We start from the raw sequence: 72,089 nt of genomic DNA on the forward strand, positions 1-72,089 counted from the left end.
TGGCCTTAGTTTGGAGGAACTTGGCTAGAGTTTGTTTTGTGGCGTGAGACTTTAATAAATGTCCTTGTTAACAAGAGAGGATGTAGATCACTCAATGCGAATAATTGAGAGCAATAAGTTTGGTTTTTTTTTTTTGTAATGTTTGTTTTATTGAAGGCGTTGTATATGAGAGTATTGATATCTCATCATTTTCTTAGAGCTCAGGAATCCTAATAGTAATGTTAGTAATGTTGTCGTTGTCATTCCCTTCGTCGTTACTAGCCTTTTTGTTAGCCTTTTGTGTAGAGTCAACTATTCTCTAGAGCGTGATAACTCCTCGTTGGTTATGCACATGAATATTAAATACAAAAATAACTTTTATTCATTTTGAGGAAACTTCTATACCTTGTCCATAAAAATACTCATCAGTCACGTCAATATAATATTGAATTAAGATCCTACCTTTAAAATCCCGATCTAGACACATATAATAAATGAGTATAAGAGCAAACCTTCACCAGGGGCTGGAAAAGGTGTGAACCCCTGATCCAATTAATAAGTGGTATAATAAAGTTAGTATGAACTAATGTGGTATATTTTTGTTATTGTTTTATTATTACTGTTAAGTTAAATTAAACAAGGAGTTTCAATGTTGTTTCATTGAATTATTTATATAATATCATCAATAATCAATATATATCTAAATTGTAAGCAAAATTCAATCAAATATCCGTAAAATAAGTTGGATTCGTTTTAGACATGGATTCGATCCTAGATCCACAATTTAGATCCTTTCTGTAAAACAAATCTGGATTCTGGTCTATTTGCACTTGGTCCATATATGATCCGTTGTCATCCCTAATCTAGCCCTACTTGCAGTAAACTGCTCCAATGACCTTATCTACACAAGTAAAGAGCATCAGTAGGGTTTGAAGTTGTTCTCCAGGGATCTGATTTAACGCTCAACCAAGTCCGTAAGAGTATATATGAAGAGTACTTAGAAATTCCAATATATCAATTTCAAGTGCATAGTGGCCTTAACTTGGAGGAACTTAACTAAGGTTTATTTTATGGAGTGAGACTATTATAAATGCCCTTGCTAACAAGAGAGGATGTAGATCACTTTATGCGAATAATTGAGAGCAATAAGTTATGGGTTTTAGAGCTCATGAACCCTGATGGCCAATAGTAATGTTGGCATCGCCCTTCCCTCTGCCATTACCTACATTTTCGTTAGCTTTTTATGTAAAGTCAGCTAAGAGCATGACAACTTGTCATTGGTTGTGCAAGGAGCATTAAATACAAAGAATAGTGTTTAGCTAGTTTGAGTTAACTTTCGTATCTTGTCCGTAAAAGTACTCATCAGTCACGTCATAATAGTGTTGGCTAACATCCTGCTTTTAGGACCCTGATCCAGACACTTACAATAAGTGAATACATGGGTGAAGCTTAACTAGGGGGATGGAAAAGGCATGAACCCATGGTCCAAAACATGTATCATATTGTATATTTAATTCGAGCCCTATCTAATTTATATTATTTTGCATAAAGGATGATTAAATATCATAAAATTAAGTAATTCAATGGTGACTAATAAGTAGTTAAAATCGTAAAAATAACATTTAAAGTTTGCAGTACTAATATTCATACAAGTAATTTTATATTTTATTATAATTCTTTTTAACTAATAATTTAACATACTTGTTTTCTAACTTAATAAAATTTTCTATTTAAAAACACTTGGGATTTCTAGTTGTTAGTGTATTGCCTATTTTACATACTTTAAAATTTTACTAGTGTATCGGCTATTTTGCCCTCAAAAATTAAAAATTCTAGCTTTCCCCAAGTGAACAAAGAGATTTTAATTTCTCTTCTAAAACGAACAAGAGTTCTTAACTTGAAGGTGGCACCCTAAAAACCCATCATACATGTAAGTCGGATAGGAGGTTGAAAATTGAGATATAATTTGAATATGTTAACACATGAATACATACCTTAAAATCAAGACGCCATACTTGTGCATAATGAGCAATAAATACACATGCTTTTGAAGCAACACTTCGAAATGTTTACACCCGATCACCCTCATATAAGTTCACATGACCTTCAAGAAATGATCATATTTGTACATAAAAACTCAATATAATGGTTTGACATGGCATGAACTCATACCAGAAAAAGTAGACAGCTCCAAGATGTACTCAGCACACAAAAGGAACTTCAACATAGTCATCCGAGCAGTACAGCCCAGGTCGTTGCGTGAACCCTTGACGCTTAAGCAGCTTCCTAGCGTTTAACACGATCTCTTGGTTGCTAATTTCACCATCGGATTCATGTAATATCGTCTGAATCGCATTGCTAAATGCTCCATAAGCCTCGCGAGAATTCCCAGAAGGAGTAGCATCAGCAGAGGTCTGATCAGTCTGACATCCACTAAGAAGTATACCGTGTCTAGGTAAATTCCGATTATTTGCACCAGCATATACTTCTTGTTTGCTCCCCACTTCAACATCTACAGCGGGTTTTGCATAATCCTCATCCTTCTCCTCGAGCTTCTGCTTAAAAAACTCCATTGCGAGTCCCCCAACAGCAGCTAGCAATTCGCCTGTTCCCCCTTCTCCTCCATGAAGTTTGTTTAGTATGACTTTCATGAACTTCTTCACCTTTGGACTAGCATCTTCCCCAAACGCGTCAAATAAAGTAGGTCGGATTTTCCCCACATCAATGTCATCTTTTCCGGTCTTTTCTTTAAGCATGTCGATAAGGGTTGAAAGGGGGAGAGATCGACTTTTCACGTAGCCTCTATGGCCTTCGTAGCTGTCCTCATCGATCACCCTGTAGTCGGGCTCATAGTTCCTGGTTTGATGATGAGGGAGGTGGATTCCGCGAGACTGTAATGCATCAGAGACAGTCTCCCTGACTGCATTCTTTAAGAAGCCTGATAGACTGAAGTGTGAGGAGCCAGTATGGTCTTGATTGGAATGGGATTGTGTGCTTTCTCCTATCTGTTCTTTTGCCCCACTAATTAGGCCTCCGCTGTGGCATGAATCTGAGACTATTGTGATTCGACAACCATCTGGTACTTGGCACACCAAATCTTTGAAATCTTCATCTGCACAAAGTGACATTGGCATTGAGCAAGTAACTAAAGAATTGTTGAGATCAACATAATCATACGCAGTATATCCGGCTTATAGAAGTTATGATCAGAATTAGAGATGGAAAAATGCTTAGGCAGGTGCGGTATGCCCTCCCCCATATCCAATTATCCATACCCATCATCTATCTACCACCCATGATGCGCCTACCCACCTACGTCTACATCAAACTCATTCTCACCTACTATACCCAACTAGCTAGATATACCTATCATGGGTATATTCACCTTATAACTGCCTCACATTCACTATATGTCCGTGTTATATGTGTTCCATACAATCGCAATAATTTACAAATTTAATTGCATATCTAATTTTATTTAAATCATATTATGTAATAAGATAAAATTAATATTCTTAATTTTTTATAATTATTTATGATAAAAATATACAAAATTGATATATGTACATTGTAGTTATGGATCAAGAGGGTATGAAGCAAGTCGAGTGGACATAAGCGGGTAAGATCTTATACCCACCACCTACCCACCAAATTCATACCCATACCTGCCAACTAGGATGGATACAATGTGAAACGCGTATAATTTTATTTGCCTACCATGTCTAATCAGAATCGAGAAAGGGTTGAATGACTTAAATATCAAAAGCCAAACATTAAAATAACAAAATCAAATCATAAATTTAGCTAATCGAAAAACTACAAACAGCTTTATAAGACATATATAGAAAAATAAAACATTGTAAAGTTAAAAAACTTTAACTTATACTAGCGAAGAATGACATAGGAATATAAGAGTAAACATGTACATGCTCATTGAGATTGATTTTCTTAATTATAAACATTACAATATATAGTTTTCAAAATGGACAAGTTTTTAGGTTAATTTGTTTTAGTTGATATTGCTTATTCCATGAATATAGATTAAAAGTTCAATATTATAGTATTTGTACTTTCTCGGTCATTAAATAAATACAAACTTTTAAATTTTAATTAAATCGAGTACGGATCCAATAATAGTTCTCCAAGAATTTCAATTCATTAACAAATTGATAAAAATCCAATTAGATGAATCCTAAATCAATTTGGCATAAAGGCCATTTTGAACAAATTGGTTGGAATAAATGCTCTCACAAGTGTTTGGAGAAAAGTTCTCCATATCCTAATTCCTAATGGCTAATAGCAAACTAAAGAGAACCTTTATATATTTGCCACTTTTCACACATTCCCACTAAAATTCTAATCTAAAATCCAGTGCAAGACTAAAATATTCATCAAATTACAACCAAAAAAAACCCATAAATCCAGCAGGCAGCAGGCCAGAAAAGTCAACATAACAACAAACATTCAAATTCCCACAAAAACCCAGATCAAAAATCAAAAAACCCAAATCAAAATTCTTTAAAAAAAAAGTGAATAACTACTTACCAGTAATAAGATTCATATCACAAGGAACAATACACTCATCAAAACCAGTATCATCAACTTCACCAGTTTCAGCCGGTAAACGAGTACCATGACCACTATAATGAACGAACAAAAAGTCTCCCGGTTCGGCAGATCGCACCAAATCTTGTAGAGCCCGACGGATGTTTTTCCCGGTTGGTTGAGTATAAGATGAATCAGTATCGATTAAAATGGTGATATCTTGCTCATCGAAGCCGTAAAGTTCTAGTAAACATCTGTGCATTCTGTTTACATCATTGATGCAACCTTTGAGTTCTGCTTTTGTTCCTGGATAATTGATTCCGATTAAAACGGCTTTTTTCCCCATTTTTCTGATTTGGTTTTGATTGAATTTTGTTTCTCTTGATTGATTGATTAGTGTGTGTTTGGTATGAGATGAATGATGAAGGAAGAGGAATTAGACTTTTTTTTTTTGGGTGATGGCTATTTGTTGTTTATGTTGAATGTTTAATGTGTTTGGTCGAAGCTTTTTGATATTTTTTTAATTATTACTATTACTTTAATTATTGAATAAGCTGAAAAAGAGATGATTTGGTGATAATCGGATAGTAGCTAGGGAAATTATCGAATGAATACTTATTTCAATTTTTACTTGATGTAATTATTGTTTGTTAAAGGGCGAATAGGCTATACATTAGGATTTTAAAGTTAGGATTTAGTTGATTTGAACACAAGATTTTTGTTAGTAGAGTTGTTGAAAATTAATCCTACTTTTAAATTGAATTCAAACTAAAAGTCATATTTACTACTCTTTTCCTTTTTTTTTATTCATCTTGTTTGCTTTTTACATAGTTTTCAAAGGAAATTTTAAACCTCAATATCTCTGTAACATCTCGGAATAACTCGGGTCGTACGAAAAGTGAAGATGACCTTTTAAAAACGAGACAACTATAATCCGAGTCAAACCTGGATGTTAGAAAACAGTTTTAAACGGGTTTCGTGCGGATCGAGTTCAATTAGCGTTATTATGAACTACTAAATAAGAAATTCTTAGCAGCGGATAAGAACGAAAATTTAAATCCACTTATTACAACTTGAGAACGATGATCGCCTCATAAAACCAAATGTTCTTTAAACTTAATTTTGAAGTTCTTATCAAGACTTCTCTATCCTAATAATTTATTTCTTCAAGGGACAATCCTCACTCCCCAGACCTACAACTTAACTTACTGCTAGTCATTGCCCAGATAGGTAACAACATCATCGCAGGGTCGTTAAGACCAAAAGTACACGTCAGCAATCGTCGCATATCAAATAAATAATAACACAAGAGTAAGTTTTAATTTAATAGCTGACAATTCACAGAACCGTACGCTTCGATCATGCTAATTAAGAATAATTATTTTCATGTAAAGATTAGTCAGTCATACTGCTGTACTATCCAGCCATACTGCCGGTACGCTCCAATCTCCATAAGTGAGACAATACATTAGGGGGAGCTAACCCCTAAGCAAGTCTCTACCATAGACACTCGCCTTACTTCGGTGCCTATGGTTAAGTATGCATACCCCCGCGGTGGCTCATAATGCCCCCATATACCGCGAGTAATTCATTTCCACCAATTGACGTCATACTACGTCCACTTTAAGGTTAGTGAGGTCATACTACCTCTGCTTATCAAAACAATGTATAAAAATTATTTATTCGAAGGATAACATTATTCGTACTATATATCCATGATTTACTTTTGTATACCATTATTATATGATACATCGGACTAATGCGAACCACGCTGCGTGTACATACCTTAAGCAAGATAACCAACTCACAAGCGTCTTAATCAATTCCCGGTCACAAATCGACTTCCTACAAGGTTCAATCGTATTCGAGAAATAAGCACACATACACATTTTCCTCAAATCATCCATAACACACACATACAATTACATCCATACCTAGAATACTACACACAACATGAACATCCATCACATACTATAACATGGCAAATACACAAAACAGGACAGCCTATACAATCTGTCCAGAAACTCAACTTAAAACTGTCAAACTGAAAATTCGACTTCACCGTTGCGTCCGGAAGGCGTCAAAACCCCCGGGTACCAATTTTCATAATTTAAACATAGTATAAATATTTTTAACTTAATTTCAAAGCCAAAAATGTTCCAAAAACACATTTTTTTTCACCATTTTCAAAACCTACGGGATTTTGTCATTCCATTTTTATTTTTTACCACAAAAATATAAATTTTAATGCTTTATTTCTTATTAAATCTAAACAACAAAATTTACATAATTTTCATGATCATCTACAAAAATAAATTTTAATGAATTATTATTATTATTTTTTTCAATATAATTCTTTTTACACAAATGTATACACACATACACATCACATATATACATGTATATTTTTTTTTTCCTACCAACATTATAAATTCCTTCTATTAATCAAAAATAAATAAATTTCTAACACCACATACATTTTTTTCTATGAGCATCCATTTATATATATATATATATATATATATATATATATATATATATATATATATATATATATATATATATATATATATATATATATATATATATATATATTTCATTCATCCATCAAACAAATTCTTCACACACATGTAACATATCTAAAACCCTAAAAACCATACATTAATTTAGATAGAAAAAATACATCATACTTTCACACATGAATTTTAAATCATGAACAAATCATAAACCATAAAATAACACACATAAAAATCATAGAAATTTAAATTAAAACTTAAAAATAAAAACTAGATTAAGAATTACTCACAATTGCACAAGAACAAAACACCAAAATTGATGAACCAAGGTGATTTAGGCGTGAGGAATAGAGTGTTTTGGGAGTATTTTTCTTACTTGCAAATGGTTTGAAATGAAAAGATGTAAGGTAATTAGGAGATTAAGGAAATAAAGGAATTAAGGAAATTAAGGCAATAATTATAGAAGGCAATTACTCTCAATCTTTCAATATTCTTAAGAAGTTACAAATCCCCCAATCTTGCCCCATATGGCCGGCCAAACCATTCACATTCCCACTTTTATTATTTTTTTATTTTTTTTTTGAAATTAAAGATAGATTAGGAAAAAGGTTTGGACTTAAAATGGTTTTAATTGCCTTAAAAGTTGAAGTCTCATGATCTAACCTACTAACAAAATAAATAATAAAAAGAAATATATTCTTCTAAAAAGAATAATAATAATAATATTACTAGCAAATCATTTAATATATCGGAAAAAAATATCGGGGTGTTACAATCTCTAAATATATATAATAAAAAATTATAAAAAACATAAAATAAAAAAGTATACACTACGACGAATTTACGAAATATCACATGGATATATTTTATCAGAAATGAGAAGAACATTTAGAAAGCGTATAAACTTTAATTAAATTGACCAAATCAAATCAATCTGAACTGAATTTGTATTCCAAATAATTGTGTCAAAATGAACCGCTGAACTCAAAATAAAATTAATTTTTAATTTAATATTGTATAATAAATCAAATTTAATAAATGCGAGCATTTTCCTACCAACTAAAAACTAGTCGGAATTCCAATTGATATTAACACTACGACTATTCTATACCAACCATTCAAAACAGTCAGAATATAGTCGGTATAGAGCTATACCGATTAAATTCCGACTATTTTGAGCAGTCGACATATGCCTTTTTTTTTGTAGTGAACGGTACTTGGCCTCGCCTTTTAATCACTAAAATGGAAAAAATGGGTCGGACAAAAGGAAAATGAGTCGACCCTAAAAAGTCAACACTAAAAGAAAAACGAACGCCAGTGCGTCACCCATGGCACGGGAAATTGGCAACAGCTTGGCAACAACATAGTATATCGACTAAGACACCGTACATACTAGTATTTTTTTTGTTTTGAAATACTCACATGCAGTTGTAATATATTATATGGAAAAATATCACTATCAGTATAATAAAACATACTTAGTATTAATTAATTGTATTCCTCACATTATTATAACACTCATTTGACAAGTTAGTGCTTTTTTTATGTTGTAGCTAGTTTGTAGCTCAATATTTATTCCCATAGGCCATAGCCATGCACGTATGTCGTGTATATCCCGTTCCATATGTAGGTCATGAGCACTCAAATTATAATATCAATTTATAAAAACATTTAAATTCAGAAGAAGATCATCTAAACACAATAAGATTTTGTTAAATGAAGTTTAACAGGAAAACATGCATCTTATTTATAATTTATGTTTTTTTTTTTAATTTTATTTTTTTTATAATTACCTAATATTATTTATTTAGAGTACTAAATCAATGATGCCACCCAAGATTGCCTTCAACCTTCTCACTTCCTCCTCATCCAACAAAGTGATCTAAAACACAATTTCAGTGGGAAGATCATTAGCAACTATTGTAAACTTGTAGTTTGGAAGCCAGGATTTACGCTATTTAAGCTAACAAATGCGAGAGCTTGATTATCACCAACATTAACTTAGAAATGAATTAATGAGTGTGGAAAAATCATTACATCGTACTTAGATAATGTTTTGTAATATGCAGTGAATTTGTACCAACATTTCCCGCAATTTTCCATAAAAATTATTGGTGTGTCGAAAAAATCGTGTATACATGCATACTCATTTTGACTTATGAGTTATTTTCAAATTAGGCGTCTTAATTTGTTACTTTGAAGTTTTAAAAGATTTCCTTCATATTTCCAACTCTTTCTACTATATACAATTTCTAAAAGTTACTTAAGAGGATTACAACATCCGTTTTTTCCCAATGCGAGTTCCAAATCATACACCAAATAAATGAGCTTAGGAACATGCCTAGAACGACGCATGGCATGGAGGATGGTTGCCTCAGTCGAGACAACGACGGAACAACAAGCAGCGAAGGTCTGGGCTAGTGCTCATTTGAGCGCTTGAGTTATGCTCATTCGAGTAATCACAACATTTGCAGTAGAAGGTTTTTGTATTGGCCGCTTGTCTGAGTAGATCCCATGCTCGTTCGAGCTGTATTATCTAGGCCTATAGATGTGTTTCTGTTTTGCGGGTTTGGCTTGGTGAATAAGTTTACTTATTCTAGTGTTGCTTCTAATATGCTGTATCTATATAAGAGGGCTTAGAAAATCATTAGAAGGTAAAAGAGTAAAGCTAATACACATGAGAGAAACTATGGTTTGTAACAAGAGTTTTTTACTTCTATGTATTAGATTGTAGGTGATCTCCATTGTTGAATGGAATCACTATCTTGAGAGTTTGTTCTCAAGAGTGTGAGGTTTATCATTAATGTAATGTTGTATATATTAATAAAAGTAAATTTCATTTAAGGGGCATGTATCCAAAGATACCTCATAAATATTCTGTTTGTTGTTCTTTTGTTCTTGGTATGTTTTTCACTCATCTTTTATTCATTATTCTACCATTGTTGTGGTCCAAGCTATCCTCTTTCAATTGACATGTCGAAAAAAAATCAGTATATGAGTACTCATTTTGATCTTATTTTCAAACTAGGCGTCTTAATTTTTTCTTATTAATATTAAACTAGTTTTAAAATTTTGGATTGTAAAATTTTTTTTTAAACTTTATAAACCCGTTTTATAAGATCTAAACTACTTTAGTTTAAATGTAAACTAATCAATGAAACTACCATATATGACTTCAAATTTTTTTATATATTCACCAAGTTTTTGATAATTATATACACGTAAATAGCAGTATTTCAAACGTAAAATAAAAATCAGATAATAAATATGTATTATTTTATTAAATATTTAAATTTATTATGATAGTTGACTGATTTGAGAGTCGACAACTATAGATTTACTCATTTTCATATCGAGATTCATCGACCATCTTTGCTACTAATCTCTCAAAAAGTTATCACGTATGGACTACAAAAATCATAAATTTATTTAAGACAACTATTCTGAAAATTGTTCAATTAATGAAATATACTTTATTCTGTCTATTATACTTGCTACATTTAACTTTTTATGCAATCTAAAGTTTGATAAGTATATCTAGATCAGAGCTACACATAACGAAAAATTATAAAAAATAATTTAATATATAAATGTACGCGATTAGAGTTAGACGAATAAAATAAGATCTCACTTGACTATATTTTTCGTTCTTACAAATTTACCACATACAATATAATAAAAAGACTGTAAAATTTCACATGACAATCTTATAGTGATTTGCCATATGGAATAATTCTTAACAAAATTAACATTAACTTATTTCTTAATATATGAGGAGTATTATATGATAATTAGATATGTTCTTCTAAATTTTCTTGGAATATTAAATTTTTAAATTTAAAAGTTACATAAGATTTTCTATTAATGTTTCTTAGAATATGTATTTGCTTTTTTATATTGAAGTCTTCGCTAAAGTTTATTCAATAAAATTTTAATTTCTAAAATATTTTATCATGAAATAAAATATATATGATAATCAAAAATTATTTTGAGAATGATAAAAAATCATTATAATAACATTCTTGGAAGATTACTCATATTTACCTTTAAAAATATGACAACTTTAATTAATACTTATATTTACAATCGATTTTTTCATTAAAAACATTTATTCTAAAATTCTCAATATATTTTATAAGTAATATTATTATTTTACTAATAACATGTAATTATATCTCTATTTAAAATTAATATTTTATATAAAAGTATAAGATGCTCCTAATAAGTTTGGAAGATGAATAATTTTAATAACCGTAATGTAGCCAAAATTATGAAACACAAAAAGTATAAAAAGGTCCGTAAAATCTGAAACACAGTTACATTTGAATGAATTCGTAAATATAAACAAAATGAACCAACAATACAAGGATAACACATACCCCAAACAATCAAAAATACAAAAACAAAGATACATACTCAACTATTAAGGGATTATTTTTTTTCTTTTTCACAATTTGACATTCTAAAAAAATAAAAATAAATAAAAGGATGAATAGAAATTCAATGAAGGCTTACTAAAAAAGTTAGCAAGCTATCCCAATTTCCCAACTAGTTGGTACCACCAAGAACACCCTTAAGCTTCTTAATAGTAGCAGCATCAAGAAAAGTGGTAGTAGCAATAATATCAGTAGGTAAAGGATTAGCAAATAGAGCAAAATCAAGGATTTGTAGACCCGGACTTGGACTACTAAAGCTTACAAAAGCAATAGCCGGTATTTTCCCACTATTTATCTGAAAATGCAATAACCCTTGTGGGAATACCATAACATCACCCTTATTTAAGGTCTTAAAAAACACATTGTTAGCTGAATCAACAAAACCAGCACAAATTGTCCCTTGAATCACTACAAGGACTTCAGACCCACCTGGGTGTGTATGGAATGGGATAACCCCACCAACCGCGATGTCTAATCGAGCAATCGAGAGTCCCAATCCATTCACACCCGGGAATTGGGTTGAGAATGCGGGTGTTACTGCGGCTTTGATTAGATTTGTGGTGTTTCCGGTGGTGGCAAGACCGTGGTACACGAAATCATCGACTGTTACCTTGGGTTTGCAGGAGTAGCCCGATGGGTTTGTTGGGCCTTTTAGGTCGGCAACACAGTAGTCCCCTGCATTTGCAGGGTATAGTGAAAGTAATAGGGAAAAGATGAAAAGCGGAAGGTACATTTTAGAGAATTAAGATAGGGTTTAGGGATGTTGTTTCGTGCATATTGTGATGGGTTTATATAGGAAGATGAAGTATGGATTGTTATCAAAAGGGGTTCACATGTTTATGGAGACAAAATAGGGCGTTTTCTTGTGCATGTGATGAGTCGACCCCATTTTATTGAGTCACGACAAGGTACAACTTTTTCGACCTTAACTGCAAGTTGATATATACACTGTAGAGTGTCCGTCTTTTTTTTGGGTTTGTGTCACAGTAGAGTAGTAATAGTTAATCTGTTAGTGTAATGTTTATGTTAGTATATTGTTAAAAGAGTATATAATTTATTTTGGGTTTTAACTATCAGCTTAAATTTTTAGTCGAGTTGATTTTTTTATATGGTATTAGATATTAATGTGACATAAGGATACGAGTTTAAATCTTAACCACCCTTATTTAAAGTGGAATATTCAGCGCTGGTATGAGGAGGGCCTGTGTCCATCCACACTTTTAGTCCAAAAGTTTCTTGTTTGAGGGGGCGTGTTAGAATATATGATATATTCTGGGGCCTCCAGTATCAATTTAAACTTTTGGTTGAGTTACTTCCTTGACATGTATAACATATTCCGAGACTTCAACTATTAGCTTAAGCTTTTGGTTAAATTGCTTCCTTAACATGGTATCAGAATTTAGTGTGACAAGAAGTCGAGGTTTGAATCTCAATCAAGTGAAATATTCAGCTTCAGGAATTAAAATGGCTTGTAGTACATCCAAACTTCTAGCCTAAAAGGCTCTTGTGTGAGGGGACGTATTAGAGTATATAATATATGTTGGGATCTCAATCATAATTAAGCTTAAACCAGGGCCGTCTATTAGGGGGAGCAACATGAGCTATCGCTCAGGGCCCCGATTTATAGAGGGCCTCATATTTTTGCTATATAATTAAAGTTAAAATGAGGGTTATTTGTGTATTGTGTAGCAAAATTAAATTGATAGAAAGAATATTAAAATTTATTGTATTGACATTCAATCTATTTTTTAAAAAATAATTATATAAATTGGTTAATAAATTTGTATCATCGGCTTGTATTGAATGATTATGATATACTAGTATAAATTATTGTAGGTGAGCAATATAATCTCTCTTGATAATTTTTAATTTACTACTTTTATTATTAGTTTAATTAAGATGATGATAATAGTGGTTTAAACTTGAAATTTAAAAGGAATGACTATTTGAACTTATGATTAATAGTTGTTGGTTCCATGTAATTATAAAATTTAGCAATACTTTAATATATTGATAAAAAATAATTGTACTAATTAAAGTCTAGATAAACAAATTTACAAAAACCAAAATATAATAGAATGTAATTTTAGATTTTAGGGGTCCATAATTTATTTTTTGCTCAGGGCCTTTAAACTGTCGGAGACGGCGCCGACTTAAACTTTTCATTGAGTTGGTTCTTTAAATGTTTATAACTAACTATAGTTAAGGTTGTGTAATGTGTTGATAATAACTTACAGGCTGTCGTTCAAGTTTTGATTATGACCAGCTCGTCTATCTCTAAACAGGATGATTATGACTGATGAAATCTTAGATATTAATTATCTTGGCTTGCAGTATAGCTGAGCTATCTTTTTAACATTAATTAGCAACTAAGCATGATCGGGATACAATATTTTATAACTCCAATTTCATTAAGTGACTATCAATACCTAAAGAGGTTTGGAATGTTAGGATGTATGCATTATGCAACATGACCCTTTGTTAACAAAAAGATTAATTCTAATTGATAGCTAGTAGTAAATATTATCTAAAGCTTCACATTAGTAAGAAGTAAATATAATTTAATAGCCATCTTAATATTATAATAGCATCTGGTTTTACACATAATTAATTAGCAACCTAAGCATGCTTAGAATAGTAAGATTTTGAAAGTTAATTGTACAAAGAAATTTAACTGAAGTATGTTGTATCTAGTTGATCATTAGGCAAAAAGGCTTAAATTTTCTTCAAGTATATATGCTACAGTATATTCCTAGTTTGTGTTGACACATTTGGCACATTTTAACGGTCTATTTAGCATGGTTGATGTAGTCTAATTAAGTTACAATGGGCTAGGGCCTAGGAGCGAGTGAACTATAAGGGATCATGAAAATACGTGCAAGATGAATTTAAGAGGCATGTTCGATGGTTCGATGAGCCATAGAAGCCAATGTAGGCCTTGAGTTATGAAATAACACTACAAAAATATATCAATTTAGAGACAAAACATAATTCTGATGAAAGAGATTTAGCGACAAAATAAACGATAAAATTCTTTGTCACAAGCTGGCGACAAACACTTTTTGTCGCTTATTTTTTCGCCAAACTATTACGCGACAAAACTTTTGTCGCCTAAACCTTTTTGAATTCAAAATTTGAATGGTCAATTGTATGTTGAATTATATATATATATATATATATATATATATATATATATATATATATATATATATATATATATATATATATTTATTTATATATTTATATTAATGTAAATAATTTTGTAATATATTTTTGCTTTTTAATTAAAATTTAATTTTATTCACTTTTGGTGTCTATATATTATTTATAAAAAATTGAATATATGTTATTATTGTTAAATAAAAATGGTAATATTTACTATTATTATTTAACAATAATGACAAATATTCAACTTTTTTTAATAACCTGTAAAGAATTTTAGTGATAAAATAGGCGACAAAAATTATATTTGGTGACAAAAAATTAAGCGACAAAGTGTTTTGTCACATATTTTGTCGCTAAATGCCTTTTGTGATAAAATAAGCGATAAAACAGCTTTGTCGCATAAATGCTTTATATTTGCTATGTAAAATGAAGCTAAGAAATTAAAAAGTCATAGTCAAGTTGGATGAAACGTCAAGCACGCACACTTTGTTATACTGGTGAGCGAATGCTGGTTATCTTTTGCCAAATACTCCGAAATCTTGTTTTAAGTATTTTGACAAAGTATAGGACAATTGAAAAGTTTGATTTGAATCAAACTTTAAAAAGAGTTGGAAAACTCACATAATTCACTATCAACTTTTCTACTAGAGTCTTGCAACCTTTTTGAGAAAAACTTATTGTCTTCCTCCATTAAAGCTTTGATCATTAGACTATGAATTTGTGCACAATTCTGCACAAGCCATTTTGCATTTGTTACGCTTTCGTGACCAAAATCATATTCTTGTATTATGTTATAGGTAGGTTTTAGCGTTTGCTTCATGAATTTGATACATTATTATCAAAAAATCCACATGTAATTCCACACGGAAGTATTAGAGAAAGGTTGATTATCATATAAGTTTGATAGACTACTCCTATAACTAATTGTTTTTGGGATTGAGCTATTTTAGTTGGCCTTATTGCAGGGCCGTCTCCGATATTTCAAAGGCCTTGTGCAAAAAATAAATTATGGGCCCTTAAAATCTAAAATTACGTTCTATTATATTTTAGTTTTTGTAAATTTGTTCATCAAGACTTTAATTAGTACAATTATTTTTTATCAATATATTAAAGTATTGCTAAATTTTATAATTACATGGAATCAACAACTATTAATCATAAATTCAAAAAGTCATTCCTTTTAAGTTTAAAGTTTAAACCACTATTATCATCATCTTAATTGAACTAATAATAAAAGTAGTAAATTAAAAATTATCAAGAGAGATTATATTGCTCACCTACAATAATTTATACTAATATATCCTAATCATTCAATACAAGCTGATAATACAAATTTATTAACCAATTTATATAATTATTTTTTAAAAAATAGATTGAATGTAAATAAATTAAATTTTAATATTCTGCCTATCAATTTAATTTCGCTACACAATACACAAATAGTCCTCATTTTAGTTTTAATCATATAGCAAAAATATAAGGCCCTCTATAAATCGAGGCCCTAAGCGATAGCTCATGCTGCTCCCCCTAATAGACGGCATTGCTTTATTGTCAATGCCAGATTACTAGCATATAATCGAAAAAGTACAAGGTGCACATACTTTATACGCCAATGAGATACCATTCCAAAACCATTGGCAATGAAAGGAAGGCTTTCAATAATCTATAAAGTATGCACACCATTTTTAATTATCCCAACAAAAATCTCATCGTATTTATGTGCACTTCACTAATGTCCTATTACAACTTTATCAAAAGTTTAGTATCCTAAAATGTCATAAAATTGTTTTAACAGAACTAAAAGTGTCATATATGCATGTTTGACAGAAACTAGTAAATGGGTGGTCCTAGCTATAATCACATGGCATGGTAATGGGGAGAAGAACATGCCAATTTAGACAGCTCAAGAAAATATAAGAGTCAATGCCAGTCTTTCTGTAATTCCAAAACTTAAATCACAAAAAAATTGGTGGATGTTATGAATTACCCATTTTATGGGTTTTATGCCCATTCTTAGCAAGGGATATGCTGTTGTTTTGGTTCATCCTCTGCGCCAATAAGGCCAAGTTCATTTTTTACTCTTAATCATTAAATTAAGTATTGTTCTCTTGCAATGGTCAAAATTATCCTATTTTTCATTTTCAAAATTTGTAAAATATATGATTACTTTCTAACAATGACTTTCTAATGATTACTATAATTAGCAACCTTGTAAATGAATTTATCATCATTTGAATAGACATCCAAAGATTGACATGTTACAAAATACGGGAAGCCAAAAAATAAAAATTATGAAGATTATATAAGTACTAGCTAAATTTACTCGAAAAATTTAAAGAGATCGAACTAAAAAACTAAGCAACAAAAATAAAATACGAGAGTAGGCTTTGGAGTCGGGCCCTTGTCATCCCCATTTGGCTTCGCCAATGTTTTATGGGTTCTTTTTGTATTACTAACAATTTTTCGTTATAAGATTTGTGTTGAGCAATTAAGCTAGCCAAAAGCTAAATTGATGGTTGAAGCGTCATTGTATGTTACATACAATACTCTACTACGTACCTTGACATGAGAGCCAACCAAAAATTAAAGCACATTCTCTCTGTATAGTTGACGTTAAATATTCTACTTGAAGTAAGAGAATGATGAGATTTGAATCCATGACCTTTAATACCATGTTAAAGAACGAACTTAACCAAAAGCTTTATCAAATTGTTGATGCCCAAGAAGGCATGAACAGTTATATATTTTATCATGATGTCTTGAGCAAGCTAAGGGTCCTCTGGGCTAAAAATATGAATGCAACACATGCTCTTCTCATATATAGTGTTAAAATTACCCCTGAAATGAAGGGTGGATCATTCTCGTAACCTCTTGTCATGTTAGCTTTGGTACCATGTCAAAAACTAACACAATCAAAAACTTAATTTGATGAGCATATCAAAAAACTAACTCAATCAAAACCTTAGTCTGATGGATATAGCAAAGGATATGTCATACTACACACTCTATCATATACTCCATCGGCTAGTCATACTCCCTCGTATTCACTATTATTGTCTCATTTGTTATTTCAACATTATTATTTTATCACTCTTATAATTTGTGTTTTATTGTTAATTTATAAGTTAAAATATAGTCAAACGAGACCTTATTTAATTTGTCTTGATGTAAATTTTATAATATCAACTTACTATAATTTTTACCCAAACACAATTACAGATAATTAGAATTAAAATAATACATTGACAAACGCGTCAAAACCAAATATGCATCATCATCATCATATCCAGTGTATCCTGTTCATAGGGAATATGAACAGGGTCTGGGAAGGGAAGAAAGATAGCAACCCATATCCATAAAGGAGAATGCGTTCAAAGAGTCCCCAATGTTAAAACCAAATATGCATTAATAGTAAATAAGAGGGATATTAGTTTTTTAAACAATGCCGTAGCTTCTTGTTACATATTCTTTCTTTTTACCTTTACATTTTCAACAAACAACAATTAATTACCCAAATCTCACTTGTATAAGATTGTGTGATTTTGGTGTTGATAATTAGGAATTGCAGCATTAGGAAATCAGGTACATAGTACGCCAAGTAAGCAGCAGCAGAAGATAAGGTTACAAGTCTCAAAACCAATAGTAGCATACATTATCTGTGTAATGACCATACATATTCATAAAGTAAGGACGGAAAATTCATGTATTTTGTTCTTTCTCATTGTTTTCTTTGGCGTATTATAAGATTCATAGAAAAATCTTTTTGAAAGTTAGATATTTGACTGTTGTGTTAGAATACCACTAATTTCTTGTAGAAGTATTCATTTAGGTGATCGCATTAATTAATTTTGAGTTAAATGTTTTGATACATTTTACAATCGTGTCTTTTATTCATATTGGTCGTCTGCGCGAACAGATTCATTCTCTTACATTATCTTGGTGCTATCAATCTCTCATTGTGCAAGGGTCTTGGCTTTTTTATTGAATGCATTTCTTCTGCCCCTCCCTTTAGGGGGTACGGCATAATTTGTCCGCCTCTCCTCCGGACCCTGACTTTATGTGGGAAACTGGGTTGATGACCATGACCATAATCTTTTTACAATTGTAAATCTATTTTAAAGTCGAGATTAATTATAGGGTCAAATTAATATTAAATTGTCAAATTTATTTTGAACCGCTCTAGTTTCTTGTATAATATCGAACTTGTATGCATCTTAGAAGCCATACTAATGTAGCAGTAATTGATTGTGAATTGTTGTTGGAATATTCCAGGTCCCCAGCCCTATGGCTCATGTAACCATGCTTGATGCTTTCTAACATCGAAAGTATGTCACATAAGTCAAATATCTTTAGGCTATATAACTACAAATAATTAATTTGATATTTTTCATAAATTGAAGACTTTTTGTTGTAGCATATATAGGGACATTAAATCTTCGCATGGAGGGCTCAATATTATGTATCGTCCTTACTACCACTGATTTTTAATATGAGAAGTTTAGAATAAATTGTAGGAATTTTAATAAGATAGTGACAGTATAATTAAAAAGTAAAACCTTATAAAAAAAAAGGCTACAACCTCATATGTTATTTAGCAAAAATCTCAATTATATGTTATTTAATTATAGTTAATATAGATACGTAAAGTAAATTCTTTGAATCGTAAAATTTTTAAGGTCTTGAACGATATCCCACTTTACTCTTACAAATCGATATCCTTACTGGTGAATTAGCTAATTAAGAAATGTTAGATAAGGGTGTTATACAACCTAGTAATAAGTAGTTAATAACCCTTATGCTTCCTTATGACACTTGTTGGGAAAAAATGTGGCTCATGGAGGGTACCTTGAAGGATATTACTTATTTTTCTATTTTAAAATATTTGCTAGATTTGATTTTTTATTTTGTCTAAGGTACTAATTTATTTTTAATACTTTTAATTATATATAATAAAAAATTATAAAAATTTAATATTAATATTCTTTGCATTGAGACGAATCAAACATCTTAATTGACTGTAATTTAATTTATAGATTAAAAATTAATTACAAATTAAGAATGATTAATATGTAATTAAACATTTCTAATGCCGTAAGTAATTTAAAATGAGAGAAATATTATATTCCATTAGTCTCCGTACTTTTTTGTTCTTATTTTCTTCAATGAAAATGTTCATAAATTTCTTTTCAATCGTTATATTTTGAGATATCTTTTAGATAAAAATTTACCTCATTAACATAACATATTTTACCAAGAAATATATTGAGGATATGTGCACTCCGCGGTATACATCAGATATTTGGTGATGGTTTGGTGACGGTTTTTTACTAATTCTACGGTTACCATCTTGTATTATATAAATATTGGTTGGAGTTAATGAAAGGACAACACAGATTATTCGCGTATTATAGTTTTCTCATGGTATCGGAGCCACGTTAAACACTAATTTTTTTTTTCTCTCTCAAGGATTTTTTCAGTAAAATGGTGGACAGTGAAACACCACCACCGCCGCCACCTCAGTTTGATTCCACCTCTTGGATCATTGACACTGGCGCTACACATCATGTTACAGGAGATATTTCTTGGTTGTTCGACACTGAGAGTTTTAATTTTCCTGTTGGATTGCCCAATGGTGACATTGTTAATGCTTCTTTAATTGGCTCTGTTCGCTTGTCGGATAAACTCACTCTCACAGGCGTTTTATTTGTTCCTAATTTGCATTGCAATTTGCTTTCTATTTCACAGCTTAATGACAATTTTAATTGTACTGTTCAATTTACTCAACACATTTATGTCATACAGGACCCAACGAAGGAGCTGATTGGGACGGGAACTAGGAGAGACGGATTATACTATTTTAGCAATACGGAATTGGTTCCTCAAGTGGGTGCGATTGAAGCTTCGTCCCTGGATTTATGGCATCGTCGTTTGGGTCATCCTTCCGAGAAAGTAGTAAAGTTGCTTCCTCAACTTCGTAATAATAGAGATGTTTTAGATAAGGGGTGTGAAGTATGTATGCGTGCTAAACACTCTAGAGTTCGTTTTCCTTTGAGTACTAATAGAGCTTCTAGAATTTTTGAAAAAGTGCATTGTGATTTGTGGGGGCCGTATAGACATGTTTCTTCTTGTAAGGCTCGTTATTTTCTGACAATTGTTGATGATTATTCTAGAGCAGTTTGGATTTATTTACTTCTTGATAAAATGGAGGTCTTTAAAATGTTTATGATGTTTGTTGCAATGGTTGATCGTCAGTTTAATCAAAAAATTAAAATCGTGCAAAGTGATAATGGTAATGAATTTAATTGTTTGTTTGAGTTTTTCCATGCGACTGGAATAATTTTTCAACATTCTTGTGTGGGTACGCCTCAACAAAATGGGAGAGTGGAACGTAAACACAAACATATTTTATCTGTTGCCCGAGCTTTGAGATTTCAGGCCAAATTACCTATTTACTTTTGGGGGGAGTGTGTCCTTGCCGCTGCTCATTTGATTAATCGCACACCAACTCCACTTTTACACAACAAAACACCATTTGAAATCCTCTTTAACAAACCCCCCTCCTTTGATGCCATACGTACTTTTGGGTGTTTGTGTTTTGCGCATAATCAGCAAACTCATGGCGATAAATTTGCTAGCCGTAGTAGAAAGTGTGTGTTTGTGGGTTATCCTTACGGTATGAAAGGTTGGAGAGTGTATGATCTTGATTCAAAGGTGTTTTTTGTTTCCCGAGATGTGAAGTTTGTTGAGGATGTGTTCCCTTTTGAATCCCCGGAAGATGTCCATATTGCTCCTAATACTTTTGATGGACCTATTCCTGTTCATGATGATTTTTTGGAGTTTGAGACTTTAGAAACTTTAGATGCGGACTGTCTGCAGCCAGCTATTTCTCCTTTGCAGCAGCCACATTCGCAGCAGTCAGCTCCATACGCTACAGATTCCCCGAGCGTAGGTAATGGACTACTGCAGGAGCGCGCGTCTTCCTCTCCTTCAGCTGCTGATCAGCAGCCACAGCAGCCAGACAACACTGCTTCATTGTCCCCTGAGCCTACCACTGACTTCTCTTCTCCGGAGCCTTTGGGTCGTGGTTTTCGGGATAAGTATCCCTCGGTTTTGCTCCGTGATTTTGTTGATCCTTCTGGGAAACCATTTGTTACTCATTCCGTCATTGCTCATAATCCGTCTCTTACAAACTCTCGGTCTAATCATGCTTCTTCAGGTAATCCTTATCCTCTGGCACATTACATACATTGTCATAAGTATTCTGTGAATTATAGGAAGTTTATTGCAGCCCTTGTGATTGACAAGGAACCAAAATCTTTTAAAGAGGCTATGAAAACCTTGGATTGGCAAAAATCTATGCAGAATGAAATACAGGCTTTGGAGGACAATGGAACTTGGACTTTGGAACATCTACCCGCGGGTAAGCGTGCGCTTGGTAGCCAGTGGGTCTACAAAACCAAGTTCAAGTCTAATGGCGAAGTTGAACGTTCGAAGTCTCGTTTGGTTGTTTTGGGCAATCATCAGCAGGTCGGAATTGACTATTATGAGACTTTTGCTCCCGTTGCTAAGATGACTACAGTTCGCGCTTTCCTTGCTATTGCGGCTTCTAAGAATTGGGAACTTCATCAAATGGATGTTCACAATGCTTTTCTTCATGGTGATCTTGACGAGGAGATTTACATGAAACTCCCTCCTGGTTTTGAGAGTTCTGATCCGTCCTTGGTGTGTCGTCTTCGCAAGTCTTTGTATGGTTTGAAACAAGCCCCTCGTTGTTGGTTTGCTAAGTTGGTCTCTGCTTTGAAAGGGTATGGTTTCTTACAATCTTACTCTGATTACTCTCTTTTCACTTATACTAAAGGCACAGTTCAAATAAATGTCTTAGTATATGTTGATGATCTCATTATTTCTGGTAATAATTCCGCTGCCACTGGTGTTTTCAAAGCATATCTTAGTGACTGTTTTAAAATGAAAGATCTGGGTTGTTTGAAATATTTTCTGGGTATTGAAGTTGCTAGAAGTTCACAGGGTTTGTTTCTTTGTCAACGTAAGTATACGTTGGATATTATTTCTGAGGCCGGTTTACTTGGGGCGAAACCTTGTGGCTTTCCTATGGAACAAAACCAAAGACTAGGTCTAGCTACAAGAGATCGCCTTTCCGATCCTGCGCCTTACAGACGGCTTGTGGGTCGTCTGATTTATCTTACAGTAACTCGCCCAGATTTAGCATACTCGGTGCATATTTTGTCTCAGTTTATGCAGGAGCCTCGCATTGATCATTGGGAGGCTGCCATGCGTGTAGTTCGGTATTTGAAAGGTACTCCTGGACAAGGTATTTTGTTGAGTGCAGACAGTGAGCTTTCTTTACAGGGGTGGTGTGACTCTGACTGGGCGGCTTGCCCTCTCACTCGTCGGTCTTTGACAGGTTGGTTTGTGTTTCTTGGGCATTCTCCAATTTCTTGGAAGACCAAGAAACAGCATACGGTTTCTAGATCATCTGCTGAAGCAGAGTACAGGGCTATGGCCGCCATTACTTGTGAGTTGAAATGGTTGAAAGGTTTGTTGTTGAGCTTGGGAGTTCATCATCCCAAAGCTATTCTCCTTTTTTGTGACAGTGAGTCTGCTTTGCATATTGCCAAAAACCCGGTTTTCCATGAGCGTATGAAGCACATTGAGGTTGATTGTCATTTTGTGCGGGATGCTATTTCCGAGGGTTTGATTACAACATCTCATGTTTCTACTTCTTCTCAATTGGCGGACATTTTCACTAAGGCTCTCGGAAAGTTCCAATTTGAGTTACTTATGTCCAAGTTGGGCATTTTTGAACCCCATGCTCCAACTTGAGGGGGGGTATTGAGGATATGTGCACTCCGCGGTATACATCAGATATTTGGTGACGGTTACATTATCACACTTTCAACAGTTTCATTATCTTTGGTGACGGTTTGGTATATTTGGTGACGGTTACATTATCACACTTTCAGCAGTTTCATTATCTTTGGTGACGGTTTTTTACTAATTCTACGGTTACCATCTTGTATTATATAAATATTGGTTGGAGTTAATGAAAGGACAACACAGATTATTCCCGTATTATAGTTTTCTCAAAATATCATATATTTACATTTTTTAATCCTAACATATTACTTGATTTTTCAAATTAATGGAACCCATTTTCTCACTATTTTCCCTTTATCTTTTTACTAACCCCTTTACTTCTTTTTATGATTTCAAACAATAATAATAATTATTATTATTTATTTCAATCAATAATTACTCTTTATGAGACCTTATCTCTTTATTATTACTCTTTTTAGTTCCTTCTTAATTATATTCTAAATAAGAAAATTATTAGAGAATAAAGAGAATATGATATATATTAAAGAAAAATTACATAAAATAATCTAAATTTTTTATAAATTTCTTTAGTTAATCTCAATTTTTAATTAATCATAAATGATACTCTCTTTATTTCTTTTCAAACGTCTCATTTACTTTTTGTATACTATTCATCAACTACTTTTAATTTGTAATTTATTCTTAATCTATAAATTATTAATCTATAAATTAAAACATATAGTCAAATAGAATCTTGTTTAAAATTCATTTCAACATAAGCTGTGATATCTAATTTTTATAATTATATATTAATAATACATAATCAGATATATTAAAGATTGAATTAGTGCATTAGTAAACCTACAAAAAGCAAACATTTAGAAAGAAACGGAGAGACTATCAATTTAGTAGTATTTGACCGGCCTAGTGCACCCAAATGACATGGAACATGTTGATTAGGTAATACTTCCCTTTTGAGCCCCTAAGTCCCTAACCCTCCTCATATTACTTGTTCTCGTCCCATCATTTACCATAACCATCACATAAACTAAAGATTGCTTGATTCTTGACGATCGCAGCTCCCATTAATTAATAAAAAGACCCAACAATCAAATTATTTAATGCTTACTTTCAATTTCAATCTTCCCATCTAATATTTACCAAAATCATATTCATAACAAAAAAAAAAATCTTGTAATAACAAAAATTTATCAACTAAATTACTTCTCTGTCAAATTCTTAACTTGAAACCCCAAATTACCTTTTTAAAAATACAATAGTTTCAAAAAAGAATTTACACTAATTTTTTATTGAGACCGTCTCACCATGAGATGGCCTCAATTGGGTCAGTCCAAATGCTTAAAAAGAAATTGTTTCCCTATACAATTCAAATTTTTGTTTTTAAATGTTTTTTTCTAATGGGCTGTTTGTATGGGTTCGTCTCATGATGAAACGGTCTCATACAAGACTTGCTGTAATATTTAATAGTTTAATAAATAGGGGCCTACAATATATATATATATATATATATATATATATATATATATATATATATATATATATATATATATATATATATATATATATATATATATATATATATATATATATATATATATATATATATATATATATATATATATATATATAATAGTTAGGGGCCTATAATTAGAGGTGCACATGGTTCGGTTTATTTTGGTTCGACACTAAAATCTGACCAGACTAGAAGTTTTGTTCTGAAAGTTTTCTAGACCAGATAGTTCTACAACAATTTGGTCTGATATGGTCAATGGTCTTTTGCTATTAAAATATATTTTCCTAAGATATGCAAATATTTTGTACCTTCAATTAAATCTATGTAAATCATAATTACCATTTAAACTATAATAATTCATAATTACATAAAACTTAACACAAAATATGTAACTTAATCGATTGGAATGGACAGAAGCATAAATTACGCAAAAACATAAAACATTAGCTTTTAATGGATACAAAGCAATTGAAAATGGATAAAAATTTAAACCTGACCATTTAAACCACAGGCCAAACTAAACACTTAAATTATAATTTAATCTAATTTAATTTGCAATTTATCCCAAATTTTATTCAGCCCCACCTATTAGTTTAAACCACTAACTTAGCAACTAACTATCAACTAACATAGGAATAAGAAAAACTGATTTTACTTCAAAATGGTTTTTGAAACTAAAATAAATTGCTAGCTATCCGGTGAAACCAATACTCACCTTGTCAATTGAGGGTGTACAATAAATTTATCGCCTTTCATTAAAATTATTAATACATAAAATAAACTTTTTGAGACTATTACATCTACCATGATTGGAATACTAATAAAATTAATAAAAATTATGTTAAGTTAATTCCAATACGTAAATAATAAATATACAAAAAGACAATTAAAACAATAAATTTTCCTTTAAAAACAACACAAGAAAATAGATCAAACCAATTAATAAAGTCTAAAATTCAAAAAGGGTAATGATATTAAGGGCTCTAAATTAAAATTAATAAATTTTCTTTATCATTAATAATTTTAAATTTTCAAGAGAATTTAATTTAGAAATTAAAAAACAATTATTGTTTTATATAATAACTTTAACTTCCAAAGAAAAAATAAATGTTAAAATAATTAAATATAATTAAATGTTTATGTTTCCAAAGCAAAAATAATACTAAATTCATCATCATCATCATCCTACCCAGTGTATCCCACTCATAAAAAAACTATGGACAGGGTCTGGGGAGGGAAAGACGTCGACAACTCATACTCATAAAGGAGAGCGCGGCCAAAGGAATCCCCGGCTCGAGAAAAAAGAAGGAAGAAGAAGATGAATAAGAGAAGAAGACGTAGCTACACGGGAAAGATAGATTAAAAGCATATACATAGAATAAATAAGAAGAGCCAACTAAAAAAACAAAAAACAAAAACTAATAATAAGAAACAAAAGAAGCAAGAAGACAAGAACACCAAAAGGTAAACTAAGATGACATCAGTAGTCTAAAACATGAATATGGCGCCTCCAACTACCCCTAACCCTAGTCAGGCCCTCAAAGAGATTAAACTCATGTAAATCAATTTTTATTTGCTCATCCCAAGTTCTCCTGGGTCTTCCTCGACTCCTCATACCCTCTACTATAGTGCTTTCTACCCTCCTCATAGGGGCGGCGAAAGTCTTTCTCTGCACATGTCCAAACCACCTTAATCTATTTTCGCGCATTTTTTCAGAAATAAGGGCTACCTCTAGTTTGTCCCTAAACTCTTGGTTTCTAATTCGATCCATGTGTGCCCCCACATCCACCTCTGCATACGCAATTCTTTCTTATATATAGCTTTAGAGCTGTATATATCATTTTCCATTTAAAAAATAGGTCTATGTAATTTAAACAAGAAAGTGAAGAGGTAACCCACAATAAATCAAGATGTGTAACTATTAAAACCAATTAGTAATAGTAGAATTACCCTCAAGTTTATAAAGTGACATGGAATGTTCTGAGCATGTTCGACCGCACAGACATTCATAGAATTTGTCAGAAAAATAGAGGTCTTAATATTAAATTACTTAGTATATCTTAGTGTATATTAGGTATTTTAAGATACAAATTATCAGAAAAATATCATAATTTTTAAAAATCTACAAAATATTAATAGAATTGTCATTAATAGAATTGTCATTTTTTAGTCCGCATTGTAAAGTATACATAATAATAGACACTTCAACTAAGTCAACTCCTTCTCCCATCATATACCAAACCCCTCGTTAGTGTATAAAAAAGATGCAAATATTGGATATTGGGACAACTCTTTTTATGGTATCGATAGGAAATAATTTCCACTATGATAGAAGTATTGTCTAACATATTTGAAATTTTGTTTTAATTAAAAAACGTAAAGTCTTCGAGTTTGCTATCAAGCATTTTTATTTAAGTACTAGAAAAAAGTTAATTGTATAAATGAAATATAAAAGAAAGAAAAAAAAAAAAGCAAAATCAATAGAAGTGATTATTTAGCAGAACAAATAAAAATGAAAAATATTTCATAATCGCAAGGTAGGTCACATAGATGAAAGTGGGCGGAGATGACACGCAGGTCGCCCAAGCACGATCTGCATGAGATGCGACACTACACGGCAATGCACAATATTATTTGGCACGACAAGATTTCGAGCGATGTATGATAGGCACGACAAATGGGCGACCAACCACAACATGATTTCTATGGTTAAATGTTATTTTTTGGTGGTTAAGTACAACAGGACACAACATAATATTGTTCACAACACGACTTTATTTGACACGATGCATGACATACACGATATGTAGACGGTTCAATACAACAAACATGATTTGACACGAGATATCTAGTAATATGAGGTGGTAGGAACATAGGAGTATCAAAATTAATTAAATGCCAGAGAAAAAAATTAAAAGAAAAAATAGAATTAATGCTTAATTAAAAATTATACGGGCAGGGCAGATTTGCATAATGAATGTTCAAATTCTATAAATAACAACACAATATCACTACATTTCACAACCAATTTATGTTAATCCCATTTACATTTCAAAATTCTTCTAAAAACATGAATCTAATACAAATCATCTTACTCTTCACTCTCATTGTTCCTTTCTGTATTGCCGAGCAAAGTGTTGTCGATTATTGCGTTGCAAATTTAACTTTACCTAAAACCCCGGGAGGATACCCATGTATAGATGAAAATAAGCTTACTTCTAATGACTTTGTTTTCACTGGATTTCATTCTCCAGGTAACACGTCAGAATCTGTTTTTAAATCTTCTGTGATTCGAGCAAATGACGACACTTTTCCTGCCTTAAACGGCTTAGGCCTTGCCATGTCACGGATAGACATAGCAGTAGGCGGAGTTGTTCCAATTCACACACACAGAGTGTCAGAAATTATTATTGTCATCGAAGGAACAATCATAGCCGGTTTTATTGGAACAAATCATACTGCGTATTATAAAACCTTATATAAATACGATGTTATGATTTTCCCACACTCATTACTTCATTTCCAAGTTAACGTTGGTGATACTCCTGCTCTCGCATTTGTTAGCTTAAACAGCGCAAATCCTGGATTTCAAACTACAAGTTTAGCACTTGGTGCTAATGATCTTCCCACTGAAATTGTTTCCAAAATCACTTTGTTGGATGAGGAGGAAGTCAGAAGGTTAAAGGCAATCTTTAATGGCACCAATGATCTAATACTCTAATAATTTCTATTATTAGGTTCAAATTTAAATAAGGAAAAATATTAGATAAATAAAATGTATGTTTTTCTGTTGAATGACGTCGATTATCGAAATCTTATGTTTAGATCCGAATAGTTTAAGTGTTGCGCTTATCAAAATATTATACGTTGAGCCCTAGCTCATGATGTTCTATTTCACATATATGTGCACTATTTTTATTATTAATATCTATGATTATAAATAATTAAAAATTATAAATTGTTAATATATACTAATAAATTTATATTAAAACAGGTCAAATAATTAAAAATTATATTGGACAATATTCTATGTATTTTGTGCTACGTATTGATTTATTACATATATTCTTTATAGTGAAATAATGTAAGAGTTTTCTAACTGGAGATAACAAAATTATACATACATTATTTCACGATAAAACGTATATATATTAAATTATATAGTATATGTAAAGTTGTAACTGTTCACTTAAACATTTTGTTAAAGTTGATTTCACATAGAATCAGAATGTAGGGCTGAGGAAGGGACATCACGATGATTAGTAATTGCAGGGAATCATAAATCATATTTTTTTGTCTCAAAGATATTTTGAAAACATATTTTGAAAACGATTAGTATATAAAATCTAATTATAATAAAAAAAATATATAAATTTAAAAAGTATATGCGCATGCTTATAAAGTACTAATTAATGGACTAACAGACTAGTATCATACATCTAATTATATTTACAGCATTAAGTTAAGTAAATAAATCAATTGTAAAACTTAATTTGATTAATCAATCATAAAATAATATGTATCAGCTTATGAATAAACTATTAGACTATCGATCACACAATTACATCAAACAAACCTTTAGATCTAATTAATTGGTTGTTCTCAAACGCAAAACCATCAATATTACTGAAAAAATATCTAATTTCACCTGATTAGTAAAATTTTATATGGCATAAATAAATATATGAATAAAAATAAAACACTAACGAATAAAATATGTCAAATAATTAAAAAAATGAAAAAAAGAGGCATTTGTAATTTACATTCAATTAATTATGTACTAATCAAGCGAAAATTATTTGATTTATATTTGAGCAATCCATTTACAAAAACCATGATATAGAAAATTAGTAAATATAAGTATTTAAAATTATATATATATATATATAGGTATATATATATATATATATATATATATATATATATATATATATATATATATATATATATATATATATATATATATATATATATATATATATATATATATATATATATATATATATATATATATATATATATATATATATATATATATATATATATTATAAATTGAGATTAAAGTTCACCTGAATTATACTATTCTAATTTAGCACGCAGATGAACACAACAGACAAAACTTATTAAAAAATTTGTCTCTTAAAATTTCAAGATTAGACTTTTAATTCTACTAAAAAGAATTTTAAATGCCAAGAATAATGTTAAGACTTAAGACCCTTGATTGAGGGAAAAATCACAAATTAAGAAAGTTCGCAAATTTAAGTGCAAAAATGTTAAATCAATGCAAACAACTGGAAGAAGAGTTTACTAAGATTCGTGTGTTACGTCTTTTATAGGTGTAACACTTCAATAAAATTAACTTTTCGCTATATAGGATCTGATTTAGTGACGTTAAAACAAATGTCACTGATTTTTATTTTTTATGTAATAATTATTGGTTTTTATTTTCAATTCCACTATAAAGTAATTTACTGACATTTTATTTGGCTGTTAGTGACATATGTAATTGTTATCATGGTCTATAGTGACATTTATGAAAAATATTACTAGATCCTATATATATCGCGATAAGCTTTTCTGTTATTTTTATTATGCAGCTAAAAGGTTTAATAAATATCACTAAATCTATTATATATACCATTAAAAATTTAAAATAGTAACATTTAAAGTAATGTCACAAAATATATTCACTAAAAGTATGTTATGTTGGAGTGTAACATGTTAATTAATTGATAAAAAAAAGTTCTTGATGAATTTCATTAGAGATCTACAATGGAAGATTCTAGAGTAGGAGAATAATAACAAGTTAACAACTAACTATTTAGGTCTATATAGGGTTATAGTTGAGACTTGAGAGATAATTACATAGAATGGGAAATATATAATAAGTGTTGTTGAAGTATTTATATAGACCATATCCCAAATACACATACATGGACAAGAGAAACAAAAAAAAAAGGGCGATAAATCTTTGTCATTAAGTTGTATTGTCTTTCGATTATAAATTTATTAATTTTTCTCTAAAATCAATATACATGACACGAGTAAGTTTGATACAATATACAACCTCTCTTCATATTGTTTGTTTCTTCTTATGTTAGGTGTAGACATTGAGATTTCCATTTGGATGTCCAAGCGTGTCTGATATCTCGGATTAGTTTAGTTTCAGTTTTTTAAAATATGTAAATATCTTGACAATTTAATTTTAAATTTTATATATAAGTTATTTTTTTAAGTCAAATTAAATTGATTTTAATTTATTGAGTTAATTTTAGATCACACTTATGAGTGGTTGTTTTAATTGTATTTTGGTCGTTTTAACATTGAATTAAAAGGTGAGTGTCTCCTTCTTTTTGTACAAAAGACAACGAAAAATGGACACGAATTAGCTATTATGAGCAAGTCAATGCTCTACAAATTTGACCTTCTCGGTGGAAATTTGTGTAAAAATCTCCGTATTTTTATCAGGCCTTTTAAATAGATTAGGTTGGGTTGGGTTTAGGTTTGAGTCATATATAAACAGGTTGACCTGATTTCGACCCACTTAACCCGTTTATAATTTTTTTTTTCATTTTAAGGTTATTAACGTTGATTAAATATAGTTTTTTAGGCTTTAATTATAACATTATGTTTTTTTGTTGTTTATTTTGTATTTTATTATGAAAAATAAGAAAATATTAAATGAACTAAGTTTAGCTTATACTTATTGATTTAATTCGAAATTAACACATTTAATTAAATGGGTTATACAGGTTTTTTTCGAGTATAAAATTTTGACCTGAACCTAACCCATTTAATAAACAAATTAAGTCGGGTCGAACCATTTAATTAATTGGGTCAAAAGTCTCAACCCAAACTCACTTATTTTGAGTTAGGTTCAAGTGGGGTTAGCAGGTTGGGTCAACTGTTCGGGCCCTAACTTTTATAGTTCTTTGCGTGCTCTCTTTTTCATCATTGGATAATTTCCTAAAAACATTTAAAAAGTATTTTAATTTGACCTTTTTCAAAAAATTAACCCTATATCACTACTCTTCAAAATTTTCCATTGCTAATGATAAAATTCACTAAAAACAATTTTGGGCATACGACAATACTATACTAGTAAATTAAAAATAAATAAAATTAAAGGCATTGATAAGATTTTTTTGTAAAAGAAAAATTTATTATAGAAAAAAGCATTGATACAAATCAAGAGCGATAGAAAATAAACCATTTAATATGAACTTCAACAAAAACTTGTATCAATAGCGATAGAACATAAACCATTTAATATATGAACTTCAATAAAAATTTAAGCCAAAAAAAAAACAAAATACAAATTAGTAGCTCAGGACTACATAGCAAAATTACAAACCAATATAAGATTGTTACACCAAAAAATTGTAAACTAATAAAAAAGGGCAATGAACATCTCCTCACGTCATCCACCAACCCCTCTAAATAGATTTGAGCTCACAAAATATTAAGAATATGGAAGGGATACAAGTCTTAAGATAACTCCATTAAAAGGTTTTTGTAGGAAAAGTTTCTTTTTACATTTTATCAAAAATCTTGTTTTAATTTGCAAATTTTCACTTTATTTAGTAATATGTCATCTACCAAACCTACTAATAGTATTATATTGTTTGTTATCCAAAAATAAATAAATATTTTTAGACGACTTATTTAAATTAACATGAAATTCAAGCCAACTAAATAGGCTAGCATGCATATATCAATGACCCAAAATAATGGATATATAAACTGAAAGATTGATATTCGATATTTGAATGAATCAAACCAAAATAAACTCAAATTATGAGAAATTATTTCAATATAGAACATAAACAAATTCAAGTTAGACTGAATGAAAATCCAAGTTGAACCGATGTTTGAAACCCTAACAGTTAACTATACCCGAGTTGACTATTAATTAATTGACCTAAAATAAGAATGACCAATTGAATAACCAACTCCAATGGACTCTAAGCATGTTGTTAAATTGACGTAGAAAAACTTTGTAACTAATCTATAGTAGTTGTTTTGACTTGCACTAATCGTGAATTATTTTTGTGTGTTATACTAAAGATGTGAAGATTAACTAATTTAGATTTGATTTAAATCATTATTTCTATGCTTGGACTAAAACTTAGGAGCTTAAGGAAAAGAGGAGGGAAAGAATGAGAATGGAAGGAAAAAGAGATAAAAAAAAAATATATTATGTTTCTTTTAAATTTTTCGCCCTTCAAACTTATATAGTGTTATCCATGTAGTTTTGCGTAAAGTAGCATCACATAACTAAAACTCATGGACGGATCTAGTATGTAATCATTAAGCTCAATTGACATCACTTAAATCCAAAACAAAATTAAATAATATATTTAAATATATTCTAAATGAGTAGGTTAATGTATTATTTTCCACAGAAATGAGTAGGGTTCAAACCTATAAAATATGTTTTACTGAAAAATAATTTGACACCATTTTTTTTTTCCTTAATCCCATCTAAAATGAAGCCCAATGTACGTACAGTAAGCACATCAATATTCTATAAATAGGAACACATTTTGGCAACTAAAAGATACTGAACAAAGCACCTTCGTTCTCATCAATTAATAAAAATTATTGAAACATGAAATTTTTTAAAATCATCGTACTCTTCACTCTCTTTGTTCCTTTCTCTATTGCAGAGTTTAATGTAGTTGATTATTGTGTATCAAATTTAAAACTTCCAAAAACTCCGGCAGGATACCCTTGTGTTAATCCTGATAAGCTTACATCAGATGACTTTGTTTTCACTGGTTTCCGTAATTCCGGTAACTTTACAATCTTTAATTCAGCAGTCGTACCAGCAACTGATGAGACATTTCCTGCCTTAAACGGCTTAGACCTTGCCATGTCACGGATAGACATAGCAGTAGGCGGAGTTGTTCCAATTCACACACACAGAGTGTCAGAAATTATTATTGTCATCGAAGGAACAATCATAGCCGGTTTTATTGGAACAAATAATACTGCGTATTACAAAATATTAAATAAGTATGATGTTATGATTTTTCCTCATACTTTACTTCATTTTCAAGTTAACGTTGGTGATACTCCTGCTCTCGCATTTGTTAGCTTAAACAGCGCAAATCCTGGATTTCAAACTGTTAGTGTAGCATTAGGTGCAAATGACCTACCAACTGAAATAATCTCAAAGATCACATTGTTGGATGAACAACAGGTAAGGAGGTTGAAGTCAATCTTTGGTGGCACTAACCAATATATAGCTTGATGATATCAAGAGAAAAATAAATTAAACTACTATTTTATATATATATATATATATATATATATATATATATATATATATATATATATATATATATATATATATATATGTGTGTGTGTTTTTCTAAATTTTTTTGTTGGACTATAATTTCTAAGATGCTTAAAATAATTCAATGCAACTCATGATGTTTATCAATGTATTATTAATTAGAATAACATGTAAGGTTGCACAAGATAATTTCATGTATTAAGTATAATAATATAAAAATAATAATTTAATGTATCATATAAAATCTGTTTTTTAAATTTGTTCTTGGCTATTTGCCATTTTGGGATTTTCCATTTATTGCTCTCATTTTGTATCAATCTATTTGTATTATAAATTTTGAATATAACTAACTTTGTTCATTCTCATTTTAATATTTCAATTATACTTATGTTTCTTATATAATTTTTACTAACTTCAATTTAATATTTTTATACTCTGTGCACACATATTTTCTACTAAATTTATTAAAATTCAACAATTGTGATTCCCTATATTTTTCACTAACTTTATTTTAATATTTTTTAAATGCTTATAATACTCACTTTTAATTTTCTCTATCAAGTTTATTATTCAATAAAATAACATATTTATCATCAAATTTTTCTTTTTTAAATTCTCATAAGTATTTTTTATGGGAACAATTTTAAGAGATGGAGAAAGTATATAGATAGTTAGATGGATTATGTGATAATATCTAACTAAAACAAAATAATTAATGGTATTTTAGTAATGGCAAATCTACAAAGGTCATCAGAACGCTATAACCCCACTAAATCGAAATAATCAAGTTTCATTTATTGCGTTATGGTCGGTTTTTTCATAGCTTATAATAAAATATTCTCTACTTGAAAGAATATTTATTACCACCTAAATATAATCCACTAGAGAAAAAGACAATAATTGCAAAATTTTACCCAAACTTGTATGAGACGATCTCATCATTTTATATGAAACGGTCTCACTGTGAGATTAATGACGAATGCACATTATAACAATGGGTACCATAGGCTAACCATGTTTTTTCTAAAAAAAATAATTTTTCTTTTTTTGTTGCCTTAAACTTCCAATATTGGCTGCATTTGACTTTTTACGCAATCTGATATATATTCTTTTTAATTATTTATATATTGAAATATTGACATCTAAAAATTATAAATAGCTAATTTTATGAAAGTATGCGATTAGACGATTCAAATAAAATCTTACTTGTCTATATCTTTTCTTACATACAAGCCGTGATATATAAGTTAAGCTTGAACAATGATAATGTTAATAATCATTACGTAGCGAGTATTTCAGAACGGAGGAAGTATTTCACTTTGTCAAACTTTGATCTCGTTGTAACTTGTAACTTGTAACTTTGTACGATGCGGTGTGGATGACAATTAAATCTCCAGTTTTCAGTGGCAGTGAAATGAGATTATTATTGCAATATTTTACTTGTACGAGTTAATTTGGTGTAATGAAAATTTTTTGGGTTGTTCATTTTACAAATAAAACTTTGTCAAATTTTTGATTAATTTACTTCAACACGTTGGTGTTACCCATAGTTTTGAGTTCTGGATCCGCCACTGCGTGAGACATGCCTTATATTTTAATTAAATAGCCTAATAAAAAAACTTTTAAGTTATAAATTTCTTATTTTGAGATCGTTTTAGTGTGAGACGTGCTATAGAATTTTAATATAAATTTATAAGTGGAATTATTTTGCTTTTCACACGTGAAAATTTTATGTCTCAAGAAGTTTGTTATGACACCCATAAAATCTATCCCCAATAAACAAGGACTTAAATTCTAAGAAAGAATATAATTTTAGTCGTTTTAGTGGTGGAAGACTCTCTCTCTTTCGGTTTTAAAAAGGGGTTGATTCTCACTATGCAGAAGCATGCTTGAACCTTGAATCCATTTTACTCTCTTATTCACTATTATTTGACATATTTATCAATACACTATTTCAATCTTAAATATTTTTAATTATACATGAGTAAAAATAAGATCTCACTTGACTTAGTTATAATTTATAGATTAAGAACTAGGAGTGATTGATGAATAGTGTTCAAAAATCAAATGAGATAATAATAATCAGAAGGAGGGAGTATTATATAATAATTTTTTTATATATATTTTAGGAATATCATACAAATTTTGAGGTTACAATAACGAAATATGACTCAAAATGAAAAAAAAATTATTTAAAATATAGTGGATCGCGACTAAATGAAAATGTAAAAACTAAAAAAACAGGTTAAAAGGGTACGATACCAAATTTGAGTTTCATTCAGATTTGACTTAGTTTTTCTAGTATTTTCGGTTTGAGGTATTTTTAAAGCACAAGTCAAAATTTCAAGTTATGTCATATTGATTTCAAGTTGGATTACATATAAATTTCAAGGATCAAAATTAGACAGATATAGATTGATATATTAGTTGTGAAACGATATTCGACAATTAAGTTGATAAAAACCACTCAATATGAATTAATTGTAACGCCTAGGAAGTTTATTTGTGTTGCAATATCTTATACTCCTATAATAATTTTAATAATGGAAGTACGAACATACTATAACTGAGAACTTTTATAACCATGCATCGCGAGATCATTAATAATAATTCGCGTAAAATAGAGGATTGAACTATATTAAAGAATTCAGTTTTGTTTTAATAGTTATGTTAAATTAGGTTGGACTTATTGTGAATGCCAGCATATTAACGGGAGGACGCAAGTGCACACACTTCATAAGCCAAGGAGATATTTACCATCCCAAAACCATATAGCTATGGGAAGAAGGTCTCTAATAGCTTATAAAGCGTGCACACCATTTTCAATTTGTAGATGTAGGATAACTCATCCCAACAAGTTAAAGTAAATAATGTCTTTGTCAGATAATTTTTTGAGATTGAATCTTATATAATACTTTTTTTTTTCTCATCCCATCCTTTAATATAATACAAACAAATAACAAAATAAGTAAAATAAATATACATTAGTGTTTATAATTCACAAACTTTTAGTTTGGAAGATCAACTTTTAAGAATAGTTAATACGAATGAATTTTGTGAAGAAATAAAAAATATGGAGAAAGACAAGTGTTATCATGGACCTTGTCAAGTGCTTTTACTCGCACATTTAGCCGAAATTCTCATCATCATTATCACATATAGATATTAATAATTAAAACAAGCTACAAGTAGGTATAAACATAAAATTTAAAAAATGAGCAAATATTTTGTTTTCATTAAATTAAAATAAGGCAAGATATATAGATGTATATATTGAAATATAAAATCAATTTGATTTAGGAAAAATTACCTAGAATAATCCAACCTATTCATGATTTTCCTATAATAATCCCACATATTGATTAACCATGAAAAATTCCAACTTTGAGGGGTAATTTCCTAGAGTAAACCCGGTAACCAGATGACTTGCTATAGCAAGTTTTATTTTTTAAAAAAAAGTTAAATTAAAATAAAATGTCAAAAAAATATTTAAAAAATATTTTTAAAAATTTTATGATTTTTTTATTATTTAGAATTTTTTATGTAAATTTTAAAATTTTTCTCTAAGTTTAAATTAATTCTTAGTTTATTATTTTGGTGAATTACCTACTATAGTAGGTCATCGGGTAACCCAAGTTTACTCTAGGTAAATACCCCTAAAGTTGGGATCATTCATGGTTAATCAATAGAAGAAATTATTATAGGAAAATTATGAAAAAATTGAATTATTCTAGGTAATTTTTCTTTTGATTTATTTATAAGAAGCTAATAATAATGCTCCCTTCTATTCCCTTTAGTTTTGGCACATTTGTCAACGCATATTTTTAATCTTAAATATCTCTAATTGTGCTTAAGTAAAAATTATAAAAAGTTGATATTAATAAAATTTACATTAGTAAAAATCAAATAAAATTCTACTTGACTATGTTTTAACTTATAAATTTAAAACAAAAGACATAATAAAAGTGATTAATGAATAATGTTGAAAAACTAAATATAGCATTAAAGTGAATAGGAAGAAGTAGTAAATTACAAATAATTTAAAATTAAAATATTTCGTGTGTTTGTACGTAAAGTTAAGCTAGTATAATGAAACTTCTCTTCTTATTGTTTGTTTCTCCTTTTGAGGGGTGCTTGTTAAACGTTTGTTGATAAGCTCTACAATTGACTTTCTCACTAGAAATTTTTGTGTAAATCTTTTAAGTAGTTTTTTTTGAAAGAAAATCTTTTAAGTACTTTTAATAGGTCTTTGCGTGGTCATTTCTTCATGATTGAATATTTTCCCAAAAACATTCAAAATGTATTTTAATAGTTCATTTCACAAAAATATACTCTTTATCACTATTTTGAAACTTTTGCATGGATACATAATAAAAAAATTCATTAGAAACCATCCTACGACATCGATTTACAGCAATACAAAATCTGTCTTGTATGAATTTAATACACATAAATTAATGTACATTAATTTTAAATTTAAGAAGTATGGATTTAAGGGAGTAGAGAGGGAAAAGTATAGACCAGTAAACATATAATTAAGAAATGATCCATAATAATAATATTGTAAACGAAGTCTATATTAGAAATATTCACAATATTATAAAAGCAATTTAAAAATAAAAACAAAAATCAAAAAAAGCTAAGCCAGTAAGATTATTATAAAAATCAAACAAGTAAAAAACGAGAATGATCTTATCCTCACGTAATCTACTAAACCTTCTAAATAGCTTTAAGTCCACTAATAAATAAAAGGTTTTTTAGGAAAGGTTCTTTTATATGTTTTCTGAATTAATTCTTGGTGGTAATTTGATATTTTCTAATTTCTTTATTAAAAACATTTAATTATAGGTGTGCAAATTAATTAGAATCTACTATAATTTTAAGTGAATTTGACTAACTCAGGAACTAACTGATATTCGATACTAAACTAAATCATATAAATCAAAAAATCTAATTTAAGTATTTAAGTAGCAGAATTCTTTTTATAAAAATGTTTTATCAACTTCTTTCATTTTGTATCTAATGCATTTTAAACTTTGAGTAGAATCTTTTATTTATTGCCCCGTTCATACGTATTTCATACATTTCGTATATTCATACATGGAGTTTTTGTGTCAAATTTTATGTGATTTAAGTAAACAGAATATACATTCCATCGGAGCTAGATCAATCTATATGATCCAATGAAGAATGAGCCAACAATGGGATTTTTCAATAAATAGGGAATTGAGTTCAAATGCTACGGGATAGAAATGAAGGAATGTCTACAATTCCTAGATTTGATCAAATACAATTTGAAGGATTTTGTAGGTTCATTGACCAGGGCTTAATAGAAGAACTTTATAAGTTTCCAAAAATTTAAGATACAAACCAAGAAATTGAATTTCAATTATTTGTGGAAACATATCAATTGGCAGAACCTTTGATAAAAGAAAAAGATGTTGTGTATGAATCACTTACATATTCTTCTGAATTATATGTGTTCGAGAGATTAATTTGGAAAATTAGCGGGGAGATGCAAGAACAAACAATTTGGATTGGAAATATTCCTCTAATGAATTCCATGGGAACTTTTATAGTGAATAGAATATACAGAATTGTGATCAATCAAATATTGCAAAGCCCGGGTATTTATTACAGATCCGAGTTGGACCATAATGGAATTTCGTCTATACCGGCACCATAATATCAGATTGGGGAGGAAGATCAGAATTAGAGATTGATCGAAAAGCAAGGATATGGGCTCGTGTGAGTAGGAAACAGAAAATATCTATTTTAGTTCTATCATCAACTATGGGTTCGAATTTTACGAGAAATTCTGGATAATGTTTGCAACCCAGAATTTTTCTTGTCTTTCCTGAATGATAAAGAGAGAAAAAATAGGGTAAAAAGAAAATGCCATTTTGGAGTTTTATCAACAAATTGCTTGTGTGGGTGGGGATCCAGTATTTTCGGAATCTTTATGTAAGGACTTACAAAAAATTCTTTCAACAAAGATGCGAAAACCGGCGACTGAACCTTGATATACCCTTAAACAATACGTTTTTGTTACCGCGGGATATATTGGCAGCTGCGGATCATTTGATCAGAATGAAATTTGGAATGGGTACACTTGATGATATGAATCATTTGAAAAATAAACGTATTCGTTCTGCAGCAGATCTCTTACAAGATCAATTCAAATTGGCTCTAGTTCGTTTAGAAAATGTGGTTCGCGGAACTATATCTGGAGCAATTTGGCATAAATTAATACCGACTCCTCAGAATTTGGTAACTTCAACTCCATTAACAACGGCTTTTGAATCTTTTTTTGGATTACACCCATTATCTCAAGTTTTGGATCGAACTAATCCATTGACACAAATAGTTCATGGGAGAAATTTGAGTTATTTGGGCTCTGAGGGATTGTGTAATACCCCAGATTTAGCTTAAAAAGAGATTGATAGACTACTCATATCAACAAGGTCTGGGAGCTCATTTTCTAAGAACTCCACAGTTAAGTGTGCTTGGTGTGGAGCAATCTTAGGATGGGTGACCTCCTGAGAAGTTTACCCAGGTGTTCACGAGTGAGGCTAAAGTGCATTGTAAAGACTTGTGCTGATTTGTGGGGCTAGTCTACAGTCTCCATGAGTAGTCACCAACAGTACGAGGGGCCGGGGTGTTACAGATTGACAGGGCGAATTGCTAGTTTTTGGATACGAGATATCCATCGTCCTAGTCACTATGGGCGTATTTTTCTAATTGACACGTCTGAAGGAATTAATGTTGGGCTTATTGGATCCTTAGCAATCCACGCGAGGATTGGGCCTTGGGGGTCTCTAGAAAGCCATTATTATGAAATTTATGAGAGATAAAAAAGGATACAGATCCTTTATAAATCACCAAGTAAAGATGAATACTATATGTTAGCGTCCGAAAATTCTTTGGCCCTGAATCAAGGTAGTCAGGAGGAGTAGGTTGTTCCAGCCCGAAACCGTCAAGAATTCATGAATATTTGCGTGGGAACAAATTCATCTTTGAAGTATCTTTTCCTTCCAATATTTTTCTATTGGAGCTTCCCTGATTCCTTTTATCGAGCACAATGATGCAAATCGAGCTTTAATGAGTTCTAATATGCAACGTCAAGCTATCTCAGTTCGAGAAGTGCATTGTTGGAACTGGGTTGGAACGCCAAGCGGCTCTAGATTCAGGAGTTCTTGCTATAGTTGAACGTGAGAGAAAGATTATTTATACAACTACTGACAAGATGATTTTATCAGGCAATGGCAATACTATAAACATTCCATTAGTTATGTATCAACGACAAGGATTTTGTCTAGTCTGCTCATAGTATACTTAATCATATTGTACCTAAGCTACGTAATTCTTCAATCAAAGGGGAATTTGAGTCTTTCGGGTTTTACTAGGATTCTAATTTGTGAAGCTTTAGGTGAATTAAGATCAAGAAAAGAAAGTTTTCGAATCACACTAACTCAACCCCATTCATTGTCGAATCCTACGCATCGGAATATGGAGGTACTTATGGAAGAACGGGCCAATTTGGTCTTTCATAATAAAGCGATTGATGGAATTGCCATGAAACGACTTATTAGTCAATTATAGATCACTTTGGAATGACATATACGTCACACATCCTAGATCAAATAAAGACTCTGGGTTTCCAGCAAGCCACTGCTACATCCATTTCATTAGGAATTGATGATCTTTTAACAATACCTTCTAAAGGATGGCTAGTCCAAAATACTGAACAACAAAGTTTGAGTTTGGAAAAACACCATTCATTATCGAAATGTACACGCAGTAGAAAAATTACGTCAATCTATTGAGATATGATATTCTACAAGTGAATATTTGTAACAAGAAATGAATCCTAATTTTAGGATGACTGACCCTTATAATGCAGTCTATATAACGTCTTTTTGGGGAGCTAGAGGAAATGTGTCTCAGGTACATCAATTAGTAGGTATGAGAGGATTAATGTCAGATCCACAAGGACAAATGATTGATTTACCTATTCAAAGCAATTTACGAAGAACTCATTTTAACTGAATATATCGTTTCTTGCTACGGAGCCCGCAAAGGAGTTGTGAATACTGTGGTACGAACATCAGATGCTGGATATCTCACGCGAAGGCTTGTCGAAGTAGTTCAACATAATGTTGTACGTAGAACGGATTGTGGCACTATTCGAGGTATTTTTGTAACTTCTCGGAACGGCATAATGTCGGAAAGAATTTTTATCCCTAACATTAATTGGTCATGTATCAGCAGATGATATATATATGGGTTCACGGTGCATTGCCACCCGAAACCAAGATATCAGGGTTGGACTTGTCAACCGATTCATAACACTTCGAACCCAACCAGTATCCATTCGAACTCCTTATGAACGTGAACACTAAATAATACAATCAATCGAGATCATTTTCAAACTCCATATAAATCGATATTTAACATGAGTTATACAAAATATGTAAATTTAAAATCAAAATACACCCGATTTAATCTTCAACCAAAACAAACTCACAAATGACCGATAAACAATAAACTGACAATGACCTATTATATTTTATCCATAAACGATTTTAATATACAAACTCTGAATTCAATTGTAAATCTTATTCCATGTGCACGAATCGTAATCAAATTGAATAATAGTTGACCTCAATCAAAAAATCGATATGTTCGGACATATACACAGACGACAAGTTCGACCCCACATAGGCTCGGACAAGGTCCACTACCTAAGTAAGAATGTAAAACATCTAAAAGACTAAAATGATTCTCTTGCATGCACGTATTATAGAAGGGACAATCAATATTCTATAAATAAGAACACATTTTGGCAACAATTAGATACGTACCTTCTCATCAATTAATAAAAACAATTGAAACATGAAATTTCTTTTAATCGTCTTACTCTTCACTCTCCTTATTACTTTCTCTATTGCAGAGTTTAATGTTGTTGATTATTGTGTGTCAAATTTAAAACTCCCCAAAACTCCGGCAGGTTACCCTTGTGTTAATCCCGATAAGCTTACATCAGATGACTTTATTTTTACCGGTTTTCATAATCCTGGTAACTTTGATACTATCTTTAAATTTGCTGCCATTCTAGCAAATGAAGAAACATTTCCTGCCTTAAACGGCTTAGGCCTTACTATGGCACGCTTAGACTTGGCTGTAGGCGGAGTTGTTCCAATTCACACACACAGAGTGTCAGAAATTATTATTGTCATCGAAGGAACAATCATAGCCGGTTTTATTGGAACAAATAATACTGCGTATTACAAAATATTAAATAAGTATGATGTTATGATTTTTCCTCATACTTTACTTCATTTTCAAGTTAACGTTGGTGATACTCCTGCTCTCGCATTTGTTAGCTTAAACAGCGCAAATCCTGGATTTCAAACTGTTAGTGTAGCATTAGGTGCAAATGACCTACCAACTGAAATAATCTCAAAGATCACATTGTTGGATGAACAACAGGTAAGGAGGTTGAAGTCAATCTTTGGTGGCACTAACCAATTGATCATGTAAGGGGAAAAATATGAAATATGAAATATGAAATACGAAAATACTTAGATGCTTAACTAAATATTTACAAATATACAAAGTATATATTGAGATATATTCTCTAACAAATCTTATTGAAATAATTAATTCAATTCTATACTGGATACGATGTACGGTTGCATTACATAATATAATTTAATGTATTATGTATAATGTATTGTATAAATGCGGATTATGTGTATATTTTTTTTTAAGTATGATTATCTAAAAATTGCAATAGTTTCTTTTAAACTATCAAATTCTGATACATAGTCATAGTTATCAATCTAATAAGTTTGAGTTCAGAAAAAGAAAAAGCGGATAAATCATATCCATACCTCTTCTAAGAAGAGTACAAAAAATTGCGTGCACTCATCAAGGATACATATTGTTATATTTTTTTAAAATGACCTTACTCTTCCTTTAAATTCATGAATTGAATTATATTTGGATTGGAAGGAAATATATTCTAAAAAACCTTAAATAACAAATATACGCAGAAAATGTATACCAAGTTACCAACCATATATTCATCTATAGAATTTAGCAGTCTAACAACAACCTTATTCTAAATATCAAGTGGTGTTTAAAATTTTTCTTGTTACAAATTTTTGGTAGTATATTTTTACACTTATCCAAATTTTTCTGAAAAATCATTCCATTTCGCGTTTTTGATTCAATCTCACTGTGACAATTGTACCTCATGAGTCATGAAAAGGTTCAGGGGTCGTGAGCAACACGCTACATTGTGTAATCAGTAATGCTTATTAACGTCTAATGTTCTTAAAGTTTATGTTTAAGACTTAAATTAAATAACATTCTATCTCACTACAAAAAACTCTTGAATTAGCGATGAAAAATTGGCGAGGGGAAGTGTTGGTCGCCCAATGGCGACGACATGGCGAGCAAAAGATGGGTCGCCAAAGCAAAAAGCAAACTGACGACGAATAGGCGAGGGAAAGTTTGGTCGCAAAGGCAAAAAGCAAATTGGCGACGGGATTGTTGGTCGCCCAGGCGTCGCCAATGAAGACATTTCTTTTTAATTTTTAAATTTTAAATTTCCCTGTTTTGGGCGACGGGTTCTGTCGTCGCGCGTCAGTCGCCAAGTTCTTTTTTCCTTTTTGTTTGTAATTTTAAATGTTGGCGACGGGTAGAGTTTCTCGCGAATGCGTCGCCAGTTTTGTTTTCACTTGACGGTCCATTTTTCAAATAGCAGGCGACAGTTTCTTTGGTAGCCCTTTGGTCGCCATGTATTTGAATTTGAATTCTGGGTTCGCCATTTTATTCTATAAATAACCCGATTGTTGTATCGTAGTATATATTGGAAGCTAAAGAATTTGAAGAGGTTAGTGAGTTTTTGTTTTTTTTTTATATGATTTAGTTTTATTTATTTTTATTATTATTTTTAGTTTCTATTGTCATTAATTTGATTTAATTTTATTATTAAATTAGTACATATTTTGTTTACTTTGTTATTTACTTGAGTTTTATATTTACTTGATTTAATTTTATTATTTAATTTCTATTGTTATTCTCTTGAGTTTTTATATTTTTTATTATTTTATATTTTATTTTTATTGACATTAGTTTGCTTTAGTAGTTTTTATTAGAATAATTATATTATTATTGTCATATATTGTTATTGTCATTAACTTACTTTATTGATAAGTTGAATAATTATGTTATTATATTATATTTAGGTGTTAAAAATGAGTTGTAGGCAAGAAAGAAGTTGGATGTACAACCGACGAAAAAATGGAAAGTTTAGTTTAAGATTTATGAGAGGGTTGGAAGAGTTTCTAGATTTTGCTCGTTCACAAAGCATGAGTTCTGAGATTAAATGTCCTTGTAAAAAGTGTAAAAATTGTTGTTTTAAGGAAGCAGATGAAGTAAGGGAACATCTAATGAGAAGGGGGTTTGTTGAAAATTACTATGAGTGGGAATATCATCAGAACACAGAGATAGGAACAACATCTGATGTTGTAGCGGAAGTCGGAGAGCAATCGTCAAACAATCCAAATCCATACTCACAGATGGTGCATGATGCAGTAGCTAGTGTGTTTCCAGACAATTACCATCACTTTTTTCCCTCACAGCATAATGTAGAGTCAGTAGATAATGAACCACCGGTACACATTGACGAATATCCAAACCCACAGTGTCAACAGTTTTTTGAGATGTTAAATTCTGTAAATAGTCCTCTGTATGAAGGTTGTAAAAATCACACGAAGATGTCTATTATTGGTCGACTTACAAACCTGAAGACAGACCATCGTCTCACTGAGAGGTGTTACGACGATATTTGTGGTATTCTGAACGAAGTGTTACCAGAAGAGAATACGATGGTAAACAACTTTTACGAAACGAAAAAACAAATAGCTGCTCTTGGATTACCTGTTGAGAAGATAGATTGTTGTCTTAACGGATGTTTGATATATTGGGGGAATAATGCGAATGCAACTTGCTGTTACATTTGTGAAACTTCTAGATGGAGAAGAAATAGTAAGGGTGATAAGGTTTCGCGGAAACAATTTCATTATTTTCCCCTAGGGCCCAGATTACAAAGATTGTATGCTTCAGAGGCAACAGCTAGGCATATGAGGTGGCATGCAGAGCACCGCACTAAGGATGGAGAGATGATACATCCGTCCGATGCTGAAGCGTGGTTGACATTTAACGACATTCATCCAAACTTTGCATTGGAGACTCGAAACGTGCGGCTTGGTCTGCGTACAGATGGTATTAACCCATTTGGAAGTTCGGGTCAACAGTATTCATCGTGGCCTGTCATTTTAACACCGTACAATCTTCCGCCATGGATGTGCATGAAGAAGCCGTATATGTTCTTGACCGTGATTGTCCCTGGGCCGAGTAACCCAAAGCACAACATTGACTTATATCTTCAGCCACTAATACAAGAGTTGAATATGTTGTGGGAGGAGGGTATTTGTACATTTGATGTGTCAAGAAAGGAGAATTTCCAACTACGAGCAGCTTTAATGTGGACGATCAATGACTTTCCGGCTTATTCGATGTTGTCCGGGTGGAGTACTGCGGGCCGATATGCTTGCCCTTACTGCATGGATGATTCCCAAGCTTTCTACCTTACGCATAGCAAGAAGGTGTGTTGGTTTGACTGTCATAGAAGATTTTTAGATAAAAGTCATCCCTACAGGAAAAATAGAACAAATTTCAGAGTAGGCATTGTTGAGAATAGAGACCCACCTATCATTCGGACAGGACTTGAATTGCTTGACGAATTAGACCAGTTTGATTTTTTAAGAGTCAATGAAGAAGATGCACCGGAACATAATAAAGAGGCTAGTAAGTACTCTGCTAGATGGAAGAAGAGGAGCATATTCTGGGACTTGCCATATTGGAAAACTAACACGATTCGACATAATTTGGATGTTATGCACATAGAGAAGAATGTTTTTGATAACATTGTCAACACTTTGTTGTGTGTGCCAAGTAAAACAAAGGATCACATCAAGGGTAGACACGATCTGCGTGAACTTGGTATACGTTCAGAATTGCATCCTATAGGTACGTGTACACTCAAACCTTTATTTAATTAATAATTAATAATAATTCATATAACATCTTATTATGATTATATACAGGTACGTCTATTCCTAGAGCAACTATACATTAAATGAAGAACAGATACGTGCCTTGCTTCAATGGTTGAAGAGTATTAGATTTCCCGATGGTTATGTCTCCAATATGGCAAGGAATATTGACATGGCCAAGCATCAATTGTTCGACATGAAAAGTCACGGCTGTCATATTTTCATGCAACGCTTAATTCCAATTGCATTCAGAGAATTGCTAACGGTGAAGGTTTGGGAAGCTCTTACAGAGTTGAGCTTATATTTTAGAAGTTTGACAACCACAAAGCTATGTGTGGAGGATTTGAGGAAAATGGAAGCAGATATTCCGGTTATCATTTGCAAACTAGAGACTATCTTTTCGCCCACATTCTTTGATAGCATGGAGCACCTTCCTATCCATTTGGCATATGAGGCTAGAATTGCAGGACCGGTCCAATACAGATGGATGTATCCATTTGAGAGGTATATAAATCATATGTAATTAAATTTTTCATTATTCTACCAGTGAACTAGTTTTTCCGTACAGGTACCTTAGACATTTGAAACTGAATGTCAAAAATAAAGCTCATGTTGAAGCATCGATATGCAACGCATATTTAACCGAGGAAGCATCGCCAATTTGATAGTTTTTTGTAGTATCTATTTTTTTTAATTTACGTGAACTTTCTTAGTTTGTCTCACTGATTTTTACAATATCTTTTTTTTAATCTCATTTATAAATTTATATTCTCTTTTTTAACTATTTAATTCTATCATTCACTTCTTTTAATTTATCTCATTATCATTCTCAATTTCCATTTCCACTAATAAATTTCCACCATATTTTCTCATTTTGCAACTTATAGAAAATAAGAGTGACAGAGACAATATTTGTAACACCCCGAGATTTTTTAACGTCATTAATTAATATTTTAATAACTTTTGGGGATTTTATAATTATATTAAATTATTTCTTAATTAATAAATTTCTTTTATATACGAATTTAAATGTTAACTTATACATATATTAAAATATAGTTACGATTTCTCAAATAAAGAGGTTCGAATCAAAATGATTATTTTATTAAAATGCGTGAGCCCACGAAGGTGAGTCTCTTAGTTGGGTCTCGCAAGAAAATGAATCGAGATAAAAATAAATAAATAAACCTAATAATAAATAAACATAATAATAATAATCATAATAATAATAATAATGATAATAGTAATAACAACAAGGATAAAAACCCATAAAACCCTAAATGCTCAAGGTTAGCCGTCACTCCCATTTCCTCTCTTCTCTTCTCTCTTTCTCTCACTCCCCTCTCCCTCACGGTCCATCTGCAGCCCACGAGAACCACCGCAGTAGGCCGCCTAGCAGCAGCAATCGGCTGCGTTTTCTCTTCCCCACGATAGCTACCAGCAGCCGGCCCAACTCCTCCCTCTAAGGGCAGCAACTACTGCATTTGCTTCTCTAGACAGCAGCAGCGGCTGTTTCGGCTTTCCCACCGTCACCGAGCTCTATCTACGACACCATCACAACAATAATTAACTATAGTTTCACCTCTGTTTCTAGTCCCTCCATTATAAGCCACTTCTTCTTCCATTGTTTTGATTTTCTTTTACTTGTTTCTAATTGCAATTTTAACAAGTTTATGAGTTTGGTGTTGATTTTTGTATGATTTTCATTGAATCTTGTTATGGGCAAGAATTTGATTGATGATTTAATGTACTTATGAATTGGGTTTTTGAAATGTGAATGAAAAGTGTTGAACTTTGTATTATTTTCATTGAACCTTTTTATGGGTAAGAGTGTGTTTGATGAATTTAACATATTTATGACTTAGAGTTTGAAGTATGAATGAAAATAATGGTTGTGTGCTATTATGATGGTGTCTTAGTACATGAGTAACTTTATTTGTGTTGAATGTGGGAGTTTTGTTAGGCATAGTAGTCTTAATTGGCCTTGTTGAAGTAAAAGAAATTATTAATGTTGATCACAAGTACTCTCGTTAGGTTATCGAAGTTATAATTAAATGATATTAGTAAGGCCATGAACATAGTGTCAACTTGTTGAGAATTATTAAAGTTACTTGTTATGATGTCTTGATTTTAGTCCTTTCTAACCTTGGAGAATATAATAATTGATAGTGCAATGCGATAACCTTAAGATTCGTTCTTGTCGTCATATTAGCACTACACTAACATTGTGAGACTTAAGTGTGAATCGTCGTTTTATTTTAAGATAATGTGAATCGTTATAACTCAAAGTTAGCTGGTGTAATGAAACACTTGACATAATCCTTTTATTCTTTGTCGATGGAAAAACTTGTGTTATTGTCGAATTGACGATTATGCTTGGTGTTGAATGAGATGCGTACGTGCTAGAAGTAATTGAAATCTTGTCGTGAATGGATGATAGTGGTTACTTTGTCTTTTAGCTGGTATGACAAAGTAGTTAAGGGAACTTATTAGTTCTATTCCTAACTTGTATAGGTTCCCAATTCATAAGAGGAAAATAGAACCTTAGTTGGATGATTTTTGTAACTTTTGGTCGTGCAGGGACGCTTGTAGGTACGTACACGCAGTAACGAACCCTTGTATGCAATTTTATTTAAGACATTATTGTTTATTGTAATAATATGCACTACATCAAAACTATGAGATACTAGTGAGTACGTTTTATATGAAAAGCTGTCGACTATGAAATCCTTGCGCTTAGAATAGTTATAGAGAATGAAAGTGTTAGTAGGAGGCAGGGACCACCCCCTTATTTATTTAAGAATTAGATTATGCCTTAATTGAAGTTAGAATGACTCCTTTATAGGTGAATTTCATATTCTATTGAGTGGCTCAGTCGGTTTTGGTGCGCTGCTATCCTAGGGCGCTCATTAATAGTCGAAGGTTGAAGTTATTCCAATTTGATAAATTATTAGATTATGATTAGCTGGTGTGACTCAACTAGATTATGTCCGGTTGATTTAGTAGTCCCCTAGGTGAGGTTCGACGGGACCACCATAAGGGGGTATGAGCATGCTTGGGTCATTGGGCGCCGGGTGGCCGATACCGCCCCTTGACCGAGGTGTTAGCATGCGGGCCTTGCAAACCCCAATATGGTGGCCTCTTTATTGGTTTAGTACCCCAGTTTGTTAGTTTTTCCCAAAGGTAGGACCTGAAAGGGTCAGCTGGAGGGGGCATGAGCTCATACTTTGCCATGGACGTCGGGTGGCCGATAACGCCCTTGGCCGTGTCACCATGCCAGGAAGTAGAGAAAAGATCCACTGATAGAAAACTATTCAGTGATAGAAAGTTTATTCATTGATCGAAAGTTATTTAATGATAAAAGGTTCATTCTTTGGTAGAAAGCTTCCGCATTGATAGAGCGTTTACTTATTGATAGAACATCTACTTATTGATAAAATAGTTTATGCTAGTGAGAAGTGTGCCTAAGTTAAGTTACCTCAAGGGTATTACAGACTATGATCACACTTACCTTAAGATAGACAAGCCCTATAAGGTCATGTGTTAGGTATTCTGTTAATGCCTTGGTCGAGTTGATACTAAGCGTGTTTTGCAAGAGTTTATGTTTTGAAAAGAGAAGCGTGAAAACCTGCATTCTACCCAACAACACATGGTTCGATTTGGAAAGAACGTAATGATATTAAGAAGTATAAGTGGCCGATAAACGGTTACTATCTGTGCTTGTGTCTTATGAAATCATCTTATGTTGTTGTATAATATAATGTTATCTAGTAGTTGGCCTTATTATATTTGATGTTAGTTACTACTATCTGTGCTTGTGTCTTATGAAATCATCTTATGTTGTTGTATAATATATTGTTATCTAGTAGTTGGCCTTATTATATTTGATGTTAGTTACTGACGTGTACGTGTTTGTGTTTATGTTTGAGTGTTGATAACCTTCTGTGATTGTCCTGCTATGACACATTGGTCTTTGGTCTAATTTCGAGCAGCAGGAGGATCATAGACAAGCGTAGTTTTGCATTGCATTTCATTGCATTGGGGGAGAGTGATTAGGGCGAAGCATAACCTATGTCATACCGCTATCTTTCGATTTTGTAGCTCTTGTTATCCTTTGTAAACTTTGGTTGTATATGTTTTGTTATGATGCCTTGTGTCCTCCTTTGTATATTTGTATTTCCGCTGCGTAGTTTATAACTCTGTATGGTTTTTAAGGAGTTGATTTGAGAAGCCGGCGACGAATCATTCCGCCGTGGTGTGAGATTTTAAAGGCAATGATGCCTAAGATTAGTTTAATGTTTTGTTGTGCTGATTGCTCTACCAAATGTCCTTTTTTAGAAGAGATGCTGCCGAAATTTCCACTCACCTTTTTAAAGTTAATATTTAACGTTTACGTAAATCCTTATCCTTTTCTTTTATGTAACACCCGAATTTCCTTCCGTCCTTTACGGTTTTGGTTTCGTTAAAGGGTCGGAAATTCAGGGGTGTTACAATATTACTTTTAAATTATGTATGTACACTAAATACCCTACAAATCAAATCTTAGCTTCAAGGTTATTAGTGTTAGAGTATATAGAGTCTTTTCCTAAAATATTGTTAAATTAAAACAAAATTCTCATTTTTCACTATGAAGAAAAATAACTCCCTCTATACCGTTCACGTAAGATGAGTTTTTCCAACAAAAATATTTTTAAGACAAACTGTTATCTCAAATAGCAATTTGGTATAAATACAAAACCGCTATTTGAAATAGCGGTTTACTTAAATTTCACGCATACATGATGGACCAAATTACTTTCTTCATTTTCTCCTTCTTTGACACTGACGATTTGTCTTTCAACTTTGTTTCTCTGTGTTCAAAATACCAACCCTCCGTGACTTCATCAATTATATTCTCTCTTCAGCAAACCCACAAACCATTATTTTAACCATTTTCAAGAAACTCCTTTTTCAATCTTCAAGAAAAACTTTCTTCATCAACCGTTAAATTATTTTTCTCTCTCTTTTGATGTATCTTGAAGTAATATAACCCCTAATGATTTAGATCAATTTGGTCAATGACTACTTTATTTTTAGATGTAATGGTGTGTTTGTTTCCATGCATGAAATGGTGTTCTTAATTGTTATAAGTTTGTAGGTTCCATATACCATTAGAAGAGGGAGATTTACCAGAATATTATGGCTCAATTGCAATCATCAATTAATGAAAAATCTTCCCCTAATAATATGTTTTCGGGAGCTTCATTTTGGTCGTTTTCTTCCATTTTCTATTAGAAGGTTGTTGTGTTTTGATTGGTACTTGTAATTTCGCATAAAACATCTTTTGAGTAGATAGTACAATCCAAACCCTTAATTGTAAGAAAAACCCCAAATAATTCTTCTAATATGAGATTATGATAGAAAGAAACAATATTAAACAATCCTTATGGTGAAAGAGAGAGTGAGAGTTGTTTACTGAGAAAAAAAAGTGATATTCCATAGAAGTTATCTGAAGAAAAGATGGGAGCTATAGGAGAGCAAACCGCCATTTTAATGGCGGTTTTGTTTTTGGCTTTTTTTTTTTAATTTTACTCATACATAGAAAAACGTCATCTAAAATAACAGTTTCAATACAAATCAAAAGCAAACCACTATTTCAGATGGCGGTTTGCTATTAAATGAAAAGAAAAAAAAAATTATTTGTGTATAGACCTACATGGACGGTAGGAAGGGAATTAAGTTTCCATTTAGTGTAAACTTGGAATATTATTGCTAGATGAAAATATTTTGGGAAAACATTCGAGTATATAACATATTATTAGGGCCTCAACCATCAGCTTAAACTTTTGATTGAGTTGGTTTTTTGACATGGTATCAAAGCCAGCATGACAAGAGGTCACAGGTTCGAATTTCAACTACCCCTCATTTAAAATGGAATATTCAACGCATGTGTACATCCACACTTCTAACCAAATGGGCTCTCGTGTGAGGGAGCGTGTTAGAGTATATAACATATCTTGTGGCTTCAACCATCAACTTAAGCTTTCGATTGAGTTAGTTCTCGACAATTAGAGCCATGCATTTAGCAAATATTTTCTCTGTCTCTATTATTACTTAAAGGCAATATTTTTTTCATGATATATCACTTTTACTTGTTTAATTGAAAATTCAAAAGTATAAAAGTAAAACCATAGTTTTTTTAAAGCTATTGCACTGAAAGCGAATAAAACAATTATAAATAATTTCATTTTCAGGCTAAAATAGTCATCAAAGCGCAAACTGCAATGTAATTGGTTTGGCTGTAATAGTCAATTAGGAGATCAACATAAATTACTCCTACAAGTATTAAAATATTCTTACATTCAAAGTTTTGAACGCAGAAATCATCTTTCTACTTTTTAAATACTTCTACTTCATATTGTTATTGTCTAAGTGTATGTGATTCACTCCTACAAGTATTAAACTATTTTTACATTCAATTAGTGATTAGGGTTTGAGGGGATGAAAAACAGCAAATTACATCTTTGAAAAAGAATGTAGTTTAAGTGTCTTTCACATACACTAGGTATGATTAGGTTATTGTAAAATTTTCTTTGTTCATCATTATTATTTATCATCATCATCATACTCAATATATCCGACTTGTAGAAGTTATGATTAAGTCTGAAAGGAGATAAAAGACTGCAAACTATTCTCACAATGTTTTTTGTACAGCTTATTGATTATGAGTTAACTTACTTTTATTGCATTCATAAACTTATTACCTTCTCTATGAATTTGATTTATATATAGATACATGCCTTTTCAACTAGACTTTAAAAACCTTAAATATTATTAAAGAAGATACTCCCTCAATCCCTATAAATTTATAATAGGGCATAATGGAACAAAGATTAAGACTATATTGGTCAGACAATTAAAAGTGTGTATATGTTTTTGCTACTCTATTTTTATTAGTATTTATTTTTGAGACTTACCGATGGAAATATAAAGTTAAAACACTTGATTTTTTTTCAAAATGGGTAATATTAGGGAAGTTTTAACTTCATGTGCTAAAAATGATTTTGTGCTTTCATTTAAGTTGATTTAAGTCTACCTGATCTGAAAATTTTCATAATTTAATTAATTTTTAATGTAAATAATAATTTGCTAGTACACCAGTATTTACTTCTATAATTCAAAAGTCTGACTTCACCCCTAATATTTTATATTTAAAGACAACATATCCTTAAGACTTTCTTCCAAAAATGTTTCTTAATTTCACAAATACCAATCATTCAAAATATAAGTTTTATTTGTTAGCTTAAACAATGCAAGTCCGGGCTTTCAAACCACTACCTTTGCTTTAGCAGCAAATGATCTTCCTACAAAAGTGAGTTTGTTGGATACTGAGCAAATCAAGAAGTTGAAGAGCATATTTGGAGGGACAAACTAAATAAAACATTATGTACCAAATATTATATTATCTATTAGATATAATGTTATAAGTGATCGTATTATAGTTTGTACTTACGTCTATACATAATAAAGTCATACGAATGTTTCCTGTGTATTGTTTAAATAATATGTAATGTATATATTATTGTTTATTGTTACAAGTACATATTTAATTAGAAACAAATTAAAATAAATTCATTAAGTAAGGAAAAATAATAAGAGTACATCTTTAATATAACTATTATCTATGTAATATTGCATTTCCATATATTATAATATTTATTAAAAATATTTCAAATATATACAAATAGAAAATATCAAAAAAACTTAAATCTTTTTTTTTCTGGCTATAAAATTTTAATAATAGAATATAATAGTGAAAATATATAATTAATATCAAATGTCAACAATTTTTTTTATATGAAATTCATATACTATTTTATATTCTCAATTTACAAAAATCATGAATACACCTCTTAGATTCATGGTTTTGTTGTATTAAAATGTTATAATTAGGAAATCTATACTAATTTTTTTTCATTATTGTATATAAATTTAAAAATTTGCTAATTTTTAATCAATAAAAATTATTCTATTATATTAAATATATTTTAAAGTCAAATTAACAATTAAAAAAATTTATAAATTTATTGACTTTTTTAAATATTAAAATTAGTAAAACTATGCACAACACGAGTATCTATCTAGTTTAAATAATAAAACTTTTGCATGAATGAAACTTGTCTTATGTTTATCTTCTTAGAAAATGAAGAATATAAATATTTTCATACTATCAATGTTTTATAAATCATAAATAAAGATGATGATAGATTAAAATAATATGAATATTTTTTTAGAAATGGTTTTGGCTTTTCTATGTTACTGTTGAAAATACTCCAGTTCTTGTATTTCTTAGTTTGAACGGTGCTAATCCTATTTTTTTTCATATTTACATTCAACCTGCATCTGACATAACCATCGGATGAACTTTTCCGAATTCTACCCCGGATTAGTTGTTTAATGATTTGTAATAATGTAAACTTTAACTTCATAACTGCCTTATGGTTTCTCTCCCCCTCAACTTTCAGAGGATAATGAATACCTTGATCTCTTTTTTAATGTTCCCTTAAAACTGCTTTTTCGGTAACAATACACTCCCTCCATCTCATATTAATTGTGATTTTAGTCCGTTTTATTTATTTTGCATTATTTTTATTTTAAATAATATGCCTATTATTTTCTTTTAATCACATCTATATATTTTAACTCTGTTTCAAATTTATCCACATAATTTATTTCTTCTCTTTATCAATTAACGTTCATACTTGGTAGACTACTAGTTTTGATAATTGCACAGCAAAACAGAAACGAGAAAATAAAAAAGAAATATCACTATATATTATTATTGAACGAGAAAACTGAAGCAATACGTACCCAAGGGTATTCGTATTCGTATACAGGAAAAGAGAGATAAAATACCAATATCTACTTTTTTTAAAAAAAATCCCCCGACAGAGGGAGTATACGGCATACGCTGCCTATCAAAAAAAAAAATCAAAATATTAGCAAGGTGATCTCTTGAGAGACCGTCTCTTATAAAAATGGTTTTTAAAAGTCTAGTCCAAATCTAATTTATGTTAATTTAAAAAACAGTTGGTTTTGGCCGAGATTGTTGATACCAAGAGTGGGCCGGCCCAATTCGCGCGTGTATCAGCCTCACATGCTTTTTCTCGTTTTTTCCATTTTCTGGGCATTTTTCAATTTTAATCTTAAATGTATTAATTTTGACCTTAAAGGGTATTAATTTCAACTTAAAGTAAACTTTAAACAAATCAATTAACATAAAAAATTTCAAATTTTGATCTATTAGTGATCAATTTTGACGTTAAACTGATCAATTTCTACCTAAATATGGTTCAGTTTCACAATTTGAAAACGAAGTTAATATTTTGGTATTATTTTATCATCCTATGGATAAATTTAAAACAACTAATGAATAGTCAATAACACTATCAATAATAATGTTAAAACATTGTACAATACAAGTATTTTTATTCAATGTAACATCATATAGAACATAAGAATACTTGTACTCTTTAATCATCGATCAATAATAGTGATATTACTCTTTCCTCAACACGTTTATATATATATATATATATATATATATATATATATATATATATATATATATATATATATATATATATATATATATATATATATATATATTTTATAACATCAAATATATATTGTTACAACTCTAAATATCTTATGTTATAACCCAAAATATATTATATTATAACCACATATATATATATATTGTTATAACACCATATATATTATGTGATAACCTCAAATAAATAAATAAATATATATATATATATATATATATATATATATATATATATATATATATATATATATATATATATATATATATATCGTTATAACTTCAAATATATTATATTATAACCCCAAATATGCTGGTACACCAAATATATCATGTGATAACTCCAAATAAATGTTATAACCTCAAGTATATTATGTGACTTTTCACATTACACTTCACACGTGCGCGTCAGTTTATTTTTAAAAAATTAACATAAATTAGATTTAGCCTGAGCTTTTAAAAACCGTCTTTAAAAAAAACGGTCTCAGTTTGTAAAATACTAAACATATTCTATAACACCCTCAGAATAATTCGAACTTTTGAAAACACCTTTAATGAAAAACATGAACCAAACCTACTCATGGGGGTGTTACCGCCACATCTATTTCTAATAAAATAAATGTAAGGCTTAACAATTAAGAAATAACTTAATAACTTTAAATCCACCCAAAGGGTCTTACAACATAAGAAAAGGCTAAAACGTAATCTGTGTCTATATAAAATTTAAACGACTTAAGGTAAAATTTAAACTGAAATACGACTCTAACAAAAGCTATGTTTCTAGATGATCCTCACTCCACGATTCCCACGCAATCAATAACCTGCAACATAAGAATTCAAGAAAAACAAGGGAAAACTCCTAAAATCAGGAAATCGAGTAATTCCAACTCCATCCCGTAAAACGATTAAGTTTGAAAATGATTTAAGAAAATGAAATATAATCAAATAAAAAATAATTTTAAAAAATAATGTATGGTTGAGTTTAAAAGAGAAACAATTTGAGAAAACAATATATATAATATCACATAAACCAATTTATTAATTTGATATTTAATAATGATAAACACATAATAAATTTTTAATTTGAGGGAACGAGAACGTCAATAGGCCGAGGCTTTACCCCTATACCTAGTTCATCAAGAGGTCGTCACCCCAAATGATTTAAGGCCAGCAGAGTAGTCTCAGGAAACCCTAGTGTGCACACCCCTTCTACTTGGATCACAACAAATAGAAGGAAGACCAAACATCGTATCAAGTATCAGAAATAATAATACCTGTCGGCAGCTATACTAACCAAACAGGACAACCTGTTCATCACCCTTATACTTGGATCACAACAAATATAAAAGCTTCATTTCCCTCGTGTTACACTTTACGTGATTTAATATATTTTAATAATTAGTCGCGTGCACACAAACATATAATCAAACATACATTTTACATTTTATTTTATGATCATAGGTTTTCCCAAGAAAAATATATCTCAAGAATATTCAATTGCAATATTAATATCATAATATATTTCTCCCAAATTCAATCGCATTTAAAATCATTATTAAAATAATAATACAACTCTCATCAAAATAATATTATAAATATTTCTCTTTCAACTAAATCGTATTAAATTTCGTTATCAAAATAATAATATAAATTTTATCAAAATAATAATTATAAATTCAAGTTTGATAAAAATAATAGTAAATTTAATTTGAGAATATATAAAACATAACATCATATAAAATCATGCATCCTATTTAAACACATTAATTATCACTTGGCACATAATACTAACGGGATAATCCTAATTAGATGGACATTGAGAATTACCTTGTCACGCGATCCTAGACAACGTACACTCTTAATAATCTTTGTCTACGAATTCGCTGTCTTCAATATCAAAATCTTGTCTTTTCTTTGATTAAATTTTAAGCAATTGGAAGATGGAGGAAGAGTTTGTAGGAGAAAAAGGAAGTGTGAGTAATAATGTGAATGAAATTAAGGGTAATTGGTTTAATTTATAATAGTTATGTGAGGTTAGTTATAAGATTTAGAGGGAGAAGTGGGAAGTTATTTGTTAATGGGGAGCTTTTTTTTTTTTTAATTTCTGAAATTTATTTATTTATTTATTTTATTATTATTATTATTATTATTATTATTATTATTATTATTATTATTATTATTATTATTATTATTATTATTTATTTTTTTTAAAAAAAAAAGGATGTTACATATTCTTTCCTTCAAAAATACTCTCAAAATCAAATCAACAAATTCCACGTGAAAATAATCCTTCCATATCCCAACTGCAGTTGAAGTCCACATATGAATTCCTCAAAGCTTAGAAGATTAAATTTATTAAAAAAAACCACTTAGTCATTTCGCAATAATAATAATAATAATAATAATAATAATAATAATAATCACACATATTTAACGTGGTTCATTAACAATGTGCTTACATTTACGGTCAGAGAAAACATATTTTATTAATATATGAGAAGAGAATTAAATAAAAAATACATATCAGTAAGTTAAAAAATTTTATATAAGACCCTAAAAATCCTAATCAAAATACGACTCTAAACAGACCTAATTAAAATAGAACTGATACTAAACCCACAATGAAAATAGTCAAACACATATGAAAACCCATAAAACCCTGTCTTTAGATACATGCGAAGCGAGTACGTGAACAGAGGCAGAGCAAAGATTTTGGAGACCTTATTAATTTATTTTTGCGATTTTAAAATGATGTCTTTCATTATATTAAAAGATAAAATTTTTTCCATTTTAAGAAAAATGATTCAAGACAAAATATATTGTAAAATTATATTACTTCAAATATAAAACATGTTTATAAATAAATCATTTACAAAGTGTTGGTTGAAACCAAGCCTAAATAACACCATTTAATATTTAAATCCCCTTAGACGATCGGCTACCCGGATATCCAAGAATCGGGCACGTAACGTGAAAATATAATGACTCATATTAATTAACACAATAATGAACTTTATAAATGCAATTTTTAACTGCATTTGACTTTGAAACATGATATTGTGCGGATATTATGGGGTTTAAGCTTAATTAAAAACTAAGAGTAGTGATTTGATAAAACGTCTTGTAGAGATAAGATTCAAACGTTAGGAATAGTCATCCAAATATTTTAAAGTTGCATCGTATAGGTGAAAACTTGGGTATCAAGTAACAATTTGTGGTAGCCCGTTAAAATCATTGAATCGGCAAACATATTTAAATACTTATCTTAAATAGCAAGTTTTATATTACTTTATTATTTTATTTTATTGCTTTAAGATTGTAAGTAATCACTTTAAGACTATAATAAATAATAACCTTAAAACTCTAGTTGATCGTGTAAAGTTATAGTTAATCACTTTAAAATTGCAAATAATCACTTTAAGACTATAAAAAGTAATCAATTTAATATTGTTAGTGATCACTTTATGGTTATAAGTGATCGCTTTAATATTATAAGTAATCGATCACTTTAAGATTGTAAGGGTAATAAATATGATCTTACCATGAGACCGTTTAATTTGAGAATTTGATCGGAGATTGAGTACTTCATCAACTGGTAAGTGAAATTTCATTTTTTGAACTTTTAACTTATATATGTTCAAATGGGATTATTAGGATAAATACAAGAGAATACAATTTGCTAAAAATCATCATATATTTACATTTTTAACATCTAATATTTACTTGATTCTCTCAAATTAACAATACCACCTCCTTATTATAACCCCTCCCGATCATTTTACAAAATTTCTTTACTCATGTTTCTAATTTTAAGCGACAATAGCCATTAATCATTATAATCACGGCCTATTTGGTATGTGGTGTTAAATGTTGATAATGATAATAAAAACTAGTGTAATTTCGGTTGAAAATTTTCTTGTTTCCTTGATAGCCTTATTTGTCCAATTTCAATCATCTTAATTTAATTCTTACCATTGGGAGATGTAGTATTAGATGGTAATAAAAATTTGTAAACATTATCTTAATATTACTAACCAAACGGACCGTTAATGATTATCTTAATGGAATATTATCCCTCATTATTACTTTCTTTGATTTCTTCTCATTTTCTAAATGAGTAAAACAAATAAGATGGGAGAGAACAATAATTTATTCAATAATGAAGATTCAAAGTTTGAACAATTGAAAGAATCATTAATTCAATTATTATTTGAGCTCCATATTAAATTAGCAGAAAAGAAGACTTCATTAATTTAACAAATAATAGAAGTAATATTCAATTTAATCTTTTGTCCATAACGACATTGTCAAAGAAAATTTCCACGAAATTACATGCATGTTGCATTCTTCAAATGTTATTTATAGGACACAAATTCCCATTGCTTAAAGCAACATACCAACACTACCCACTTAATAGAAAAACTAACTCCCTATAAACCGATACTTTGAGTTTAATTCTCATTTAACGCTCCTTTTTCTTAGCCTAATAAACCACCATCCAAAATGAGTATCTTAAAATTTGCCATATTCTATTTTCTTTTTCATCTGTCATATGCACAAACTAATATTGTAGACTTTTGTGTAGCAGATTTCAACTACCCAGTTGGTCCGGCAGGATTTCCCTGTAAAAATCCTGCTAATCTCACTGCTGATGACTTTGTTTATTCTGGCTTAGGTGTTGCTGGCAACACCTCTAATATACTTGGTGTTGGCGTGACCTTTGCAATTGATTTAACCTTTCCCGCTTTAAACGGTTTAGGTCTTTCTATGTCGAGATTAGATATCGCTGTGGGTGGAGTAGTCCCGATCCACTCACATAGAGTATCTGAACTTATCATTGTTATCGAAGGAACTATTATTGCTGGGTTTATAGATTCCAATGATAAAGTATACTCTAAAACGTTGAACAAAGGGGACATTATGATATTTCCTCAATCCTTACTTCACTTTCAAGTTAATGTTGGAAATACTCCAGCTCTTGCATTTGTTAGCTTGAACAGTGCTAGCCCTAATTTCCAAATTACTACCACTTCTCTCTTTTCTAATGACTTACCAACAGAAATAATAAGAAAAATTAGTTTGTTAGATGTTACACAAATCAAAAAGTTAAAGAAGATACTTGGTGGTACTAATTAAGGTGTTTGTGTTGTAATATATTCATAATAAGTTTATGCTTGCGAGTTGCGATCATATGCAGATGTATTATGTAACAATGAGTAGCATAGCCTATTCATGTTTTTTCAAATAAAATATATATTTATTTTTTTCTTAACTTTTACTTTCTCAATTCCACTATACTTATTACATTTGACTTTTTACGCAATCGAATATGTTATTTTAATTATTTATATATTAAAATTTGCACCTCTAAAAATTATAAAAGTTAATTTTATAAAAATATACGATTAAACGATTCAAACAAATCTCACATCGCTATATTTTTTTTCACATATAAGCTATAATATATAAAATAACTTTTACAAAACAAATAAATCATTAGAATATTGTTCAAGCTCTAATAAAAACTCAGAACATAGACAAAAGCTTGAATTACAGTATGTGTGTGTCTTCCACTCTTGAAGACTTCATGTAATATAACATCCTTCAAAAGCTTTTTAACTTTTTTTTTTTTTACCAAGTCTTCAAACGCTTCTTTTAACCGGTCAGCACATTTGGATTCAAACCGACTAACATCTCCCTTGATAATCTATTGCAGTTTAAAATTTGAACTTGCAACTAACTTTTTGGATAATCTCCTGATTAATGGATTTTAATCTCTTAACTCGAAAGTGTCCTTTTTTTTTATTATAACAGAATACTTGCAATGATTTTAGTAATACACAAATACAACATATTAATGAATATTTATCACAAAATAATATATATTTTGATCATATCTAATGTAATAACCTATATAATTGTCACTTGAATAATCTTGATAAGTTCTTAACTAACTTAACTAATCTTGACCAGTCTTAAATTTCATCACATGTATAATAAATTAATTGTCACTAGTATACAAACTCGTGCAATGCATGAGTTTGTTAGTATAGAAATATCTATAAATAAAAATTTTAAAAAAAAGATGAAATTGCATATTGTAGTGAACATGATTTGCATATTATAAGAATGATTTCATTTAGTAAAGTTTTATAAAATGGTCATTTGCAATAATTTTTCTATTCTTTAATAGTATTGTATGATTTTATGATTTGATGTAATAAAAATCGTTTTGAAAACTTATATCTTTAATACTTAAAATTATAACCAATGCAAAACTCTATAAAATTGTCATGTTAAAATTTTCAACTCTTTTATAGTATTGTATGATATGATTTACAATTTAAAAATGAATATTATTTTTTTAAAAAAAAACGTAATAAATAAAGTCAAATAAATTTTACTTACACTTTAAAACTTACCTTAAAACTTACAAGGAGAACAACTATAATTGATACTCAGTAATCCAAAGCAAATTAATGCATATTTGTAGGATCATACGATCCTACGATCCAATTCTACCGATTTCAACCCTACCCCTTAATTGATCCTAGGAAGTTACCCAATTCTAATAACCTTGCTTATAAAATGATTTCATTCGGTAAAGTTCTTTAAAATAGTCATTTGCAATTTTTCTATTCTTTTATAGTATTCTATAATTCTTTTATAGTATTCTATAATTGTATGATTTGATCTAATAAAAATATTTTTAAAAACTTACCTTTAATACTTAAAATCATAACTAATGTAAAACTCTATAAAATTGTCATGTGAAATTTTCGCGTTCTTTTATAATATGATTAAATCAACACACATCGTTATCGAATTAATTTATTTTATTTTATGGTAAAAAATAAAATGTTCTAAGTATAGTGTGTAAAAAATTACTTTATTAATTTGACTCAAAAAATAAAAAATAAAAAATAAAAAATTTAATTTAAAAAAAGTAAAAGTAACATATTACGTGTAGCTACTAATATTGATCTTTGATTGTTAATTGCATGTTAATTCCAAAAGCTATTAAATTCAAAATTTGGAGATAATATAAGTCTCCTTCCTCCCTCTTTAATCATCATCCACATTTTCCTTGAATTCATTTTCTCTCCCCAATTCCAATAACCCCTTTTTGGATTAGGTTTTCCGATTGAAATTTGCTCAGCATTCAGGTGTAAGAATTCGACCTATCTACAATGACGGAGTTTTATCTGTAATATTTATCGATTTATTTGATTTCTATTGCCCGATTATTGATTTTTTGATTTATCATTTGACAGGTAAATTCATATAATTGAAGTGTTATTATATTCCTTCATCAAATTGAGAATATTGGGTCTCCAGGTAAAGATGATCTTATATTTGATTTAATATTTCTCCATCAAATGATTGTTGGAACATGATATTTCCATCATTTGAAATTATGTTTTACAATTGCTTAGGAAAAATATGTTCTGATATGTATAATTGGTATATAATGAGTTAATATTTAGTTCTTAATTGGGTAGAATTTTGGACAAAGATCTTTGATGCAATTTTCTTTAAGTCATTCTCAATTAACCTATTTGCAATACATTTAATGACATTTTGGATTATGCTAGAACATTTTGGATTTGTCTAGGTCATTTTTGGATTATCAAATTTCTCAATATTGTTGTTCTGTAGCTGAAGAAAATGTGATATATTACAAACAAAAGTTTGGCTTTTAATATTATTGTTGCTATACTTTGTTTCATTTACCATGTTTTTTCACTATCTGATGGCGAGTCCGAGGTGTGTTTTAGACGATGTCTTGGATTTTACTCTCCATATAGATGTGGTATTATTTCCCAATGGAATATATGGAATGTAGACCAAATAATTGATGGGTGTTATAGAGTATATACATCTTGGCACTTCAACCATTGACTTAAACTTATAGTTGCGTTGTTCCTTGACATGGTGTCAAAAGCCCATGTTATGGGTTCGAATCTCACTCAGAGGTCCTTTCAAGTGTAAATATTCGCTTCATGTATAAGGGAGGGTTGTGCTCATTCACACCTCGTGTGAAGAAGGGCGTGATAGAGTATATAATATACCATATCAAAGAAGGAACTCACCAAAAATCTTAAGTTGATGGATGATATATGTTATATAATCTATCAAGATAAACATTGCAAAGCTCTGTACTTTATCGGCCCTTTTGGTACACGGTGTGATAATCAACACAATGTTGAGGGTGGGTTTCAATTCTGTAAGCGTAACATGTTGCTTTTTATGAAAATTTACACTAACATTTTACAATTACGACTAACATGTTAGCAAACTGACTGAGTGTTTTGAAACATGATGCTTTGCTGGGTGATGTGTGTTCTAATAAGTCTTCATCAGTCATAGTTCTTACTTATCAATTATAATGCTTGTTATTTGGTTTTTTGGGATTATACTCATGAAATTCAGTTTCTTATCAATCATTCATCTCTCACTGCAGGTGGGTTGTAAATTACTGATGTTGAAGCTCCATAACTGTAGACTATTTAACAGTGCAACTACATAAATTTTAGTCTAAGGCATAAGTTTGTATTTTCTTATATTGGAAGGGAGTGTTTTAGCTCAACATTTGATTGTCAAGATGATGGAAGCAGAGATATCCTTCACAGAGGTTGACCTGAAACAAGAGAAATTTGAAGATGTACAAGAGGAAGTTAAAAAATTTGGCTGTGATCTCTGTGATAAGGAAATGGTTCATAATATGGCACTAGTTTTACTTGAAGGTTTATCGACTGTGTGTGTTGACAACACGACGGGGGATATGTTCAAGAGTCCTGGCACGGTTGCTGCTGAATTAAGGAAGGAAATGTTGGACTATCTTATAGAAAGAAGTGAATCTTTTGTTGCTGAAGCGTTTCTCTCTGAAGATGGTCCTGAGGGGGAAAAATCTGACCAGCCATCTGATATAATATCTGATTTTATTGAAGATTTTGCTGGTCTTAAGAGGAATTTACTGAGTCGGGTTTCTGGGTGGCTGCTTAGTGACATGAGAGAGGAAAAAATTGAGGATTTCGTGCAAGAAATGGAGTTGAATAGCTTCTGGTTGTTGGATAAGAGGGAAGCTATTGCACAAACTCTTCTTAAAAATGTCGATTTCAAGAATACATTTCATTGCAATATGAAGTTTAAGTTTGAAGACGAACTCAAACAACATCGTCCACGTTGTGGTTTCAGGACTATGTTGTGTGAAAATGAGGGATGCTGTGTTACCTTCAGTGCAGCTCAAATGGAACATCATGACTCTATTTGTCCCTTTAAGATACTTCCTTGTGAGCAGAACTGCCCGGAAATCCTAATGAGACGGGAAATGGACAGGCATTGCATTACTGTCTGTCCAATGAAGCTCGTAAACTGCCCTTTCTATTCTATTGGCTGTCAAGCTAGGGTTCCTAGTTGTAACATCAAAGAACACTGTTTGGCTGGTGTCCGTTCTCACTTGCTGTATGCTCTTCAATATCATCACAAAGAGGCGTCAGCTGAGGATTTGAAACCTCGAGCTGATCAGATAGAACAGGTGAGTCAAGCAATCCACATTTCTTTTTTTTTTTGGGATTAATGATGGGTGTAAAATAAAAATGCCTACTTCACTATTTGAAAGTAATTAAGTCTTTTTTTTCCTCTATGGACCCCAAAGTGATGAAACATCATGAGAATACAGACTTGTTAAAGACTAATAACTCCATCTAAAGTTACTAATTGTGGTTCATGCAAGTACATAACTAATGAAATATAACCCAATATCTAAATTTCGGGATAGTTTTGTTGAGTTCCCTACTTTCTTTAAAGTACCAAATAAAATATGTACAACTGTACAAGAGGTATTCTTCATGGTAAGTTCTCCTTCCCTAAAGGTTGTTCTATCTATTGTAATGTGCCTTTTTAAGATTTGTTTGGTGGATTTGTTTTATGGAGTTGTAGAAGAGTTGGGCCATTTATAGAATGTGAGAAAGTAAAGTGGAGTGACCATGGTATCAAAATAGATATACGCGATCTTTAAGAAAAACCATGGAAACCAGAGAAAACAAGTAGGAGCGGATGGCAGGCATTAGATTTATATTAAATTTCAAAGAAGCGTTAGTACCTACGCTATGAACCTGTGATGGAATGGATTTGAGGCCATTACAAGGTCATCCACATCAGTTGTATGGGCAACTTATGTGGAGTTTATAGAGTACATTGGCTCTCTTATATACTAGGCTAGTTGTCTTGGGTGAGTAAATTTCAAAGAAGCATTAGTACCTACACTATTAAACCCTTTTAGGAAGCATTCCATAGGAGACTTTGCCTTTACAAGAGCACAATACACTTAAATAACTGAAAAAAACTAAATAAGTGGCAACTTTACGTTATTAGTGTAAGCTGTATAGATAATGTATCATTTAAATCTACTTTTGCCCTTTCTTCTTCTTACATCACTTCTTTTGTTTTTACTTGATGTCTTTTCTTTCTTTTTTATATTTGTTTCCAGTATATTTTTCGTTGACATGTTCAATGAGGTCACAAACCAAGTCTCATCTTTACCACTTTGTAGACTATTGATTGTTATACACTTGGTGGTTTGTATTCCCCTGTTTGTGCTAGTTGCTAGGATCCAACCAAGAGTTGGGCTCGTAAGTGAATAGCATGTTTGAAAGTAGAGTGCAGACCTTTTTACCAGTTAGTTGATGTCGTATACTTAACAAAGCATTCATGATCGGTGTAATTTCATGTTCGTGTTGCGGCCAGGGACGAAGGAAAGACAGTTTGTGTGAATATATGAAGTTTTTGAATGGATAGTCATATTGTTTGAGATGACAAAGGCCGCAACTCTCTTATAAGCAAAGTTTTCCATAAATATTTGAACGTGGTTACAGTGTTTAATGTGGATGACATAGGCATCTAATCATCTATAATAGGATACTCAAAGAACGAGTCGAGCATTTGAGGTTGCTCAGATTATTGTCAAGCGTCGAAAATGTGCTTCAGAAGGAGATTAGCTATTTGAGTCTTTTCATTGATAGTGTTGTATAAGAATCGATTCGAAGAGAAACACTCAATTCAGGAGTGGGAGGAACTCAAGAATGTCGTTTAGCTCTGATCTTTCTTGGGGTTGGCCACCTACTACAAGAGATTCATAAAGGGCGTCCCAAGAAAGAAAGTTCTTTGGATTCATTGCATAAGAGTCTCCTTTAGGAGTGGCTAGATGTTCAGGAAAGAACCTTTCAACTTCCAAGATACAAACACAATAATGATGCAAATATTGGCGTCACCAAGAATTTTGCATTAGGTGGTGTATTGTTGTAGGATGTATCTTGGTTGCTTTTGAAAGCGAGAAGTTGTATGGGAATGAGTGGAAATATGCAGCACTAGAGAAACAATTGCTTGCCATCATCTACTACTTATGACGTTGGCAGCAATAAGTGTTGGGTTTCATTTATTCGTCCAGATAACATTGTTGCTAGCTTTTTCTCACTCAACCAACTACCCTTTCGAACTCATCATGGGACAAAAACCTTTCTTTCCCCACACCATTGCCTAGAGGAATTCAGTTTGGAGAAGTGCCTTATAGATCACGTATGTATGGAAACAAAATACACCTATTGCTCGAGCATATATATTGAAAGCTTTGAAATCAATGAAGTGGGGTGATCGCTATAGGGGTTTGACATTGAACAATCATTTAGGTTTGGCAACTGTTTTTCAGTTTGCTGTACTTTTTTTTCCTTTCCTTTTTAGTTTGATGTTAATACAGCTGATTCAATTAGTGCTTTTTTTACTCCTCCCTCTCTTATAGTTTTTTGGGGTAGAGGATGGGTTGGTATGGGCAATGGCACAACTTGTTCATTGGGATTTAGGATGTAGTTCTTAGATCCAGTAAGTAACAATCACCTACTTATGGTATAATCTATCTTGCTCAGGAATATTAGCGACTAGCGACCTCTATTTATTGTTTCATGTGCTTGTGAGAACAAATTGCTTGTTCACTGCCTCTGTTGATAAATTGATGATGGTGATGGCTGAAACTAGAGTCAAAGCTTGGATAGATGAATTAAGGTGATCATGAGTTCAGAGGGCAAAAGCTGAGTAGGCTTTTGTGGGGAATGGACTCAAGACGAGTCGACTTATGTTGCTGAACTAAGAACGTTTTCCAGAGTCTCACGTCGAGTCGGCTTCTCTGGGTGTTGGGGAGACACCGACTGCTGCAGGTGCTGACGTTGAGGCATTTTTTGTCCAGTGAAGAATGCCGACTCGGCGGCTGGGCCTTGGTTTGTGACAGCCGAGTCGGTTGTGGGTGCGGCAAATGCGGGAAGCGGTTTTCTTGTTGAGTTTTGTCCGGTTATTTTGTTCCATATTTTTTTCACATATCCGCATGTCTGAAAAAAGGGCAAAGCAAAAATAGTATATTTCTATGTAGGCATGAAAAATACTTTCCACTTTTTTTTGGCAGGAATATTTTGACCGGCTGGCAGGAATGCAAGGTGTGAGGTCTTTCACAAACACAGTCAAGGATCTAGACTCAAAGCTTGGCCCGTTTGAGGTTGTCGCGAAGGATTCGGGTAATGCAAAAGAATCAAAAGATTCAAATTCTGAAGAACCTCCACTGAAAGACACAAATCAATTGTATTCTGAACAATCTCCAACTGAAACCACAACTGAACTTGAACATCCTCTGACAGAGGAAACAAAATCTGAACTTGAAAGGCCTGCAGAATACACAAACAATTTAGATTCTACGTGCTTGCAGCAGAAGACAGAAAACACAGATAGAAGTCAGCCCGCAGCGATAGACTCAAAGGAATCTGATTCCAAACACCGTTTGTCTGAAGATCAGAACAATTCAGACTCTGAAGTATCGCTCGAAGAAGATTTCAAAAAAGTAGATCTTTGATATCTATTAGCCGTTGATGGTGCATGCTACAAGTTGACAGAAACGACTTAACTTTCCGAATATCTCCTGGACATAATATCTTTTTCTACCTCCTATACTGATTGCTCATAGCTCTTCCGACTTGACGCCTCCTTGACGGGCTTCAGGTTGAGTTTAAGTTTTGTATCTTACCCATTCGTTGTTGATACTTGTAACAATAAACTCGTACCAATGTAGGGCCTCTTATCTTCTTGCTATTGTTTTGCGGTTCGTTTTTTTCCCGAGTATCTCGATGTAGACTAATGTATAAAACATCTCCGAATTTTGTTGTAAAATCCAATCCCTTGGAATCTAAAGTTCATTTACAGTGCTCATGCTTATGGAGCCAAAAGCTTGCTGTTTATAGTTGAGTAGTTCCACAATATGTAGCATGTATAAAGGGCGATCCATCTGGATGCTCCATAAGGTTTTAGGCTGGTCTGGTGAGGTTCGTGTTGTGTTGAATCAACTTTAATATTTGACCTAGATCAGGCTTGATTCAAGTCATAATTGAAGTCACTACAAAGTCGAGTTAAATTTGAAATAAATAATTATGTTCGGTCAATTTCAAATCAAGTTAGTACATTTAAAATTGAGTTGGTTATGCTTCGGACTAACTCGAAAACAAACTAGTTTTTGCATGTATCATTTTTGGTTTGATTGATCTCTAGTTACTACTATTAAATTTGATTCTGATAATGTGGTGTTTGGGTTGATTCAATGCAATATTTAGTCAAGTTCGGATGTAGGTTCGATCAAATATAAGATGGTATGATACTATGATATATTTCAAAATGCTTCAGATTCATTTGGATTTAGGTTGATTGTTTGAGGGGTTTTTTGAGTTTCGATTGATTTTAGGTAGGAGTATGTCAATATCGATTCGAATAATATCCAATTCATGTTAAGTTTATGCCTTGTAAATTTGTAGTGGAATGACATCGCATAGAGTAAAGTTTTGTTGGATATATCTACTAACCAATAACCATCATAGTTATGATTGGGTCAAGCATTGGTAGGGTAAAAAGCGGGTGTAGTCATCCATTTATTTGAGTTGTTCTTAGTTGTTTGTCATTCTTAGGTATGATGGTGCGAGACTGCGAGTTGAATTAGAAGCCAAACCTCCAAGGTGCTAATTATGGGTAGCATACCTACAATTACAGGTGTCCAAAATTAACTCGATTAATTGAAATAGCGTATGACTCGATTTGATTCGTAATGATCCGTATATGAAAATCAAAACCAAATTTTCATATATTTACGTATACTCAAAAATTGAAATCAACCCAATTCGAGATATTATACCCAATGCCTAAACACCCAAATGGACACATCTATCTAGAATCAACTTACAAGTAGCATTTACGTTGATGTTTGACGATTTTTATAAAGGGGACCAATTATACTTTTTTGATTTTTTGTTTGTTTAGGTAGGGTCTTTGTGTTTTAAGCTCTCATTGTAGGCTTTTGCATTGTTCTATATTGTCAAGAAACCAATTCAACCAAAAACTTAAGTTGATCTGTGGTCTTGTTGCGCTGACTTCAGATACTATGTCGATGAACAAATTCGTCATAAGTTAGTTTAGGTCTAGTCAAATTTAAAAAACATGTGACCTTCCATCATGTCTATTTTTAATATTACTTTACAGAACTAACTTAACTAAAAAATTAATTAATTTGATTGTTTAACTTCAACATACATTATATTCTTTACCAGGATATGAATATGATTTTCATTTAGTTATATAATATTTCTTTTAAAGTTTATTTTGATTTTCAACCATTAACATGAGTTACTTGAAAACATTGTCAAATGCACAATCAGCAAGGATTGAAGGTTGAAGCAACACAACTCAAATGAGATGTATAAGGACATAATCTACAGAGCTGAACATGTGCCCAACTGGCTCTTTGGCTTCCATTTAACTTGGGGCTTCACAACATAATCCCTTCATGTGATTTCATGTCTCCTAAATTGGTCTTCATAGGACATTGCTAATAAATCAAAAAAAAAGTTTCTTAAATTAAAACTATATTTTTCTTTTATATGAATATTGCATTATAATTATGTGAAAAAAAATTGTAATTAATTTCAACGTAAATAAATTGTTCAACCAACTTTATTCTGAAATAAATAAATTTAGCAATT

At 31.0% G+C, this 72,089-nt stretch overlaps 8 protein-coding genes and 1 pseudogene across 9 annotated transcripts; 7 read left to right on the forward strand and 2 right to left on the reverse strand.

Annotated features, from left to right (window-relative positions):
• Positions 1-1,910: 1,910 nt before the first annotated feature.
• LOC130815312 (metacaspase-5-like) lies at positions 1,911-5,064 on the reverse strand. The gene is made up of 2 exons (XM_057681731.1): positions 4,525-5,064; positions 1,911-3,091 (listed from the first exon to the last, which is right to left on the reverse strand). The coding sequence occupies exons 1-2, from the start codon at positions 4,868-4,870 to the stop codon at positions 2,181-2,183; spliced, it is 1,257 nt and encodes a 418-aa protein (XP_057537714.1). The 5' UTR covers positions 4,871-5,064; the 3' UTR covers positions 1,911-2,180.
• A 6,280-nt stretch (positions 5,065-11,344) lies between these two features.
• LOC130815496 (auxin-binding protein ABP19a) lies at positions 11,345-12,242 on the reverse strand. The gene has a single exon (XM_057681985.1). The coding sequence runs from the start codon at positions 12,207-12,209 to the stop codon at positions 11,589-11,591; it is 621 nt and encodes a 206-aa protein (XP_057537968.1). The 5' UTR covers positions 12,210-12,242; the 3' UTR covers positions 11,345-11,588.
• A 15,823-nt stretch (positions 12,243-28,065) lies between these two features.
• On the forward strand, positions 28,066-28,859 carry LOC130815255 (auxin-binding protein ABP19a-like). The gene has a single exon (XM_057681659.1). The coding sequence runs from the start codon at positions 28,081-28,083 to the stop codon at positions 28,729-28,731; it is 651 nt and encodes a 216-aa protein (XP_057537642.1). The 5' UTR covers positions 28,066-28,080; the 3' UTR covers positions 28,732-28,859.
• A 4,762-nt stretch (positions 28,860-33,621) lies between these two features.
• On the forward strand, positions 33,622-34,272 carry LOC130815234 (auxin-binding protein ABP19b-like). The gene has a single exon (XM_057681625.1). The coding sequence runs from the start codon at positions 33,622-33,624 to the stop codon at positions 34,264-34,266; it is 645 nt and encodes a 214-aa protein (XP_057537608.1). The 3' UTR covers positions 34,267-34,272.
• Positions 34,273-39,547: 5,275 nt separating this feature from the next.
• LOC130815698 (DNA-directed RNA polymerase subunit beta-like) lies at positions 39,548-41,913 on the forward strand (annotated as a pseudogene).
• Positions 41,914-41,924: 11 nt separating this feature from the next.
• LOC130815699 (DNA-directed RNA polymerase subunit beta''-like) lies at positions 41,925-42,713 on the forward strand. Its single transcript, XM_057682186.1, has 4 exons — positions 41,925-42,102; positions 42,215-42,274; positions 42,384-42,503; positions 42,583-42,713. The coding sequence occupies exons 1-4, from the start codon at positions 41,925-41,927 to the stop codon at positions 42,711-42,713; spliced, it is 489 nt and encodes a 162-aa protein (XP_057538169.1).
• Positions 42,714-43,171: 458 nt separating this feature from the next.
• LOC130815238 (auxin-binding protein ABP19b-like) lies at positions 43,172-44,084 on the forward strand. The gene has a single exon (XM_057681634.1). The coding sequence runs from the start codon at positions 43,207-43,209 to the stop codon at positions 43,852-43,854; it is 648 nt and encodes a 215-aa protein (XP_057537617.1). The 5' UTR covers positions 43,172-43,206; the 3' UTR covers positions 43,855-44,084.
• Positions 44,085-61,431: 17,347 nt separating this feature from the next.
• LOC130815158 (auxin-binding protein ABP19a-like) lies at positions 61,432-62,281 on the forward strand. Its single transcript, XM_057681528.1, has one exon. The coding sequence runs from the start codon at positions 61,534-61,536 to the stop codon at positions 62,164-62,166; it is 633 nt and encodes a 210-aa protein (XP_057537511.1). The 5' UTR covers positions 61,432-61,533; the 3' UTR covers positions 62,167-62,281.
• A 1,767-nt stretch (positions 62,282-64,048) lies between these two features.
• LOC130816049 (uncharacterized) lies at positions 64,049-70,292 on the forward strand. Of its 2 annotated transcripts, XM_057682619.1 has the most exons (4): positions 64,049-64,198; positions 64,305-64,368; positions 65,495-66,568; positions 69,482-70,292. In XM_057682619.1, the coding sequence occupies exons 3-4, from the start codon at positions 65,636-65,638 to the stop codon at positions 69,920-69,922; spliced, it is 1,374 nt and encodes a 457-aa protein (XP_057538602.1). In that variant the 5' UTR covers positions 64,049-64,198; positions 64,305-64,368; positions 65,495-65,635; the 3' UTR covers positions 69,923-70,292. The 2 variants fall into 2 exon arrangements, with proteins under 2 accessions (XP_057538602.1, XP_057538603.1); XM_057682620.1 differs by lacking the exons at positions 64,049-64,198; positions 64,305-64,368 and adding an exon at positions 64,725-65,242.
• The last annotated feature ends 1,797 nt before the right edge of the window (positions 70,293-72,089 follow it).

The sequence above is a fragment of the Amaranthus tricolor genome, chromosome 6 (genome assembly GCF_026212465.1).
Source record: "Amaranthus tricolor cultivar Red isolate AtriRed21 chromosome 6, ASM2621246v1, whole genome shotgun sequence".
NCBI classification, from domain to species: Eukaryota; Viridiplantae; Streptophyta; class Magnoliopsida; order Caryophyllales; family Amaranthaceae; genus Amaranthus; species Amaranthus tricolor.

Bases quoted from the DNA above. Each gene is read 5' to 3' on its own strand.
- LOC130815312 (XM_057681731.1), bottom strand. From the start codon at position 4,870: ATGGGGAAAAAAGCCGTTTTAATCGGAATCAATTATCCAGGAACAAAA. The intron at 3,092-4,524 runs GTAAGTAGTTAT...CACTTTGTGCAG, and splicing joins TGATATGAATCTTATTACTG to ATGAAGATTTCAAAGATTTG.
- LOC130815496 (XM_057681985.1), bottom strand. From the start codon at position 12,209: ATGTACCTTCCGCTTTTCATCTTTTCCCTATTACTTTCACTATACCCT.
- LOC130815255 (XM_057681659.1), top strand. From the start codon at position 28,081: ATGAATCTAATACAAATCATCTTACTCTTCACTCTCATTGTTCCTTTC.
- LOC130815234 (XM_057681625.1), top strand. From the start codon at position 33,622: ATGAAATTTTTTAAAATCATCGTACTCTTCACTCTCTTTGTTCCTTTC.
- LOC130815699 (XM_057682186.1), top strand. From the start codon at position 41,925: ATGACATATACGTCACACATCCTAGATCAAATAAAGACTCTGGGTTTC. The intron at 42,275-42,383 runs GTATGAGAGGAT...CTTGCTACGGAG, and splicing joins TCAGGTACATCAATTAGTAG to CCCGCAAAGGAGTTGTGAAT. The intron at 42,504-42,582 runs GTATTTTTGTAA...ATGTATCAGCAG, and splicing joins GGATTGTGGCACTATTCGAG to ATGATATATATATGGGTTCA.
- LOC130815238 (XM_057681634.1), top strand. From the start codon at position 43,207: ATGAAATTTCTTTTAATCGTCTTACTCTTCACTCTCCTTATTACTTTC.
- LOC130815158 (XM_057681528.1), top strand. From the start codon at position 61,534: ATGAGTATCTTAAAATTTGCCATATTCTATTTTCTTTTTCATCTGTCA.
- LOC130816049 (XM_057682619.1), top strand. From the start codon at position 65,636: ATGATGGAAGCAGAGATATCCTTCACAGAGGTTGACCTGAAACAAGAG. The intron at 66,569-69,481 runs GTGAGTCAAGCA...TTTTTTTGGCAG, and splicing joins GAGCTGATCAGATAGAACAG to GAATATTTTGACCGGCTGGC.